Source organism: Lytechinus pictus, chromosome 4 (assembly GCF_037042905.1).
Source record: "Lytechinus pictus isolate F3 Inbred chromosome 4, Lp3.0, whole genome shotgun sequence".
In the NCBI taxonomy this organism is placed as follows: Eukaryota; Metazoa; Echinodermata; class Echinoidea; order Temnopleuroida; family Toxopneustidae; genus Lytechinus; species Lytechinus pictus.
The window spans coordinates 9,220,857-9,292,945 of record NC_087248.1 but is presented as its reverse complement, the minus strand read 5'-3'; the positions used below and the strand labels follow the sequence as shown (position 1 = coordinate 9,292,945).

At 37.1% G+C, this 72,089-nt stretch overlaps 1 protein-coding gene across 4 annotated transcripts; it reads left to right on the top strand.

The window, feature by feature from the left end:
* Positions 1 to 37,697: 37,697 nt before the first annotated feature.
* On the top strand, positions 37,698 to 67,801 carry LOC129259595 (popeye domain-containing protein 3-like). 4 transcript variants are annotated; one of them, XM_064098327.1, is made up of 6 exons: positions 37,698 to 37,842; positions 54,229 to 54,885; positions 55,278 to 55,389; positions 56,128 to 56,295; positions 63,380 to 63,545; positions 65,382 to 67,413. In XM_064098327.1, the coding sequence occupies exons 2-6, from the start codon at positions 54,347 to 54,349 to the stop codon at positions 65,384 to 65,386; spliced, it is 990 nt and encodes a 329-aa protein (XP_063954397.1). In that variant the 5' UTR covers positions 37,698 to 37,842; positions 54,229 to 54,346; the 3' UTR covers positions 65,387 to 67,413. The 4 variants fall into 4 exon arrangements, with proteins under 4 accessions (XP_063954397.1, XP_063954394.1, XP_063954396.1 ...); XM_064098324.1 differs by lacking the exon at positions 37,698 to 37,842 and adding an exon at positions 49,219 to 49,356 and having other exon boundaries at positions 65,382 to 67,801; XM_064098326.1 differs by lacking the exon at positions 37,698 to 37,842 and adding an exon at positions 49,346 to 49,706.
* The last annotated feature ends 4,288 nt before the right edge of the window (positions 67,802 to 72,089 follow it).

Below are 72,089 nucleotides of genomic sequence, written 5' to 3'. Positions count from 1 at the left end.
TTTGTTAATCCTCAACCACTTCCAGCGCAAGCATATGGTTAAGAGCAACTCGTCGATGGTGAATAGATGAAAGCATGGATAGTTCCACTGTGCCCAAATAATATGAGAAGTGAGAGGGGGTTGCAAGACGCCACATAAGTCACATCATTTTTTTTTAATTAATAAAAGGGATGTTGTTATCACTGTAACAGTTACAAGACCCAGACGTCTTTAATATATTTATTTTTATCTTTTATCTTGTCTCGCTTTCAATGGCGTTGCATTTTCCCTTCTTGGAAAGATAACGTTGCCGACATGCAACCCTTTTCGGGTGAACCATGATGACTCACTGTAAGATAATAAACTTATGATCACGATTTTCCACTTCATTCGTGATGAGAACCTTAACCATTGGTAGAGTATCGAAAATTTTGTCACGTTCATATAATTCTACTGTTTCTAAAAAGCTGAAATTAGAGTGATGAACTATGCTAAGGATTACAAAAATACTGGATTTTCGATTTAAGCGAACCGATATTAAGCTCTTTTTGATAATTAAGAGACAGCATTTGCCACACCATTAATGTACGCACTTTTTTTGGTAAAAAACATGCAATAATAATTTAATAATAATTTTTACAAGAGTAAATGCAATTTAAAAATAGTCATTTTGGCTGAATTCGAACGAACGAGAGGATACGCAGAATATGAGCATTTCTTTGGAAATAATTTCTAGACAATTGAAATGCAGGTGGCATGCGGAAAGGAATATTCATCAATACATTTTAATCGTTGGTTCGCAATTCGTATTCTTAGTTCACAATGATTGAAAACAAAATCAATAGGAGATTTTATACAATTTAAGTCCCCAGGGTTTATTTTACTCAGCTTGCAAAATGTACCCAATGTTAAAGAAAGTAATTGTAAAGACTGAAGTAAAAAAAAAAAAACACTCATCGTGATGAGGGATGGAAACAGAAAGTGATGGAACAAAAGAAAAATTAGGAATACACTGATTGGCAGTAAATATATAAATTGAAGGAAGAGAAACAGGGATAAAATACATTATATTTGGTACAAATTAAGACATAAAAGGGAGAAAGATAGAGTTGAAAATAGATATATATTTAAAAAGAGAATTGGAGAGGGGAGGTGGGAGAAGATGGAAAGGGGAAAAAGAAGGAAGGGGGAGTGTTGGAGTGGGAGAGAGAATGCAGTTGCCATGGTTTCATGCATTAACAAATCTACCGCATTACCCTCACGTGTACATCAAAAAGTGGCAAACATAATCAAGAATGTCACTTTGACCATGGTGACAAATTTATCCCGATAAATTATCACAATTAATTGTTAAATTACGTATAGTCATGACATATACCTAATACTTCATATTATTTTTTGTTCCATATGAAAGAAATGTTGAGACTCAGTCACTACTCAAGCTGCAGCTGCTGCTCTTGATTAATGACGCCATTTTCACAAATTTAAAACAATAACTGGCAAACTGGCCATAGATAAATCAAGCTTAATGAGTCCGGGCCCTTATCATTATAGGTATCGTCCACTGCTTAATAAGGTCTATTCGCCGGGATTGCTAAATCCTGCTAGGATGGAACCGCAATGTAATGCACACCAACAATTTCATACTGTCGCACAGAAAGAAGTTTGATAATGGCTCTTAACGGAGATAAGGTCCAGATATACGTGACTTTCCTTTCCATCTTACTATTAGCAGACTCCCCTTAATGATGGACCCTTGCGATAAATTGGCGACAATAGTAATATGGATGGACAGTTAAAACACAATGCCTTTCTGCCATACAGTGAGTTATAATGTAATAAATTGAAAAATCAAGAAAAAAATATTAAAACAAATTATCGTTACATAAAGTGATTACACGTTACGATAAAAGCGACGTTAGATGACAAATTTAGAGAGAAAAAATCCCGCAAATATACTCGTTAAACGAAATGGTGTCCAATGTGACATTTTAATACCATAAACCGTTTTGGATTGGTTTGACTGATTCCCCATTCTCCCTCTCTTTGAATCTCTTTTTCTCCTCCCCTCTCTCTTATCTCCCCCTCCTTTTCTCTCTCTCCATGTCTCCTTGTGTCTCTCTAACTCTCTAATTTCCATTGATCTCATCCTCCAACTTCTTAATCCTTTTCCTCTTATGATCCGGTTAAAAATCGTTTACTTTATTTTACTATTTACCACCACCTTCCCCCTATTTATCTTTCGTTCTCTCTCTCTATTTATCCACACATCTTTCTATCCATCTATCTATCTATCTTCTCTCTTACACATATCCTCTCTTTCTCTAGCTCTCCCGCTCCGTCTTCATCTCTCTTTCATCTTAACTTCATTTCTCATCCTCTTCACGTTCCATTCGTCTACTCAATTCAAATCACGGGTCTCGCCCATTATCTCATCATATTTCTGGATGAATACTCTTGCTGCATCTCACAAATAGGGTCTAAAATCAATCCAGGTCGTCAAAATATCGTCTTTGAATACCCACATGGCTTTTCCACAAGCAAACTAAATGTGATTTATTGTCTTGATGGGGAATTCATGTGCTTTATATCATCTTCCATAACCATTTCCATTTTAACTGGGATTATTATTATCATAATGATTGATCTGTATACTCCAATGAATTTCTGTATCTCTCTGCTTGGGTATACAATCAGAAGAAATACCTGTTTTGCACATCGCAGCTAAAAATCGTATTTCTCACATTTTTTTTCGTGTAGTTGGTTTCTATTTACATGTCAAAACTTTTCTTACTTAATTTTCCACAAATATATTGTAAATATCTTTTTTGCCCCCTCCGATTGATAATAATCACTATAAAAGTGGTGAAGTATAATTTAGTTAGAACGACCAACTAAAAATTATAAAAGAGTGAAAAGTATTACATCAGAACTAAAAAAAAAATATGGTTGATTCGAAAAGAGAAGTCGGCAGTAAGTGGCATGAACTAGCTCTGCAGAAAATAATTATGAAATACAAAGGCATATTTTAAAACCTCATGTCACAAGAGAAGGACCGAAATCGTATCGAAATTGAATAACAAAAGACTTGTGTGACATATTAAAACAAAATCATAAGGTGACGAAGGGAATTATGACTATGATTTTGGTTTGAACCATTCTTGAACAGAGGCTGCGGAACTGTTTTGAAAGTGGGAGGGGTGGGACCGACCATGCAAAGAGATCACAATCAGATGGTCATTTTGTACGTGGTTCTTGAATAAAAGTAGAGGGGAGCATCAGCCTGGTTAATAAAACACTTGTTTGTTCTCCCTTTCTCTCCCTCCCTCCCTGCCTACCACTGCCCCCCCCCCCCTGCGTCCGTTCGTCCCTCTTTTCTTCCCCCTCTCCCTTCCTCGCTCTAATCATGCATCACAAGCTTTGCTGTCTAGTATACCGTTTCCATGGTTTGGTTTTTCTCTCAAAATACATATTTACAGGTGGGTTTTTCTTAAAACTTTTCGTAAGTTAAGAGCGACTTTAAAAACGACTTGATACTTACTTGATACTTGATGCGACAATTCCTCTTGCAGCTCCAAAAAGCTAAACTGGAATGAACTTTGCAATATGTCGTGAAAGATTGGTGTCATAGTGAAGATCTCTATTTTACAATAAAAGGAGAGTGCGATGTGCAAGTAAAAACCTGGATACATCTTAAAGAACAAGATATCCGGTTGGAGGCTGCAAATTTCTAATAATGGGAATCGCAGCCTCTTTGAATGCTGGTAGACCTGTTTTGTATACAACTTTGCCAGGCAGGTGGTTCCATATCCGGATTGTCCTTGGGAAGAAGGAGTATTTGTAGGAATCAATTGACGATTTTGGCACAACAAGTTTCAGTGTATGGTCCTTCCTTGCAAGATATGTTGCCGTAGTGACTATAGCTGGCATTGACATGTTGACCAGTCTGTAGTGAATCTTGAAAAGAAGAGAGCATTGGTCCAGGAGTCGCCGATGATGTAGTGTGTCCCATCCGTGAGCAGACAACAGGTGTGAGGATGACGTAGACAACCTGTAGTCATGGGCAACAAACCGAGCTGCTGTTCTTTGCACTTGCTCAAGGTTTCTGATGGCAGTCAAGGTGTAGGGATTCCATGCCTCTGAGACGTATTCAAGCTGGGGTCGAACCAGAGCTGTGTAAGCTCTCGCCTTCACTTCTCTTGAGCATGGCGAAAGAGTTTGGCGGATATTAAGTCCTAAGGTCTTGCTGGCTTTTTGCCTGATATTTTGGCAATGTGTATTCCAGCGAAGATCTGGTGTAACAGTTACTCCCAGGTACTTATACTCCGAGACTCTTGGGACAATATCATCCTGGATGTGATATTGGTAGATCCTTGGACTGCGTTTCCGAGTAAAAGACATCACACCACATGTTTTAACGTTAAAGTGCATGAGCCAAGTTGATGACCAAGAAGTTAAAGTATGAAGGTCCTGTTGCAAACCATTATAGTCAGAGTCTGATGAAATTTCACGAAAGATTACACAATCATCAGCAAAGTGACGTATGGATGATGAAATGTCATCTTTAATGTCATTGATATAGAGTAGGAAGAGAGTAGGGCCGATAACTGAACCCTGCAGTACTCCCGATGAGACCTCCTTCCATGATGATTGACTCCCATCAACAACGGCTGACTGTGACCTTCCAATAAAAAAAGCACGGATCCAGTTGAGAGAATCCCCAGAGATGCCATAATATTGTAGTTTGATGGAAAGACGTTCATTCGGTACCCTGTCGAAGGCTTTCTGGAAATCCAGAAAAACAGCATCAGACTGACTACGACTTTGAAGTGTTTACGACCACTCATGGACCACCGAAGTAAGTTGTGTTACAGTTGATAACCCTTGTCGAAAACCGTGTTGTGCATCGGCAAGAATGTTATTTACTACAATGTGCTTTGAGATGTGGCTCAGAACGATGTGTTCCATGATTATACAGGAGATACAAGACAAGGAAATTGGCCTGTAGTTGGATGGGTCACTTTTGTCCCCTGACTTATGGATCGATGTTACAAAAGCTTGTCTCCATTGGGATGGAACCACACCCTTATCATAACTTTGCTGAAAGAGGAAGGCCAATGGTGGTGCAATTTCATGAGCCACAAGCTTGAGCAGTCTTGGTGGAATCTCATCAGGTCCACTTGCCTTTGAAGGGTTTAGCTTTAAGAGTTGCTTTTCAACACCAGATATATGAATATACAGCTGTCCTATGACTGAATATGGAGAGGGACCTTTCTGAGGCATTGAGTAGACATCTTCTTGGGTAAAAACGGATGTGAAGAACTCATTCAAGCTTTCAGCTTTGTCAATTGGCGTAGCACCCAACTTCGAAGCCCATCGAAGTGTGGGTATTCCAATGTTCTCTGTTCGGCAAGACTTGACATATGGCCAGAATCTTTTGGGGTTTACTGTAAGACTAGCTCCAATAAATTTGTTTACATAGTCAGAATGTGCACGGTGAACTATCTGAGCAACTTTGTTGCGGAAATGTCTATATGTTTCCCAACCAGCAGCAGTGGAGTGCCGACGAGCTTTCTTGAATAGCCGGTCTCTCTTGCGCATCTGGTGTTTGATGGTAGGTGTTATCCAAGGTAGGTGTCTTCTGCCTTTGGTCATCTTGGAAGGCACAAGTTGAGACAGACAGTTGTTGAGTACTTATCATGTTCCAATTTTCTTCAACACTTCGTTTCTCTGGACTACTGTCAAGAAAACCTTTAGAGAAGTCTTCAGCAGCCTTTTTGAGGCATTCGGGATCTGCCTTTTGAAACTGATCGACTTTCCTTGATGGTTTGACTTGAATCTTTGCACTTTTTGTGAGCTTGCAAACAAGGATGTTGTGGTCTGATATACCTGGGTGTACATGCACATCCTTAAAAAGTGCTGGATTTGTATTAATAATGAGATCAAGTATGTTGCCTGAGGCTGGCCTTATTATGTTCCTAACAGTCTGAAGCAACGAGAACTACAGGAGGATGTCCAGTAATCGCTGATGGGATGCTGCACTTGCAGGATCAGTGGTCGACTGAGATTCCCAATCAATATTTGGATGATTAAAGTCTCCAACTATTATGATATTGGGAAGCCGCCTATGATGTTTAGACATCAACTTCGACAGTGAATTATGAAGACCCGGTTACTTGGAGGACAGTAATAGCTGCACAAGAAGAGGGATGTGCTGTATTCAAGTTTAATGTTGCACCACTGTAGTTCACATTCCACATCAAAATCAGGACATGCACTAACGGTCAGTGAGCTGTCAATGGCAAGGAATACTCCGCCACCATGATAATTGTCTGGGGAAATTGAGTAAGTTGATATATCACTGTCAAGCTTAGACTCACATCCAAAGATTACATCTGGTTTGTGTTGTGCAATAGTAACCTTGGAGTCCGAATCATTTTCCTCACTTTGGGAAGAGCTCAATGGGGAAAAACTATTCGAATGTGAAAAGCCCAGTCCCTGAAGAGAAGTGATAGAGCCGAAATTTGGCAAATCTCTTTTGATACAAATCCAAGAGAAGCTTGTTGATTTATTGACAAGACATTGGTATGAGCTTGGTGAAATGCAGACACATGAAATGTGGCACCAATATCCACAAACATCACATAGTCAAGCAACATCATCAAGGACTGTGTCTTAGCAAATTGCACATGGATGATCTGGTTGCGGAGTGTTCGATGAAGGCCCATGATTGGTCTCAACCTGGCCACTAAGTAGTAGAAGAATGGCAAAATGGCTTGGAGATCTTGAGTTGAAATTTAGTAGACGTGCAGCCATACCACTTGTGGGCTGTTTTGCAAGAGATGCAATCACTATCATCTTCAAAGTACAATCATCACCAGATATAGATGTAGTAGATGTCATAGATGTAATATGTCTGACTTGAATTTCTTTGCTCAACACAAGAAGAATACATAGAGTTGCAAGGAAACAATGCAGGAAAGAATGTTGAGCACTGTTCCTCAAACCCATGATGACAATAATGATCACCCACTGTAACTTTTTAGAATAAATCAGTAACTGCTGTTAGACAGGCTGATGTAAACACACACAGTCACAAAATCACAAAGGCAAAGTCAAACTTACCAATACTGTATAGCATTAGCAATGGCAAAGCAAGTTAGACTAAGGGCCAAAGGCCCTATTATTTTGTAGTAAAATTTGCAAATAGAAAAATAAATCTATTTTCAGTCATATGTATCCAACAAATTGTCCTTCTTTCTATATCTTTCCTTCTATATCTGGACCCATCAAGGAAAATCAGAGATCTGTAGTTCAGTGAGAAGTTCAGAGTTGAATATATGGGACCATAATAATGATACATATAGTATAAAGCCAAAAATTGTTTCCAAATTTTCACCATGGAGTTGATGATGAACCCTTCTGATACGCGCTAAGCCATCGCCAATTCAATATACCATTTACCACAATGTTGATGATGAACCCTTCTTATACGCGCTAAGCCATCGCCAATTCAATATACCATTTACCACAAGAAAGGATCTCAAGTCGTTCTTAAAGTCGCTCTTAACTTACGAACAGCTTTATGAAACACCCACCAGGAATATAAGATCAGGTGGGTGTTTCATAAAGCTGTTCGTAAGTTAAGAGCGACTTTAAGAACGTCTAGTGATCCTTCCTTGTGGTAATGGTATGTTCATTGCCAATGGTTTAGCGCTTAAGAAAGGTTCACCAGTCGTTCTTAAAGTCGCTCGTAACTTACGAACAGCTTTACGAAATGGCCCCCAGAACAGTGGAGGATTGATGGTAAAGGTTTTTTTTTACCAAGCATAGTCAGCCATGTTTAAAATTACTCCACCGGCAGGCTATTGGATGGTAGAACCTTATACCCAATCACATTTGCACTACGGCGGCTGAACGGCGAGTCGAAAACAGTCGTTTTATTCATTTTAATTCAAACCACCTATATGTAGCTGGTACAAAAAAATAGATAGATAAAACGGCTGTTTTCGACTCGCCGTACGGTCGCCGTAGAGCAAATGTGACTGAGGTATAAGCGTTCATCTCACAAGAAGGCAGAACATCAAATTTCAATATTCAGCCAGATGACCAGGCAGAGGATCGAACCGCAGCTGCGCGTTAATTAGACGCGGGAGCGCCACCACTATACCAATATGCACTGTTTGCCATCATGATACTGATTATGGAATATGGTCACACATAATATTTCTAATTTCAATCACATTAAATACATTCACTCACAGGGACAAACCATGTGCTAACTGCTTAGAAGCATAATGAGGTAGTTCCTCAAAATAAAGAGAATAATGAAATTATATCGCAACATAACTGCGGTTTTTGCGGGAATCACAATACAACTCTGTCTTAGTTATCACGAAATTATGATGTCTTGAAGATGACGTCTGCGGCCGTTGAGATGAATCGTCGCCATAATTTATTTATCTCTTCCCTTTTTGTTGTTTTTTAGAGTTGAATTATTAGTAAGGTTGTCTTCCCTGCTCCGTGGTTCAGAAGAATGATTTGATTGAACGGTCCCTTTGGGACCGGACGTGTTCGTGTGGGCTAATTCTCAAATGGCTTTGTACAGGGAATAGAAAAAAGAAGAAAGGTAAAAAAAATAATAATATTAATCTCTGACGTCATGCCGATAAAATGTACCCTTCCTCATACCTCAACAATATTCATTGCAAAAAAGTTTTCACATCTATTACATTCAAAATATTTTTTTTAAATATCTATATATACCCTGTGCGGCCATCTCCCTATTCATTTTTCATAATTGCGAATGCAGTGCTTTAGTAATCTTGAAAGAAAAAGCATGTACTGATTGTTCAAATCATTATTTTGCATACGCACACACGCACACATATAAAAAAAATGTTACTCAAATGAAACATGAACCATATTAAGGGGCCGTCCAGATGATAAGGGTGCACGAGTTAAAATACACACATAACTGAGTTTTATGACACGATATTGGCCAATTGTTCACTGACACATCTGTGTATCAAACATTACGTGTGTCATGCCACACATAACTGTGTCATGTGACATAAAAACGAATCTATTTTGTTGTAACATAGTGCATTTTAATGCCTGGAACTCACGGTAATGATTCAACATAAACCTCTACCTTAAGCTAGTCTCACACTGAGCGATTCGTTGCGATCCGACTTTCAAAATAAGTGTGTTAATATTTGATATGGATATTCCAACTAATAAAATATTACGGATAAGAGTTCAGAATGAAGGTAGGACTACTGTAATCGAAATTCAGTCCAGTTAGAGCCTCCCTGAATGAATAACAAGTGGAGCGCCTCTGGCAGTCTCACCTGCATCGCGCGACTCAATGTAGCAGCAGTGCTGACTTTGAACACTACTATAAAATAATTATTAAAAAAACACAATTCATATAATGATACAATACTACGTTAATTGAGAATAAATTCGGCAACACGAAGGGAATCTCAACCTCGCACTACTTGATCGATTTACTTCAGATGATCCACAGTAACGCAGAAAAGTCGAAAATGATTACCACGATTGTTACAACTGATTTTAGCAAAGCGTTCGACAGGATTAACCACAACATAGCCATTGCCAAGTTGCTTCAAATGAACGTCCGCCCGTGCGCTATCGCGTGGATAGCGGACTTTCTTAACAACAGGCACCAGAGGGTAAAGTATCGCACATCTTTCTCTGATTGGCTAGAAGTTTATGCAGGTGCTCCACAAGGGACAAGACTTGGCCCCATTGTTTTCCTTGCAATAATCAACGATGCGTGCAACAGTCCTAATCCCCCATCCTACTGGAAGTATGTAGATGACCTCACATTGTTGGAGAGTAGAAAATCGTCCGCTCCATCTAATATCCAATCAAGTGTGACCGAGTTAGAACAATGGACTCTCAATAATAATATGAAACTGAATCCCAAGAAATGTTCAAGTATAACAGTAACGTTCATGCGTAACCCTCCTCTGCCAATCATCTTATTAATTGAGGGTCAATAAATTACTCAAACAGATTGTATAAAGTTACTAGGGGTTAATATACAGAGTGATCTTAAATGGTCTTCACATGTAAATGAAATGGTAAAGAAGGCAAACGTGAGACTGCACATGCTGCGAAATCTAATCAGGTTTCGACTGCCAATTGACGATTTGGTTAAAATCTATGTTTCTTACATTCGACCGGTGCTCGAATATTGCGCTCCCGTGTGGAGCTCGGGCTTAACTTCTACCCAAGTTTTTCAAATTGAACGTATTCAGAAGCGCGCGTGTCGCATGATTCTAGGATTTCAGTACACTTCCTACGAGAATGCTCTCCAGCGGTGCCGTTTGCCCACTCTGAGTCACCGCAGGGAATGCCTCTGTCTCAGCTTCGCGCAGAGACTCTTGGGTCCTAGCGCGAGGTTCAGACATTGGCTTCCCCATACACGCGGTGAATCACACTCTAAGAATCTCAGAAACAATAACAAATTCACCGAAGTGCAATGTAAAACTGTTAGGCATAGAAATAGTCCTTTGCCATATCTAATCCGACTATTGAATGCTCACTGTAATTAATATATTTTCAACCACATGTAGTGAATCAGCTTGCAGTGCATGCGTCTTTCTAATTCTCTCCTCTTTTTTACGTTTGCATTCCTTTAGTCTTTTTTTTTTTTTTTTTTTTTTTTTTTTTAATCCACTTAATAAGTTTCCATCTTTTCTCTTAATTCGGTCTACATTTCTGTCTGTTCTTCGTTTTTTTTCTTTCTTTTGGTTTCCCTATTTCATTCTTTTCTTTCCCTCTCTTTTTCCAGTTTTCATTAACTTAATTCTTTTAATAATTACTAATGTTTTTTTTTTTTTTTTTTTTTTTTTTTTTTTTTTCTATTGTTTTTTTTTTTCGTTTCTCTCTCTCCTCCATTTACTCATCTCTTTCTTTCTTTCTTTTTTTTTTCTTTCTTTCTATCTCTCTTTCATTCTTTCCTTCTTAAGCTCCCTTTCTTTCTTTCTTTCTTTCTTTCTTTCTTTCTTTCTTTCCTTTCTCTCTCTTCCTAGCTCCATTTCTTTCTTTACCCTTCTCTTCCATTTTATCCCTTCTACTTAGCCTTTTATCTATCTATCTATCTCTACTTTCTATGCCTCTTTTTAACTTTTTAACTTTTCTATATGACGCATTGCTAAGAATTCATATGTTAAGACTGTTTTACGTGCTTTTGTCTTGCCCTTGGTTACAGGATCCATTTCACAGGCCTCTGTAGCTGTACATTAGGTTCATTTACATGACTGGAGTTACGTTGTTTTGTAAATTCTCAAATTTTATATAGGAAGTGCAATCAATTAATAACGTATCCATCTGTTGTACACTCGCAATATCTCTTTATGACAATCTATCTTTATTACGACTATCTCAATTCACCTCGTTGCTTTTCTCCTTCCTCTCTCCCTCTTTCCCTTCATTTCTCTCTCTTGGATTTTCGCTCAATTTCCCTCCCTTTCTAATTCCTATTGTAATTCTCTCTGTCCTTTGCTTTGAGTAAACAACTTAAGATGATGAACCATATTATTTCATTATAACATTTTTAATCAGGTTATCACGGGAAAGAAAAAAACGAGTCTTGCCATTCAGATGTGAATTTTAAATTAATCTGTACGATTTTTTTTTTTTTTTTTTTTTTTTTTTTTCTTTCTTTTTATACAACATTTTACAACAAATGCATGTATTATCAGTATCAATTTATTATTTAATTTAATTTATATCGTGATATAAGTGTATTTAAGATGTAGAATTTGTGTAAATTCAGTTGTTCTTTGTTTGATATTGATTGTATTTTTTATGTAAATGATTGTAAAGGGTAATGCAATTCGGCTTTTCGGCCGCTATAGACACCCTTGTTGAATTAAACCGTTTTAAATAAAAATGAAAAAAATGGCATTGACCTTGATCATGCGACCTAAGACTTGTCAGTGATACTTGATTACCCCTATATCCACATTTTATAAACTATATTTAAAAACTTTGAAAGTTATGACAGCAATCTAATAATTACCTCCAAAATGGACAAAATTCAATGACCTTAAATGACCTTTGACTTTGGTCATGTGACCTGAGACTCGCATGAGATGTTTAGTGATACTTGATTACTCTTATGTCCAAGTTTTATGAACTAGACCAATACACTTACAGAGTTATGAGGGTAATTTAACAAATACCCGCAACATGGCCAAAGTTTATTGACCTTAAATGACTTTTGACCTTAGTCATGTGACCTGAAACTCGCACAGGATGTTCAGTGATACTTGATTACTCTTATGTCCAAGTTTCATGAATCAGATCTATAACTCTCAAAGTTATGATGGTAATTCAACAGATATCCCGTACATGGCCAAAGTTCATCGATCTTTGACCTTGGTCATGTGACCTGAAACTCGAACAGGATGTTCAGTGATACTTGATACTCTTATGGCCAATATTTATGTACTAGACCAATAAACTTTTAAAGTTATGATGGTAATTCAAGAAATACCCCCAACTTGGCCAAAGTTCGTTGACCTTAATTGACTTTTGACCTTAATTGTGTGACCTGAAACTCGCAAAGGATGTTCAATGATACTTGATTACTCTTATGTCAAGGTTTCATGAATCAGATCCATAAACTATCAAAGTTATGATGGTAATTCAACAGATACCCCCAACTTGGCCAAAGTTCATTGACCCTATTAAAATGACCTTTGACCTTGGTCATGTGACTTGAAACTCAGGCAGGATGTTGAGTAATACTTGATTAACCTTATTTCTAAGTTTCATGAACTAGTTCCATATATTTTTTTAAGTTATCATGACATTTCAAAAACTTAACCTTTGGTTAAGATTTTGTGTTGACACCGCCGCACAGTGGGCCAGGAGAGAGCAAAAGTGCGCCAAAACTGGTTTTTGGTCATGAAACAAATTTTGTTTTTTTCATGTTCTAAGCAAAGATAAGAACCTGTAGAATGCCTCCGTACAATATTTCTCCATTAAATTGAATATTAGTTGCCCATTTTTATTCAATGTTACCGGAAAATGACTCTTTACGGCTACCGCATGTGTAAATGACACGTTTTAGATATTTCACTGTTTTAACAAAACGGATTGCTTAATTTATTTCTAATTCACGGTGCTCTTTGATGAATAATTGTTTTAAGTGATCAAAGATTTTAAAGATAAAATGATAATCCCTTCAGAGGCAATTTTGGACGAAACCATTTGACAATGGGGGTGTTTTAGCATTTTTTTTTTCATGAGCATTTCTTTTACAAATTGCTGCCGATTGCAGCGCTGTAGATACCATGGCGGTCTTTGTTATAGTTCATGCTTTACACTGATATCAAATTTAGCTGCATATACGTGCATTTTCTGGAGATATAACCAATTTTCCAACCACATGTTCGCCGTATTTATCACAAAAATCGGTCCAAGTTACTGTCCCATTATGCGCGTGCATGCCGAACGTTGCGGGTGACATTAAACATCAAACTCCCCGTCGCGTTCTGGGAGAGAGAGAGAGGGGGGGGGGGTGTCTGGCTCAAGTGTGTGGCTCTTGTGACTGGTGTCTGCCTTTAAAATATTTTCGTTAAACATACGTAAAGGCAAGCTTTCATTTCCAATTCCACTAACTATACAGTGCGTCCCAGAAAAAACGAAACCGAGATTTAGCGATGATTTATCATAACTTAATCACAAATACAATAGACAAATGACCTACCATTGTAAAGCTTAGAATCTCCTCTTTCATCTGGAATTACTTAGATTATTTCTCATTCACGCATGAGTGAGCAAAAACAATTTGAAGAGGGGATACCAAAAAGTCATTTGGCGGGCTGTATCTGGGTTTAAAAAAGAAAACCACATTTCTAAAAAGTTCAATATCTGCTCTTTAATTTGATACCTCAATTACAAAAAAATGGTCAAGAAATAAGAAAGTTCTGGTTATTTGAAATAAGGCTTGAATTTCAATAATTTCATGAAATGAAGAGGTTTTACAGGCTAGCGTTCAAACTCACTCGACACTCTGTTTTGTTGACGATCAGCCATGCATTTAGTCTTTTGTTGACCATGCGATAGCTTCTCTTGGAAACCGGTGAAAACACGTTTATTTAATGAAATTATGGAAATACAAGCATTGTTTCGAGGGAACGTAACTTTTTTACTTCTTGACCATTTTTTGTGATTAAGGTATGAAATTAAAGAGCAGATATTGAACTTTTTAGGAATGTAATTTTCTTTTTGAAATTCAGATACCCCCGCCAAATGAGTTTTTGGTATCCTTTCTTCAAATTGTTTTTGCTCACTCATGCGTGAATGGGGAATAATCTAAGTAATATCAGATGAAGGAGGAGATTCTAAGCTTTACATTGGTAGGTCATTTGTCTATTGTATTTGTGATTAAGTTATGATAAATCATCGCTAAATCTCGGTTTCGTTTTTTTGTGGGACGCACTGTATAATAATACATGTAACGCAACTTCATTTTGATGCCAAACTGTTCCATCCCGTGTTCCATATCTGAAATGCTGTCATACTGAGAAGATTAATTCTTAAGGTAAGATTCCCGGGTAAGATTATATATTTGGTTTGTTGTTCATAAACCAAGTAGAGGCTACTGTATATCGCTATAACACACATGGATGTGATAGGTCTCTCGCAGTTTTCTGACAAAATATGAAAATGTGTATAGGACACAGATGGGATATACGTGGGCTCTATTACATGTATAAATTGCATTATCATTATTAGTATTTATCCCCCAAAAGGGTTTGTAACTTCACATACACGTATGAATTCGTTTATCTCTTGGCTCATTCTAAATTTGCTATAATTGTTGGTATCGATCAAGAAGGAAGTGTATATTATCATTTCAATGATTGTTTGGTTTATGATTCTCATTGACTTTATATGTATTCCACAGGCTAATGGTAACAGGTGACATTGTGATTAGTAGCAATTTTTTAAGAGTACAACAATCACAGTCTCTTCCCCCTGATGTTCAAAGTGTGCTAAAAAGATCCTCTCACCAAAGACATAATAGTTGTTGAGATAGTAGAGAGAGACTTTGTATACGCCGTTCTTGGTAGGCCTTGTACTGATTAACCTGCATAGGACCCGGCCTCTATTCACTGGAATCATTATTTTAAATATTTTACTGTCCACTTCTGGTATCAATCCATTTTAATTCGTGTTGGTGTGGTTAATCATTGTACACAGGGAATAAAAATACTCCTTTTCATTTTTTTTAACAATTTCACTTTGAATTTTATAATTCCGGATTCATGGTAGGACGCCCTCTTTAAGCGATACTCAAGTCACCAATTGAATTATTTGTACCCCGAGCACAGACTTTTCTGGTTTGGTTGCCTGTTTGTGTGTTTGCTGTTTGCTGATATGCTTAATTATTGCTGAAATTTATTTAAAACTAGTTTCTGAAAATTTGAACTTATTGTAGAATTAGAAACATGTAATTTCTGCTCAAATGTTAACAGCCAATCAGAAAGCAGTGTTTTAACGACGTCATAAATATTTGAAAATACTTTTATTGAATTCTACGGGTGAAATTACCCCTTTCTACCAAATCTAATCATACAAATGTGTGAATAATGGGTTTTGGCGCACTTTTGGTTCATTCTGGCCCACTGTGCGCCGCCGCCGTCGTCAGAAAAGTGGCGCCTATAGTCTCACTATGCTTTGCAGGCGAGACAAAAACAAATTTAATTCTAAATCGTAAAGACGTCATCATCGGCTGCGACTTGAAGCCGATTTTGATTTTACTCCGACCATAGGGTTTGCCGCAAAGTAAAAATATGATTTTAGTTTTCCTAACAGTATGCCAAACTTTAAATAAAATCATTTTACTACTTGGAATTTTCATATCTAATGCAAAATACGATTTCTTGAAAAAATCGCGTCGCACTGGATCGCATAGTGTGAGACGGCCTTGAGAATGTCGAATAATCCGTTCTTCTGATTGGTCAAAAATGGGTCATGCATTTGACCATGCCTGCAAAAACAACAAACTAAGGTGGTTACCATGTGCAACGTGCAAAGTTCACAAGGTTTCTGCCTGTTGCCCCCTGACCCGCCCCAAAACAACGAGCATAGCAAAATTTGGCTGAGATCCCCATTTGATTGCGTGCAAAATGTTGCCATCTGCGGTGATTGCGGATATCATAAATATGAGCGCGATTTAATCGATAATTTTAGGCAACTCGCGAATTTACGCGCTTAATGAATTGCGAGTGTGCGCGCAACGGAAGGGTCATATCGATGAAACAATACGGATGCTTGATTTCGGCTTGTTTAATCCCCAATATTTTATTGAGTAGGTATTCTTTGAAAATAAAGACATAAAAGAAAGGAATCGGAAGGGAATTTATTACGGACATGAGTCGTGACGGATGTCATTCAGGCCGTGCCTTTGCTGATGTTATTTGCTTGCAAACGGTGAGTCCAGTCAGGCCCCTTCCCTCACCGACCCCTGCCGGCTGGGCGAGCGGGGTGCCGCTGACTCGCTGGATACAGTCTAGCCACCCGGTAACGTAACGATTCTAGTCTAGATTCTAAATAACGTTAAGGTTTAACGTTAGGCCTGGGTCTACGTTATAAATAAAGTCAGAGACAGCGGGTCTTATGTCAAATTAGGCCCAACTTGTTATATAGATCTAGATCTATTCTGACGTTAGCTCTTCTGCTTAATCTTACTCTCAGATCTGACGTAACGTTAGAGTCTAGATCTAACGTTAGATCTAACTTTAGACTATTTTGGAGAAATTAGACTACTTTAGAAACTATTATCAATTCGGTTCATAAAATATAATAGATCTCTAGGCCTAGATCTAAACCGTACCGGTATGGTCTAGATCTATGGACTGTTTTGATTTTCGAGACCTAACCGTTAACGACTAACGTTAGGCATAACTTGTTTTTAGGGCCTAGAATAATCTAGAATTGAAACGTTAAACTCTAGATTTATATCAAGAATAGACTATAAATCTAAAGATTATTTTGGAGAAGTTAGACTTGGAGATCTAGATTATCATCAATTCGGTTCAGAAAATATCAAATTTTAACATACCTTACAGACTGCTTTGATTTTCGAGAGACGAGGCCTATATATCTAACGTTAACAATAGGCCTAGCTAGGCTAACTTGTTTAAGACCTAGAATAATCTACAAACGTAAGACTCTAGATTTAGATCTTAGGCCTAGATGTAGGACCTAGACTATTTTGGAGAAGACTTGTTATTAATTCGGTTCATAAAATATATATTGACTTTGATATTCGAAACGTGGTTGTTTCTTTCGGCTCGCGGGTACCGCACCGGCCAGACCATGCCCTCGGGCATAATCGCGTTGCGGTCCCCTTGAGCCTCTAGAAACAACCATGCCTCTCATAGTCAGAGCAGTCAATATATCTATAGCATATCATAAGCACTGTTATGAATTTAACAATTAAAAATAGATGTATGCGAATTCTTAAACAACGTAATTCTACAACTTGAAGATATCATCAACGAAAATACACTTATCAACTTACTGTTGCCTTTGGGCCAGCCTTTGGGTTAAAACCTTATTCTTAATATGAAGGGGAAAAACCGGTTCCATGAAATAGAATGAAAATACATACTAGTAGGCCTATGCTCTGATGAAGCTAGTTCTCGCTTCTTTCCTGTTCATTGATATTGACTCTATATTAAGAAGAGCCAGATGGAAAGAAGAAGTGTATCTCTATTGGGATTTTCCCGAGCGTGTAATCGAGTCGTCAGCATTTACACGCAAGGCGTATCACAAGAAGCAGATGGTGACGATACTACGTTTCTTTTCATGTATACTTTTGTCGTTCTTGAAAGGCTCGATTAAAAGACCAGATTTGATGGAATTAATGCGCAATTTCCGAATCTTTTTGCGCAATTTCCGAGTATTTTCAGGATCGTTTCATCAGCACATTCTCTTTTTTTCCTTCAAATATGCATGAAAACTGTCAATGGCAGACATTTCGTCAGAATCTGCTAAAGGGGGGGGGGCAACCCTCTTCTATGACCTTTTAAATTTTGAATTGGAAAGGGCGGGAGCGCCTCCCCCCCCCCCGGAATCACCGCATAAAAGATTGACTTCCTCAGTGTTGCCACGGAGAAAAAGTCTTATTATTTTATCACGATCCGAACATATGACCTCTGACCTCCTTGGTAAGAAGATCAAAGAACTTCAATCGTCCGTCGAAGAGCAGGAGCAATACTCACGTCGCCAGTGCCTTCGTATATACGGGCTGCCAGAGAAATTCAACGAAGACACCGACGACCTCGTTATTGCACTAGCTGGAAAGATGAACACCACGATTGGAAAGCACGACATCGATCGGAGTCATCGGATTCATCTGAGACGTGAGAGTCAACGACAAGTTTCATCATCTCAACCGATTCGCCCGAAACCGTTGATCGTCAAGTTCTCGCGCTACAATGCTTGGCGATTGATGTACGGAGCGAAATCGCGACTAAAAGGCACCAGCATTGTCATCAGAGAAGACATCACGGCGACTCGGCAGGCCTTGTTCTCTAGAGCATCCTCTCACCAGAATACGAAGTTCACATGGAGTATTGATGGCAGGATCTTTACTGTGACGAGGGATGGTCGTAAGGTCCCCGTGAGGAATGCTTCCGATATCGAACGTTTGGACTAATTTTAAACACAGGTACGCTGTATATATTACTCTGTGTATTAGCTCTCGTTTCTTTGCTCTATGCAGGGTATTGTAAATAACGATATAGATTTTAACACTGATTTTAATTGTAAATATGTTGATCATGATTTAATAAGAATCATTACGTTAATTCTCAATTAAGTTTAATTCTAAGGAAGAATTTTGATAATATTCATAACGATTTAACATTATTGAAATACCCTTTTACCATTATTGGAATCTCCGATAAATGGATGGCAGATAATGATTGTTTGTTTTCATTAGATGGTTATTATATGTATAGTTCTAATCATCAGTATGGTCGTGGCGGTGGTGTTGCATTTTTTGTTCAAGATCACCTGAACGTTTCTATTATAAATGATGCAACATTTAATATGCAGGGAGTTGAGTCATTATTCATTAGTATACATATTAAAATCAACAAAAATGTTATAATTGGAGTCATCTATCGTAACCCATCTAGTAATGTTTCTGATTTTATACAAGAACTCGATAGTATTGTGGACACAATTTGTAAACAGTCTAAATATTGTTATATTATGGGAGATCTGAACGTCAATTTACTACACTACGATACCCAGCCATCTGTTCAAGGCCTTGTTGATTCTTTTAATTCATATGGCCTATTTCCAATAATTGATAGGCCTACTCGTGTTACTAGAGATAGTGCGACAGTTATTGACAACATATTTACCAATGTTATTCATGAAAATAGTTCCTTTGGGATACTTTTGTCTGATGTCAGTGACCATTTTCCCATTTTTCATATAGCAGAATTTAACATTCCAATAAAAAGAAATATCAGTTCCACAGTTTTGCATCGTGATATAACTTTTTTGGCTTTAAGTTCTTTTTTGAATGACCTAAAAGATCATGACTGGAAAGAAGTGCTGGATTCGAATGATGTTGATATTGCATACAATACATGCCTCTGAAAGAGCGATTCCCAGTTAATATGAGAATAAAAAACCGTGGATCACACGAGTTCTTTTAATTCCATCAGGAGAAAAAATATTCTTTATAAACGATTTCATTCGAAGCCAACACTTGTGAATGAAGACATATATAAGAAATATCGTAATAAATTAAATACACTTATACGTTCTGCAAAAAGAAAATATTTTTATAACAAATTTGAAAAAATAAAAGGTAATTTGAAGAAAACATGGGCGTTCTTGAATGAAATTTTAGGATGAAACAAACCGTCTACAACCAATGGAGTTATACATCATGATGTAAAGATAGAAAATCCGTTTGATGTGGCAAATGTATTCAATGACTTTTTTGTTATCATAGGGGGAAACCTCACTCGGTCTTAACCGAATTCTAATTCAATATTTTCTGATTTCATGCCTAAAATATTTGATAAATCTTTGTTTTTCAAACCCGTTACTGAACATGAAGTTGCGAATATCATAAAGAATATTAGCCCTGGAAAGAGCCCTGGATATGATTCTTTGTCAATTGATATGATTAATCCTGCTGTGAATTTTATTACTCAACCATTGACTCACATATGTAATTTTTCTATTCAAACCGGTGTTTTTCCTGATAAAATGAAGTTAGCAAAGGTTGTGCCTGTATATAAAAAAGGAGATAAATTTGATTGTAATAATTTGTGACGTTTTCGACAATATATGCTAGATTGTTGCAAAATCATGCCAAGAACAATGCTAGATTATAACAGGGCCTAAATATCATTGATCTACATGTATGTAGATAAAATGAAAATGTAAAGACAATCCCGGATTCCTCCCAATGAACAAGATTGCAATCATGATCGATCTGGAGATAGAAATGTACTCGTTAAAAACAACTCAAATGTGATGATGCAAGAATATTACTTAGATTTTCTCTCACAAGACACTATAGACGTGACAAGACAATAATACCTTTCTGCGATATCTATCTTTTTAGGTGGCCACTGTCAGGGGCGGATCCAGCCTTCGCCAATAAGGGAGGAGGATATATTTATCCACATTTTTTACGATCAGCCGCGAGGATATTATCTCACCAAACAAATAATAAGAGCCCAAAGTCCAAACTCAGTATTGTTGATATTCCGACCTGAAATCTTGACTTTCTAAGCAATTTTTTTAACCATGATCAGGATGGGTATCTAACAATTCATTTATTTAAAAAAAATTATGCCAGCGCGTAGCGCTAACCGAAATTTTGAACATTCCGACTAGAAAACGGGACGGTTTAAGCACGTTTTTAATAAAGAACAAAGTTTGCTATTCCCAAGCTAACATTTTTGGCGGGTTTGCCTTAAAATGGGACATTGTATTCCGCTTTTGTAATATTGAAAAGGATAGTCATCTTCCAAAATAAATGATGCGTGCGCGAAACGGTTGAAAACTGGAACATTATTATCGAGTATTTAAGTAAAACAAAATAAACTGCGTATCTCATTGGAAAAATGCAACCGTGAAGCGCGAGCTGTTTTTTTTAATACCATGCTGACCCGAAAATAAACATGTTAAGCACTGTTTAACATAGAAAAACATTATGAAGAAGATATGAATTTTACTATAAAAATGATGAGAGTGCGAAGCGCGAGTTGATTTTTTTGGCGATTATAGACGATACATTTTAAGCACCTATAATAATTGGCCTATGTCTACGCTGATTGAGTCTTTGAGGCGTTCTTTTCAAGGTATCATTTACTTCTTTTGTTAGCGTTCCCTAAATTTTAACTGATTTCATGCATATTACCCTCATTTAAATTTTTGTCCTATGATCATCGTAAGATGCCCGTATGCGATATCATTGGGCGGCAGACCATCTCTTTCTGTCAATTACTTGCAATATATTTATCATGCTCAACATAACCCCACCTAATCAACAAGTTTATGGTGTATTGGAAGATGAAAATGAATATAAATTAAATTAAATTAAATGTTGTCAGTGTACTCTTTGATTTTCATTCGTATTTCTTTCATGAAACTTTATATGGGTCACAAGCAATCAAATAAATCGAATATAAGCATGTGAGTTGATATTCTTTCCACGTATAATGTTAATGAGAAAGAGCATTTTGATAAATACACGGAGTATCGACCTTGCCATTGCGTGGAGTGACTGTCTAAGCGGAGACAGTCAGTGAGATGCAGAAGCTATAGTTTCATGCGGTTATACAATTGCTCTCTGGGGGAAATTTTCACTTAAAGGATATCATAAATCATAATATGGGATGACCATCATTCCAAGATTACGATCTGAATGTATAAATCAAAACAACACAAAAACTATACTCATTTAACTAGTTTAAAGATGACCCATCCCATTAAAGGTGTTGTTTAACTTTGTGAGCAGCCAATTTAAAAAATTCTCAAACCAAGATTAAACATGTGTACAAGTGCATGTATTAGAAGTAATAAACCCTGAAAACAACCATTATTGAGAATGAAAAGCTAAAACTACAAGGCAAATCCCGATTTTGTAAATAGGCGTCTTATAGACGCCTAAATAGTACACATAAGTGTATGGGATGAAATTAAGATGGTGTTTTCGGTCACTTTATATATCAATTTTTGAAGCACTAAATAATTATTTTCGAACGCAATTTTTTCTGGGCTTCATTTTTGTAACATATCACAGACACAGGTGACAAGTGTGACCTTCTAGCTCAGATTTTTTTAAAAGTCAAACCAATGTTAACCAATCACTTTAATCTTCCCAACATGCCTTATATTATGCTCAGGCTTGATAAGGCAATTTCATCGGTCATTGTCACCGTAAACAATGTAGGGGCGATTTGTGAAGGTTTCAACTAATAGTCATTGGAGACCGAAGAATAAAAGAGGTCCTAGCAAGGAGCCTTGAAGGACTGAGGCATTAGTTGGTGACGTAGCAGATCAAAGACTAGAACCATCCTTTTGAATGCGCTTCCCATGAGGAAAGCTCTGATGAAATGTCAGATTTATTATACCTCACACTCATTTTCATGATTATTTATAAGACTTACTCAGTAATGAATGCATAAAATGTTTCCTCTCACTCGGTCTATAAACATGATGAATATATATATATGTAGCAAAAATATAAATTAATTTCAAAGCTTCTTTAAAAAAAAGAGAGTTAGTATTGTACGAATAAGCGAAATGTTTACATTACACAACCGCCATATCCGTACATGACCTTTACGAGAATTAAGATTATTTTGACTTCGGCCATATAAATATGTCGTTTTAATTATTGAATTGCTGATGTTTTTATGGCCAAAACTCGGGAAGAAAATATAACATTTACTGCGAGGCAATAAAACGAATAAGTCTTGTTTTCCAGGACAAAGGTCTATCTTGAAATAGTTGGCCACAATTTCATAAAATTAGTTTAAAATTCTAATCAATCAAAATAATGCCAAGCAATTTATATCCTAACGGCAGATTGTACAATATGGCATGGAATGAGAATAAATGAATTATTACGGTATATTTTGATTCAACGAGAGAAGTGAATTCTATTGACCTTCGCTCACAAACACTCGAGAGTCAAGTGGCGGGACGCTCACCCGCGGAAAATTTCCTTTTCTTTGTCTGAAAATGCAGATAAAACAAAGCAAAGTGGAATGATGGCGAGGGATTCAAGGAAAAAAGTAGTTGCATAAATCATGGATGAGATGTTCACACGAAGAATGCACAACAAACTTCCTTTGATAGCTGCCTGACAAAAATTTCATCTACATGCACTTTTCGAAAACAAATCTTGATGATTTCCATGAAGACCAGACCGTTTACTTCATATATCATTCCAGACTACCCACCTCTGCACTCTAAAAAATCGAATGTTAAATCAACATTTGAAAGGTTGGAGTGACAGCCTTTTCCAAATGTTACATCCAACCTTGTATAAAGCTGAATCCAACATTTTAACTGTTGGGTAGAACCATTTAAAGTGGTAAATGCAACATTTAGAAAATGTTGTCACTCCTCCAACCTCTCAAATGTTTAGTTAACATTTCTTTTATAGAGTGTACGCCTTACAACTTCAACTCTTTTTCACAAGCCGAGGAAATTAATTCCTCGCAGTAAGATTACATTTTCTTCGAAGTTCACACACTTAAAGGCTTAACATGGACGTCTCACAGGTTTGTTTTTTCTTATGCACAATTGCCGAAAGTGCCGACCTGTCAAAATACTCCTCGGTTAGGTCTTTCACTATTTGTAAAGGATTAGTTCATCTAGAATGGGACAGACTGCAGTTTTCACGACAGAGAATTTTAATTTCCGATCTTCTTAAAATGCATGGCCACATGTTTGTATTTCTGTTGGCAAAGTCCGGTGTATACGGCTATTTGAATTTGGATCAAACATCCGGGACATCTAGGAGATGAGAGGCACAAAAACGCATCCTCCTCACGTTTCTTTCCATCTCCCCCTCTCTCTTTCTCTCTCTCTCTCTCTCTTTCCACTCTTTCTATCCCATATTGCTATGAAAATCTCTAGTATCCATATTTTCGCCAAAATACCTATAAAGGCAAACTCCTATAACAATAGGAATTGATTTTGAAAAAATACTCAAAACATGAAATTTCATGTGAACAAAATAAAACCCATGTTGCTTTGTACCAATGGCGAACAGAACGGGGACTTGGCCGGTCATGGACCCCCACCCATCTATATAGAAATAATAGATTCTTGTATCAAAAATAACAAAATTTGGGTAGAACTCTTCTCTAGCTCGTAGCTTTTTCGACTTTTTGTCCCTTATACGCCATGTCTCGCCCTTAAAACACTTGGCTCATTATGCTTCTGATTTTGTACGGGAATATCAAACATGTAAAAAATATCAAATACTAAAGGTATAGAAATTATGTTCCTTATACATACCAGAGGCGCGGGGGGGGGGGTAAAAGAGAAAAAAAACGAAATTCATAGTGGTTAAGGATCTCATGCAGACCTTAAGTTATATTTTCTAAAACAACTTGTAAAATGTTGTCGGACGTACCCTTAAATAACTTCCCCTTTAATCCGTAATGGTCTTCGGTCGCTTATGCAAGCAATATAGCCTCGACAGAACATTGATCGATCTAGCTCAATCAAACACGGTGTCTCTATTCTTTGCCTTGTCTTGACCTGATCCAGTAAAATACATATCCCACTCAAAAGACCTACATATATCATATTTAGCCAACCTTTTTCCTTTTATCATTGACATTGATTGCAATATCTCACCATCCTTGCTCGTCATCAATTTCATCCTATATTCACTTTTCGTCAAGTGGATATTTGGTCCCCTTTTCTATGAAATGGAATATTGGCCCAAGGGAGTTGGTCGAGCGGATATGAAAAACGAGAGGAAGATCGAGCGAGTGTCTTCCGGCGAGACTGCTTGGCGAAATGAGAGGTCGAAAAGGATGGGCGCGAATAGGATATAGCAGCAATACTTGATGACGTTCATAGATTTTGTCTTTAATCACTTATGGAAAATTAAAGTACCGGTAATATGAATTGGTGAATTAAAAAAAAAAATGTTTTCGGATACCATTGGCCATCAAAGTATTGTGTTCTAGTCTCTAGATCGTGACTGACAATTTCCTAAACGACATTCTTGCGCATTCTCCATGTTATCATCGATCACTGCGCTTCTTGCACTCCTTGCGCAGCGAAGGAGGCTTGTGGAGAGGCGATGTGTCTCTTTACAGCTTTTCTTCGAGAAGACAGTTCACCAAAATTGCCTTGAAAAAAAAAAAAGATTTTCCCAACCGTAACATTCATTAACAGTAATCATTTTCATACATGCCTATTACATTATAACTGCAAAATGATGGATCGGTCATAGCTCCATGCTAGGAGGGTAACATGTTTCAGCCAATGGCTACACACATAAATATTTCTAACGGCGATCAAGTGAGGCCAAGGGAAATTAAGGATCGGTAAATAGGATGGAGGCAAATGAGTGGATGGAGAACAAAAGTTAAAAATGAGAATTTGACATGGTCAGGTGGTTATGTAGCGTGTGACCGTAGAATGAACATTTTAGGGATGGGCGTTGATTGTGGGTATATGTGCGTTTATGTGTGTGTCCGCTCTGTGGTTGGGAGCATAGACAAATATACTGGGAGACATAAAAACATTATGAACGCAATGACACACCCCGACCCAACCCACTCCACTCTCTCACACACGCACCCGCACCCACCATCCCACACACATCCACATAAGTACTACTTAAAAGAAGGTATGTGTGCGTGGGTGTGGGTAAGCGTGTACCGAACTCAAAAGATGTCTCCGCAGAGAAATTTTGCATAATTATGAAGGTAGGGAATTTGAGAAAGGGTGCGTGGGTGTGTGTCTCATCTTATAAAATACGCAGGAGTGTATTGGTTAGTGGACAAGAAGAACAAAAAGAGAGGGGTGAATATATAGAAAGAGGGAATTGAGAAGACGGAAGATATTTGGTGCATAACTTCAGGAAATAAAAAGAGAAAAAAGATGACAGCTCGAAGGATGCTATACTTCCATCTCTGGAGTGTGAAAAGAACGGAAGTGATCTCGAATGGTAAGAGACTTGACTTGTTTGATGCCTGGAGATACTTGCTTGGAGTCTCACTAGAGAATAGTCATCTGGTCATAAAATGACCCCTTTTCCCCATCAACGTAGGAATGCAGCGACTCGGGAGTTTAATACAGAAGGAATAATGAATATTATACAAATAATTTCAGGATGCTTCTGCATGCTGAATCACTACATATTTCTACATACTTGGGAACTGATCTATCACATTGTAGGAAAGGACCGATCTACATGTAATAATATATTGGTATTTTTTTTGTCTCACTTCATCAGAGAAAAATTATGAAGCTAATATTTTCAGTTTGTTTGTCCCTGATCAAAACTAATTTTGTGGTATTCTGATAATCAAACATTGGTTTAACCCAAGTCTTAACTACTTTAAACAAAAACATGCACTTCAATGAAATGCTATAGCATCATCATATTTTGTCCATGTTCGTGGCAGTTATAATGTACAAATTCAATTGATCAAAATTCATCAGATTTTTGTATTTTCTTATTTTTCCCTTTCACAACTCAATTAATTTTTATAACGTTTTGCAGCAGGATAACTAAGATTTTCAATTGATGTATAACTTGACAACTGGCACCCCATAAAAGTGTGGTCTTAGTTAACCCAGGTTTAACTAAACCATGGCTATCAGAATACCATTCAATAAGGTTTGTCGTAAAATGCCTAATTTCTTGGAAGTTTTTACGGTGTTTTTAACAATAGATATTGTACTTTCCGTAGAAATTAGACAGTAATTGTCACAGTTTTCCGGTAAATTACCGATAAATTATTTTGCAGTATTTGCTATATGGTACTTATGTACAGAAGCGATAGTGAAACATAGCAATAAAATATCATCAAATCAATTTTTTACTAGAGCGTTGTGGCCGTGTGGATTAGTCTCCGGACTTTGAAACAGAGGATCGTGGGTTCAAATCCCAGCCATGGCGTAATTTCCTTCAGCAAGGAATTCATCCACTGTGTGCTGCACTCGACCCAGGTGATGTAAATGGGTACCGGCAGCAAGTAATTCCTCAAAAAGCTGTGTGTACCTTAATCGGCTGCCTAGCTTAGCCGGGGTAATAATAATAGCAGGACCTTTTTAAAGCGCCATGAGCACCGAAGAGTGGATCTGTGCGCTCTATAAGTAGCCACCATTATTATTATAATTATTATTACTTTTATTATTATTATTATCATTATTATCATCATTATTATTATAATTATTATTATTATTATTATCATTATTATCAAAAAGTTTTTTACGATTACTCCGTCAAGAAATTCCAGTTTAATAGGCTGTCCTCTCCAGAGATGGATTTTGAAAAGAATGGCAGGGAAATATGCCAAATAAATTTTGGGATTTCCCCCTCACTTCACTCTAAAAAACGAAGAGCAAATTTAGCTTTTAAAGAGCGTGTATAGTGACTGCACTTCTGTGTGCTGATATGTCTAGTTCAAATTCGAACTAGAAAAATCAGCACTCCGAAATGCAGTCACTATACACGCTCTTTAAAAGCTAAGCTAGTTCTTCGTCTTTTACAGTGTTGGAAGCAGATAATGAAGATAAATACGACTCCAGGCAGGCATTACACACCCTTTACTTGTTTCCAAATCTCTGTCGGCGTCGCATTTGACACTGTGCCATTTAATGCTAAGAACAGGAAGACTTTTCATAATCCCTTATTATATAATGACAAGCACATTACCTATAATACAAATTGCAATGAAGAAAAGAGAGCGTTACACAAGGTTAGGAGAGAAAAATGGAAAACAATAAAACATTATTTTTAATGTTCTTCCTGCAACATTCTAGGGGGAAATCTTTATTTTATTAAAAATTGGTGAAGTGTAAACGGAATGAAAGATATTCATAAACTGACACATAGTTACAATGAAAATTTGCTTTACTCCTTTTTCTCCTTCAAGTTTTGCAATCCCAGTGGTCCAAATAAAAGCCACACTGTTTCCCACGAACACACGGTTCAGATGGCAATTATGGTCACATGTTTTTTTCATAAGCCCAAAATGGCACTTTAATTAGTAAATTATTCACCACTATTTTAGATGTATTGGCAACTGTACAAATTAATGAAAGGTTGCGAGGCCTTAATCTAACTGCATTTTATGCCCATCAGTATGATTATTAATTCGAAAATATATTTGGATCCGGTGATGTTCCAGGCTTAAATTCTTTCTTACAAAATATATTCATGCATTTAATGTTCAAAGCAAAACAACAGTTCACAAGAAAACTAATGTTAGCGTGTGTTTCTTGGTAATAGCTCTTAGGATTATACCATTTTTATATGTATTGGAGAAATCCACACCAAACAATGATGCATTTTAATAGAGGCCCAATACAAGTGATAGTCATCTTGTATAGTTTCAAAAAAGGGAGTGCGCAAGACGAGTGTTTACAACTTCTGGTGAAAATGCCCAGGGGCCCGTTGCAGAAAGAGTTGCGTTTAAACGCAAGCCAAAAAATCAATCGCAAGTCCCAAATGCGCGCGGTTGAAAATCAAGTTGCGCATGATTTTTAGAGTTACGATTGATTGTAACTCTTTCTGCAACGGGCCCCAGAAGGTGTATCATAAGATCGATTGTGGGGTTGCTTGATATGAATTAAAGGGGGAGTGAACTGTGTGTGGTCTCTCATTGACTGTGTGTTATAAATACATAGTCTTAAAATATACGTTTTCAAATATCTACTAATACTTCAGAGAATTGACGTATAATTGTATTTGTATAGAGAAACTTAAATGATATGAGAGGGAAAATAAATTGTTTTGCTACTTGGTAACATAATTATTGCGGTAGAAATGTATTTAGCAGTTAATTAGCATGTTATCATTCAAGTGGGTCTATATTACTAGACTACACTAACATTATGGGTCAGGAAACTGGCCAGGTATGAGTAGTTGAGGATTCGAGATGACGCTTCGTATCTGCTTTAATAGTACTTGAAATTGAAAGGGGTATGACCATTGGACCCTCGGTGTCCGCAGACATCGAAAATCAATCAATGATAATAATGTTATTGGCATGAAACAAAATCATAACAACAGCAAAGTTTTTTATGATGCTGATGATACGAATACCAACAACAACAAGGATGTCAAGAAAGAAATAGGGGAAAAAAGGAGAGGGAGAAGAAAAAGAAAAATAAATAAGTAGGAGGAGAAAAAGATTAAGAAGAAGGAGGACGAGAAGAAGGAGGAGGAGGGGAGGAGGAAGAAGGGGAAGGAGAAGAATAAGATGAAGAAGAAGGAATAGAGATGGGGGAGGAGGAGAAGGAGCAGAAGAAGAAGAAGAGGAAGATGAAGGAAGAGGAGGAGGAGGAGAAGAAGAAGAAGAAGAAGAGAAAGAAGAGGAAGATAATTATAGAAAAAGGAAGAATATGTATTTCGTAGGTATGTGCATACCGACTCTGCTCAAGCGGCTTATAATCATTTCATGGGAACTATAACATCTTTATGGGAATATTTTTCATTTCATTTTAAATTAAGATACATAAAGATATTCATATAAATAACACATCAATGATACGCAAGCAATCAGATACAAATGTCAATCTTCTAAGGAGGCCTTCAATAATCAAGGAGATAGAGTGATATCTCCTTGCAATGATGGAGCAACGTGCCAAAATACATAAAGGAACTAACATCTTATAAAGTAAATTTAGTAGACATTTGAAGTATTCAGTATTAAATTTTGATGTTTTCAAGGAGGCTATTCCACGATGTTGGGCATGCATGAGCAAAGGATCATTCCCACAAATTTCAAACTTTTGGAACCACAAGGGAACCAGATGTTAAAGAGCGCAGAGACCTAATTGGTGTGTAATGATTGGTGAAAATGAGACTGCACCGGGGTCCTGACCCATGTATGCAATGAAAAGCGAGCAACAAAATCTTACTTGTCCAATCCTTGATATGGAGACAGTGCAACGAATCAAATACAAATACGAGCAACTATTTCTGAAAGAATTACAATGTATTAAGGGCGAAAGTTCGGAGAGATGGAGACTTCCAAAAAATTATCGACTACTCTCTCCATTCTCTTGTTAAATCTCTATTCCAGGTTTGTGTCATAACGATTTTTAGGCCTATTGGTGGCATCGTTCTAGTCATTTCTCCCTGAAATACAATGTCCATCGAAATTCATACAAGAAGAAAATAAATTATACTACAGCATACTAAAATGAAAAAAAAAATCGAAATTTCTTACTATGAGAAGTGATGTTTCCTTGACTATATCAGATAATACCAACTGATCTTCGATTTGCACTCCTTGGGGTCTTGATCTCTGGCCAACTGCTGTGAAGCTCCCGTGGGATCGCCCACTGCAATCGCAGTCCGTGGGTTTACGCACAAATCAAACTTCTTCGCTCCTCTTTTTCCGAACGCAAAAGGAAATCAAATCGATGAATCTACGTCAAAATCACCGAGGCACTTCTCTTACGGTTGACCTATGGAGAGAAAATAAAATGACAAGTCGAATGAAAAGGGATTCCGATGGTGATAGGAGAAAATAAAATCGGAAATCGCAGACAATCAGCTGAATAAAAAACAACAACAACAGGTATCGTCTAGCCAGAATTTCGAGACGTGACGCAGGATTTCTTTTTACGCGGTAGGTGTCACGGTCGAAGCTTGAGCCTAATCAATTTAGGAAATAAAACCCTATACCCTACCCTCTTCTAATCTGCAAAAAAAAACCGCACGTAAAGCAGGTAGACTTATCTCCTCTCACCCTCTTTTTTTCCTTCCCTAAGCGAGCAACAGAGTGGTGGAGCTAAAATTGAATACCGTCTATTAAAAAACGTGAGGGCGACTGGGAAACGCGCGCGCAATCCGCGTTCCAGTCGGTTTAACACGTACACGCGAGCGTTTAATCTTACCCTGATGTGGACATATCGCTTCCCCAAGGTATCGGTGCCTGTGTGCAACTGTACACGTCCCGTATGCCTCGCGGGGGGTAATACAGGGGAAAGTGAATACTGAAGTACAACATGATGGGCGAGTCTAGATCTTATTCCTACATATCTTTTCTTTTTTTTTTACTTTTTCGTTCTCAGCCTTAATCCTCAACCTTTATTTCTACCCCCAAATTTGGATTTAGAAATGCTGCAAAATGGCAAGAACATACATAAATGTATGTTTTACTTTGCTACGTGGCGTACGTGAATGAAATGAATTGTTGCTTTGGATAGAATGATTTGAAAATGTTGATCACAGTTGAGTTCTTATGTTTGACTCAAAGTTTCCAGATTCACCATGTTCTCAAAGTCAGAAGACTAATCCACTGGGCCACAACGCTCCACTTTGTCACTAATATTTCCATCAAGGCATTTCCTAAACCATAATATTGTTAAAAGTTGATACTGGGAATTATTAAATGGCAACACATCATAAACTGATAAGAGCCATAACACTCGAAAAAAAATAGAATTGGGGAATATCAAAATTACGAGACTTTTTCAACATTGTTCTATAAATATTCCGAACATAGTGGCAGCGCAAAGTTGAATTGTGGTGAGAATAAAGATGAGGCAGAAGGGGGAATAAAATGAGAAGAGAGAAGGGAAGGGAGACATGAAAAAGGGGAATTCCAGAGTGGAGAAAAAGAATGGGAAGTTAAGAGTAAAGGAGGAAGGAAGAGGTGTGAGAGATGTTGGAGAGAAAGGAAGAAACGGTGAGGGGGAAGGGTGGATTTTAGTGAGGGCAGGCACATAAATAGAATAGCCAAGGATTACGTCAATCAAATATTAATATGATAACCCCCAAATCCCTCTGGACATGAATTAAACATACCATTGGCAATCTGATAATATTCGTACATTAATCAACAAGAGCTAAGTTAGTGATATCCATGACATATGAGAAACGAGTCCTATTCCAGCTCACGCTGTGATATAATCCATTTACTGAATATTATCTCCTGAAGGCGAGAAGCAATATGATATTTAAGCCATTTTAACGAAATTCTTGTATTGCATACATGACTATTTATAGAAATATATATGAAAACGCGTGTGTGCATCAATATTCAGCAAGGTCATGTAGATATAGCCGGGTGTCTCAAACTCCAGACTTTAATGAACAAAAACAAAGAGAAAAAGACCATTCAAAATACATATTCTAAATTCATCCCTCTGTGATCAGGAATATAATTTTTATGAATCGTTTCCCTTATCAATAACAGGGTTTGGCTTTTAATCCTTTTTTTTAAAAATGATTTTCACCAAAGTCAGAAAAGCTCGGTCTGTATAAACATGTATATTAGTTATTCGTATCATATTTTGCAAATAAACCAAATATTTATTAAAGGGATGCTCTTGGCTGAAGATATTTATATCTAAACAAATAGAGTAAAATTCACAAAGCAAAATGCTGAAAATTTGATCAAAGTCGGATACAAATGAACTTGTTGAATTTTGAAGATTTGCATTATTCCGGTGAAAAAGTTCTAGGCATGTCTTCATGAATATTCATTACGTGGGCTGATGATGTCACATCCCCATTTTCTTTTTTCTTCTTTAATATTACATGAAATCATAATTATTTAATGTTTTCATAAATGTGTAAATGATGTGTGTCACCATTATGATGACATAATTTGCAGCAAGAAATAACTAATGCACTTAATCAGTTGTCAATCCAATCGTTTTAGTTTTTGGTATAATTTTTTTTAAATAACTAGTAAGACATGCCTAGAACTTCTTCACCCGAATAATACACCTCTTCTGTTCTTCTTTCTTTGTATGACTGTGTCACATTTTAGAGAACCTTCTTCTTTTAATGTAAGGAGATTCTGAAAAAAATGTTGGGCTATATAAATTATGTACGGGTTAAAGTTACATGTTTAATGGTTTATGCGTTGCATATGTTTTTAATGTTTCATCGATGCCAAATAAAGATTGAATTTAATAGAAATGGACCTGGAACATTCTGAAATCACATTTAGATGACCCTTGACCCAACCCTGGATCATTTTTTATGCAAAAGACTTAGTAATATATCAAAGCAAAATTTGAAACAAATTAAATATTTTGGTCTCATGTTTGTTGATGCTTAGTGTATTATGTTTTGATTAATATTATTTCCCAATTATCCGTTTTTCAGTGTTCGTGTTTTTTATATTTTATTTGTATAAATCGGTCTATGCTGCAAATCGATCTGGAAATAGAATATGATTATCATATATTGATCCTGAATTAGTTCAATGGACTATACTAGTTAAGTATTAACCATGGTAGCAGAGTATCGATATGCATTCGATAGCAACGATTACCCTCGATACACGAAATACTATCAAAAAACAAACAAGCAGACAAACATAACACACAAGCGATGTGCTTAAAGACGGTTCACTTACCTACTTAAATCGTACAGTAATTGACGGAATCTAACCAATATCGAGGTGGATAAAATCATCTTTTATCCCACATCAGAAAGGTCATGTCCAAACATCTGCGCAACTGCTTTGGACTCATATCAATAGAGACATCAAATCATTCTCTTCTTTTGTTTCTATCGTTTGACTTCATCTTCAATTTGACCGTTTTCGATCCTACTTAATTTGCTTGATTTCCAATCACAAAGGTTACATGACTGTATTTTCTCTTTGCAAATGTGCTATTTGTGCCATAGACTCATAATCGTATATGTATGATGTATCAGTAGCAATAATGGAATTTCGTCCTCATATTATAACTTAATGGCGCGTAAACTGAAATGCGGGCTTCATGTTAGGGCGATAACTTACTGTGGGCCGCTGGACGATTTTTAAGGAGGTGGGGGGGGGGGCTGAACTTTTTTTGGCTAAATTTCAAACTTTTATGTTTTTGTACATGTTTCCTGGGTAGGGGGTGCAGCTAAAGCTCCCAGCCACCCGGTTCCGCGGCCCTTGCTAACCATTTCCACTCACTCTCATTTACTGCACCCTTCGTGCCCAAATGACATGACGTCACAACTTCGGCAGTCAACAATATCATGATCGTCAGTGACGTATTTGAAGATGAGACTGATCATCATTATTAAACAAAAGATGAATCTGACCGAGGTAAAAAAGCAATATATTCTTCTTATTATTATTATTACTTGCTTCCTACTTTCTTTCTTCATACCTCGTGTCTCTCTCTTTAGATTTTAAAATTCTGACGTTGATTCATCTCCACTCGAAATATGTATGTTCAATAAATTGCTTCATTCTTCATTATCTCCACTAAATGAGATGATTGCAGGTCTTAATGTCAGTCATTGCAAAGTTTTATCAGTACTGTATTATCTGTGCAAATGGCCACCCATTTGCCATACTTACAGATATTCCAAGAGACAATGATAAAATTATACGGTCCCTGGCCCCTCGCTCGACTTCTAAATCCATATAAGTGGGGTGCCCCATCCACCGCCCCCGCGCAGTGCCCCCTCTGTATGTTGATGTCCAAAGGGTATAAGGACAATGTACCCTAGGCAAGTTCGTCATCGGATGTTTTGCTGAATGTCCTCGCCGAAAACTTTCACTGACTCTTACTCGATTTCCAACGATACACATCAATTGATTATCTGCTCAAAAAAAGGCCTCAAGTCAGCAACCTCTCAATTCTCCCCATCTCCTTCTCTCTTTTGCCCCTTTTCCTTTTCGCTGTCTATTTTTATCCTCCCCCCTCTCTCTCTCTTCACTGTCTCTATTTTTTTCCTTCACTGCTTGCCGATCCAACATCTACCTTTTGCTATTTTTTCTTTCTTCCCCGCGCAACGCACCTGTCATGCCTACCATATCCAAAGGGTATGAAGGACCTTTTTCTAGTTTTTTCCCATCTTCCTCTTTGCTCTCATTACTCTCCGTCATTTGTCTCGTTTTATCTTTCTTCAAGATCCGATTCATGTCTTTGAGAAGATACCACAAAACGTTATATGACAAAACATGACATAGCCACAACATTACAGAACATAACATAATTTTGAAAAAAATTAAAATGAATTATAAACATATCATAATATATATTGTATAACGTGAAATAAGATGATTTAATGAACATCAAAATATTACAAATCATTACACAACATAACAATGCCTAACGTAACATAACATGACATAACATGGCGTAACAAAAAATATCACAAACTTCCACATACATATATCAACGCAGCACGGAAGTTGCTTGTAACGTTTTGTATGTCACAGTGCATTGCAGACGGAACCACACTATGGAAAAAATTACCTTTCAGCGGGGCTCCAGTGAAAGAGTTGATAGCTATAAATCGATATGTCAGACATCCCTATCCTTTCAGTAGAGTTGATCATATTTTGGTTTAAAAGGAGATCGAATCGATCTACTGTCTTCTTAACCCCCTTTTCCCCCCACGTGTATAGTTATCAGAATTGCAAAAAAAAATGTTTTCCCCAGGCATGGGTACTAAATAAAACTGAAGTCAATCTGTCATTCGAATTCCACGATGGAAAAACCCAAACACACTAAAGTTTCAGTTTTAGAAATAGCAATGATAATTATGACAGGTTTAATACGGATTACAGATTATCATTTTTATTCCCTGCCTTAGACATACTCAAAATCTGGATAATATACATACATGTGAATGTTTGACACCGATGCATTAGAGGCATGAATTGTGTTAATAAAATAATTTGATATGAATTGTGGAGTCATTTTCAAAGTGGTTATTATAGGCGGTAAGATATTTCCTATATAAACGTATATAAATTGCTATTGATATTGATATTGATATCTTAAAACAATGTAAATATGCTCCTGATTTCTTCTAACACAACAACTCAATCATTCACGATTCGCGTGCCCAAATCATAAATGCCTTACCCCCTTCCCCTCCCTTTTCTATTTTCGCTGTCATATCAAAATTTTGCTACCCTTTCTTCCTTCCTTCCTTCCTTCCATACTTCTTTCCTTCCTTCCTTCCTTCCTTCCTTCCTTCCTTCCTTCCTTCCTTCCTTCCTTCCTTCCTTCCTTCCTTCCTTCCTTCCTTCCTTCCTTCCTTCCTTCCTTCCTTCCTTCCTTCCTCCCTCCCTCCCTCCCTCCCTCCCTCCCTCCCTCCCTCCCTCCCTCCCTCCCTCCCTCCCTCCTTTCTTTCTTTCTTTATTTCTTTCTTTCACTCAACTTCACTCTGTAACTCTTTCCAACACTCCCTCCCCCTCTGTACATTTTCTCAATCTCACCCTCATCTCCCCTTCCCCTCACTCTCCATAGTTCATTCTCTTCTATCTTGTCCCCTTCCTTCTGTATCACTAGTTACGTCTCAGTCTGCCCCTTCGCTCAATCATGCCCAAATCCTGGTGTGACCCCCCCCCCCCCCACCTCTCCTCATCATATTTTTTTCTAACATGGCATTTTTTTCTTCCTGCATGCATCATGTGCATCTCCATTTGCCAAAATCAATACCCAATCCCGATATTACGATACTTTACTTCCTCCACGGGCAAATATTTTCCCCAAGGCCAAGTTCATTTTTCAATGTCAATATTAAGTAGTCTCCAATGATTTTCTGTTCCACATCCCTTTACCATTGCTATCAAAACATAATCCAAGACATTCTTGTTCATGCCGAAGCTTATACTTGTATTGGTATAGTAATTCTAATAAATCTTATTGCACTTTCAGTAAAAGGATGGAATCGCTCAATAATCAATATAAATATCAAGCCCGAAGTCTAAAAGCTTTTTAATCAGGCGTGCATTTATGGAGAAGTATTACTTGGAAAGATATTTTTCGCTTACGCACAGTAAAGTCTTGAACATGACTTTTTCTCAAACATTTCCCTTTTAGTTTGGAATTAGAAAGTTTTCATTCATTTGTTTTAAATTTATTCGTGATTAACAAGGTTTGTTTTCTTAAAAAAAGATTGTAGCTATTTTTTTCGTTTGATGTTGTTATTCAGCAATCAGTTATGATATATTCAATCAATAAGGATCAAAAGTCCAATATTTTACCTTTGTAACTGATCGATTAAAATCAAGTTTCCTAAAATGAACAAAAAAACATTTTTTTAGGAAACTTGTTACCACTAAGTTTATTTTGCGCGCAGAAGCGGCACATGCTGAGTCGAAACGGTTCCCGCTACGTTCTGACTACATCCAGTAAATTGCGCGAATTGTTGAATCGTCGTCTATTTGGACCGGACCTTGCGGCAACTGAGTGTGCGCAGTGGCCCCGTAGTGGTCATGTAGTGGCAGTACAGGAGATATGGACAGACTTGTTGCCACATTCTTTCCGTGTCCGCTCCGTATATGCTACGTCGATGGATTTTTTGGTAAGCCCTTACTGCGTCATTACTGCGTACTGTTCAGACGGCGCTCACGCTACGTGGACTTTGGAATTGTTCAAAGTCCACTTAGCGGGAATGGGTCTCCGGAGTTCATACAAATTATGACACGCCAAACAGATCTCGCTACGCTCCAAGTAGCTGTAGCAGTTCCACTGCGCCATTGCCATTTTCTTTGAAGCAGCGAGAACTGCATGAACGTAGCGTTGGTGTATTGCGGGTGTGAACATTTCGACTGTATATCAAAGAATTCACCAACACACCCCCACGGCTATCGATCCTAGTTATTTGCCTAAATTTCAAATATAGTAAGTAAAATGCAGTTTCCGTAAATTTGATGGTGCAATAACCCGTTGCCTTGTCTTAGTTCAAAAAAAGTAATCACTGATTTCGATTATGGCAGACCAGAATGCTTTACCTTACTTTAGTTCATCATTTTGTTTCAAAAGAAAATGTATCGTATTCTGTCGTTGATTTGAAATCCTGCATCCTCCACTGGATTCGGGCCCTACCTTTCCTCAGGCAAGTGATCTAATATAAGCCGCCCGCGTGATCCTGATTTGCGGGAAAGGGGTCGAATTTAGGGGCTCAGTTCTCGAGGAAAATCTCATTCAATAAATCAAATAGGTGAAAGTTTTATAGAATTCTTTCCAGACTTTTTTTAATTTGCAGAAGTTTAGAAATATTCCCCTAGGAATTCTGAAATTCAGGAAGTAATTTTGTTACCCTTCTTTCTGAAAGCCTTGGAAAGAGGGTAATCTCGATGTCATCCCTTCCAAAAGGGGGTCAAAATCTTCACCCATTCCTATCATTTAAGGGAGATATCTCTATACAAAAAAAATCTGGAAGAAGCATGTCTATGGATGACCGCTTGTCATGAGGTGGGAGGTGGGGGTGGTTCGGCGGTATTCTGTATGGTACTTGGTAAGACTGCATCTTTTTTTTATGCAAGGCATGTGTGAATTGGGCCCTGTCTTACAAAGAATTAAGATTGATCCGATAAAACTCAACTCTATGGAAATCCATCAGTGTTATAATTTTGTTTCTCCAGGAAATTTTCATAATGTCCTTTGGAAACAAAAAGAAGCAAGCTGAATTTTCAAGAAAATAATGATTGTATGAAAATACATCATATCTAGAAAATATTTTGAACATATGTTTATTTTAGATGCTGACGTTGCTGGCTTTGTGATTGATCGGACCAACCGTAACTCCTTGTAATACAGGGCCCTAAAGATGAGTAGAGATAAATGTATACTGAGGGCGCTCTTTTTCAATCTCTTTCAGCTGCATACATTCAGAGAGTCTGACCATTATTGAAGGTCGTATATTTTTCTATCTTAGCAGGGACAAAATGAAATAAATGAAACATCGCACACTTTGTAGAAAGAGTTACAATCAAAGTTATCTCCAAAAATCAGACGGGGGTCAGTGGAGGCCACCCTATTATTTTTCAATCAGTGAATTACAAAAAAAAAGAGAAGAAAAAGAAGAAGAAGAAAAAAGGGAGAAAAGACGGGAGAGCATAAAGATCTAGTGAAATGCCGAATATGGCACAATCATTTTTTATTTTAAAAAATGCAAAAGAGCATAACAGACCACCTGTACATAATAATTTGTTGTTGTTGTTGAATTCAGGTGTGCAGTGAAACGTAATGAAGTCTAGCAACTCAACGTGTTCTTTGTTGGCATATTTTGTGCGCCATCTTGCGGTGTAAACGAAGTATATTTTAATACAAAATATCGAAGATGACATTTTGAACAATATAGCATGAATAGACAATGTTACTCATCTGTTTTTTTGTAATCTCTCAATTAATAAATAAACATACTCACTCATTTTCCAATGATAACGTGGTAAGCCTGACTTTTTGACATTTCAAAACATCTTTTTTTTTCTCATATTCATTTTTCATTCATTTTAGATGTCTTCTTTCACCGCTCATTCTTTTCAACTAAGTTGAAATTTTTGTTTATCAAACGGTTCAAACATGGCATTCAAAATCTTTTACTATCATAAGATTTCCAAGCAGGGTACCTATATATATTAATCGAATGACAAACTTCAATCCTGGAATTAACACTATATCCTATCCTAAGACCAACATTAAACCATATTGCAACCCTGGAGCCCGGAGCAAATAACCAGGACCCGAAAGAGAATGCACCATTGTTTGAAGTCCAATGCAATATTAGCCCCCCATCACTCTTTGTCAGAAGAACAGAACGTCCCGGTTTTACATTTAAATCCTTTTTGTCAGCGTTTATGAATCTTTAAGATTTGTATTTCATACTTGAATGTTTTTGTTTTATTCTACTCATTGCCTTCGACGAGGGGCTCTGTTTTTAGGGAAATTTATTATCATTTTTTTACTATGGCTAGGCTATAATGGCTACACTAAAACTTGTATTCATTGACGCCGATAACACGTTCTCTACATTGACCCTTGGTTTATTTCTGGTTAAAATGGTCAAGAAAATAGGCTTGATTTGCATGGATGAGTGACGGCTGTCTTACTTCGGTTTTCTCTTAAGGGTTGTGGTGACTGTGTATGAAGATGAAGTTCCCAGCTTACGACATTGGTTTGGGACAAATCTCATTAGACAAGCGGGCATGTTGGATCGACTTGTGTTTGCCATGTCAGTTGTGTAATGGAAAGCTTGTCTATCCCCCGACTTTAATCAGGCTTTAATTTAAGAAGGGAAATCACAGATGTATCCGAAAAATATTCGAGGTGTCAGCCCATCCCCCCCCCAAAAAAAAAAAAAAAAAAAAAAAATCAAGATTAATAAAAAGGGCTCTGGCTTGAACTGTATATACAATGTAGTCGCTTTCAAAATGATCTGATGAGAGATATGAGAGCTATCATTGAAACAGATATAAAAGGGAATGGTGTTTCTTGATATTTGGAGCTCTTTCAGGGAAGAACAAAAAGCAGTTACTTCGCGGCCCAATGTCTGACCACGGACCTAATGGTCTGACAGTTGTTTTCTCTTATGCGTCTAAACTGAAATCGTGTTTTATGAAGTAAATGACAATTAAAGGAGCGTACCAGCATGTTAAGCTTTTTACTTATTCTTTTACCTTGGTCGAAGGGATTAATGTGTTCCTAAATCTTCTTTACCTCTTCGGTTTGGCCATCCTTGGTTGATTGACCCCATTAGGAACGGAAGCCATGAGATGATAATCTTCCCGTTACCAAAATGGTGGCGTATGGGTATTTGATGAAGATTGATTCTCAGTTTAAACGTAAAGGAATATATCGAAGTCTGTCATTCCAATCTAGGACTGGACTCATGGGTATTTTCATTCATGTTTGAAAGAGTGGGCTGGTGTTACGGTCACACTGGTCAAACCCACTCCAAAACGATCGATGACATGTTATTAGAAATAACGTAATAGGTGTGCTCGTGAAGGAGTTGGTTTCGGTGACGTGAAAATGGTATTTGACTTTTGACTTTTTGCATTACTGTACTCTACCCATGCCCATAATGCATACACCAAGCACGTACTATATCAACATCATAATTCGCTTAAATTCAATAATTTCATCATCACAAGTAAAAATGAACTTTAGTTAGGTGGATTGCATCTAAGATGTCATATGAAAAAAAAAAATCATTTTTTAAAATAGTTTTTATCGATAGAAATCAAGAAAATACGAATAATCGCAAATAATCATATTCACGATTGGGAAAATAAAAAATATATTTATATGTATGTGTACATCTAGTGTTTAAGGCAGTACATCTATGATGACAAACATCGCCAGGGGAGGCAAACCTTTCTGAAAAAGCAACAGAAGGTGGTCATCACATTTTTCTTAATGTTTCCAATACAATATTCAAATTTCATCAGGGCACTTGACCCCCCCCCCCATTCCACTCAGGTACGATAATGATGGTCATCATAACTTTTGTGATCATTTGGGTTATATATGATATGTAAAATCCTACTCATATCTTTAAACTTGATCGGAATAGTTTAAACAGATCGGATCACGTCTATAGAGTTGCATCCAACTCACTGGAATCCAACCACAGCACAAATCCATTACAACTCTCATCGCTTGATGACAGACTGACAAAAGGTCAAAGGTCAGATACCAAATCAAGGCATGTCTATAGCATGGTAGATTACACAGCTGTCTAGGGCTGCCTGGCTCGGCGGGTAATTAGGCCTCACGGTTAACATTTGCGAAACTCGTTTGACATTACATTTTGTTTGTCTGTAAGTCTGACGTTCGGACTGCAGTTGGACACAGGGGTGCTTTAATTCACACATCCAATTTCATTCTTTTTAATACTTTTAAAACTCTTGCCTCCACTTGCCTTATCCCTGGGTTGGCTTCTTAAAACAGACAATATGAAATTGGTAGTTCATCGATGTGTGTTGCTATATCAGTCTGCTTGTGGAAAGCCAAGTGCGTTGGTATAGGCCTACTCTAAAAACCGAACCGATACACTCGACTAACCCAAGATGAAAAGTGGCTAAAAAGGGTTTGGAAGGGGATCCATAAATCTTTTGTTTTAATGTTGACCTAGATACCCTGTAATCCGCCCCTCCCCAAGATAATCCAATCTAAAGTATTACACAAAAAAACCGCACGAAATCTTGGGTAGATATGAATGTACTCTTTAAGGACGACCTAACCCCCTTCCCTATATCATGTGTAGAGATTTTTCGCACAACATCGTACGGAGGATCCAAGAAAGAGAAAATGTATTGTCAAATGCCATTCGAGACAAAGAACAACCAAGTAGGCTTTGTCGAAAATTGTTGATATCAAACCAGCAGTTTGGTCCCAGACTCTGGACAAACGACATGAGCGCAATAATTTGTCAGCTCCGAAACTTCGAACGAAACTGGTGTTCGGGCCACCAATCTTCGTCAAAAGCCTTCCGGTTGTTCTTTGTCATTTTGACGGGCATTTTGGATACATTTACAGTATTCTCGGATCATCCGTACGTTGCGGAGCGAAAACTATTATAATTATGAACCCATTCACAAAACTTACAGCACAACTGAGCATCTACTTTTGGCATAATGAGAAGATTTAATAAATCCACGCCCCCTTTTCACTCTTTTGAGTTCTCGCTAGATTTTCTTGTTTGCATATACACTACTCAAAAAAAGTTAAGGACCACTTTTTAAAACGTACATAAAGATTTTATACAAGGTGTTTTATTTCTGGAAATACCTCAGTACAACTGTCCTAAATGTCCTTAAACACGCTGTAATCAATTTCACGCATGGGTGGTTTCAGTTGTTGCACAATGTCTCTCGCATCACTGCACATCCTGAAAAGTGGGCCCCGAGGGGTATCAGCTACCGACATGAAGTGGTAAAAACGAATGTCTGAGTGTCTTTCAGGCAGTTCAGTAACGAGTGTGACCACCTCCTGCAGCAATAACGGCTTCACAGCGCTGTCTCATGGAGCTGATGAGGCGATTGATGTCTCTGACGTCCAGTGCATCCCATGCAGCCTCCAGAGCCACACCCAGCTGCTGCAGTCCAAGTGGATGGGCTTCGAGCTGGTCGAGACTCCTCCCCATCATGTCCCAGACGTGCTCTATCGGGTTTAAGTCCGGGGACCTCGCTGGCCACTCCATACGCTCAATCCCCTGGCCCTCAAGGAACTCGGTCACCACCCTAGCTCGGTGGGCACGGGCATTGTCATCCATGAAAATGATGTTTTGTCCCACATTTTCTGCAAATGGCACCACTATAGGTTCAAGGACCTCATCCCTGTACCTCACTCCTGTCATTGCTCCCCCTGGGACCACGTAGAGACGAGTACGGTTGGCGTAGGTGATGCCTCCCCACACCATGACGCTGCCTCCCCCATAACGGTCATGTTCTGCAATACAGGGGTCTGCAAATCTCTCTCCTGGTCGCCTCCAGACTCTCGAACGTCCATCATTGTGGTCAAGGGAAAATCTGCTCTCATCTGTGAACAGAACTCTACGCCATTGCTGTCTGGTCCATCTGACATGCTCCCGGGCCCAGTTGAGACGAATTCTTCTGTGAGCAGGGGTGAGTGGGACACACTGAGCTGGCCGTCTGGCATGCATATTGGCTCTGTGAAGTCGGTTACGGATTGTTTGAGTGGAAACAATCACTCCAGTTGCTGCAGCGAAGTCATTGTTGAGGCGGCGTGCACTGTGAAAGCGGTTGCGGAGGCTGAGATTCGTCAAGTAGCGATCATCTCTAGGGGTTGTCGAAACTGGTCGGCCACTGCGGGGTCTCTCGGAGTATAGCCCTGTCTCTCGGTGTCTTTGATTTGCTCTGCTAATGACACTGTGTGACACGCCCATCATTCTGGCTACTCTTCGCTGACTGAGGCCAGCTTCCAGCATCCCTAGGGCTCTGGCTACATCTGTTTCACTTAGGTGGTGTCTTGGCATTGCTGTTGTAGGCAAGTTGTTGATTGTACAGACTAAATACGGAAAATGCTTTGGAAGACACTTGTCTTATGGCCCACTGCAATGATGCCAGAGACATCATGAAAGAACTGCATGTGTGAAATTGATGTCATTGTGTTTGATGGCATTCTGGACAGCTGTATCTTGGCATTGCTATTGTCAGCAAGTTGTTGATTGTAGAGACTAAAGACAGAAAATGCTTTGGAAGCCACTTTTGTACGGGCACATTACAATGATGCAAGAGACATGAAAGAACTGCATGTGTGAAATTGATTTCATTGTGTTTGATGGCATCCTGGACAGCTGTATCTTGGCATTGCTGTTGTCAGCAATTTGTTGATTGTAGAGAGTCTGGAGGCGACCAGGAGAGAGATTTGCAGACCCCTGTATTGCAGAACATGACCGTTATGGGGGAGACAGCGTCATGGTGTGGGGAGGCATCACCTACGCCAACCGTACTCGTCTCTACGTGGTCCCAGGGGGAGCAATGACAGGAGTGAGGTACAGGGATGAGGTCCTTGAACCTATAGTGGTGCCATTTGCAGAAAATGTGGGACAAAACATCATTTTCATGGATGACAATGCCCGTGCCCACCGAGCTAGGGTGGTGACCGAGTTCCTTGAGGGCCAGGGGATTGAGCGTATGGAGTGGCCAGCGAGGTCCCCGGACTTAAACCCGATAGAGCACGTCTGGGACATGATGGGGAGGAGTCTCGACCAGCTCGAAGCCCATCCACTTGGACTGCAGCAGCTGGGTGTGGCTCTGGAGGCTGCATGGGATGCACTGGACGTCAGAGACATCAATCGCCTCATCAGCTCCATGAGACAGCGCTGTGAAGCCGTTATTGCTGCAGGAGGTGGTCACACTCGTTACTGAACTGCCTGAAAGACACTCAGACATTCGTTTTTACCACTTCATGTCGGTAGCTGATACCCCTCGGGGCCCACTTTTCAGGATGTGCAGTGATGCGAGAGACATTGTGCAACAACTGAAACCACCCATGCGTGAAATTGATTACAGCGTGTTTAAGGACATTTAGGACAGTTGTACTGAGGTATTTCCAGAAATAAAACACCTTGTATAAAATCTTTATGTACGTTTTAAAAAGTGGTCCTTAACTTTTTTTGAGTAGTGTAATACCGTGTCCACGCATTAAGTGTTTCTCACGTTGCTTTCCGTTATTTCATGAAATGTAACGTGAGAATGATTTATATTGCACACTTTGCAGATGAAATAAATATAAAAAAATGCACGAAAAGATTGATATAATTATGAACTGATTTCAAATGACTCAAATAATAAATAAAGTTGAACTAAAAATTAAAGCAAAGGAGTGAATTCATGTACAGTCGTAAAGGGTAGAGACATGATGATTCGAATAAACACCTTTGGACCTATATGTAAGAATAAAGACAGAAACAATCGAAAAGCCAAGAAATAAAATATAAGAGACTATATTATAAATGATAAACATAAATAACTTGATAAATGCATATACAATATGATGATAAAATTCAATAGACAAAACTAAATCATGAGCAGAGTATCCATTTAAATTCCACCTCACTAATTACGATGGACACTGTGGCCCGTATTCTGAAGTCGGGTTTAACTTAAACTCAGGTTTAAAGTTGTGGTTTAAGTATGGGAAGCCAAAAGTATCAATTTTTTTAGTAAGTTGTATGTTTCTTATGTTTACTGTGCTCTTTCCTAATTCATCGATGGTGAAGACAATCATCTATTTATACTTCCTACACAATTATGAATGATTTGAGAGCCGAATGAGCTGAAGTATTATATCTCTATTGTTAGTGATTATGTAACAATTGGCTGTCCATACTTAAACCACAACTTTAAACCTGAGTTTAAGTTAAACCCGATTTCAGAATACGGGCCTGTGAAATCATTCATGGAAGATAATTGCTGAAACAGGCATCACAAAGGACTCCCTTTTTATAGCAGATCTATTCCAAGAATATCTCTTGAAGTCCCGTTATGTGTAATACAGGGGCGGATCCAGCTTTTTATAAAGGGGGGGGGGGGTTGGGGTGGTATGCGAAGGAGCGTAGCGACCGAGTCCAAGCGAGCGGAGCGAGCGAGGGGGGAGGGTGTGGGAGGGGGGTGTCCCCCCTCCGACAGTAGGGAAAATTTTTGAAAAATAAATACATAGAAATAGAATAAAATAAAATTACAAGTTTAAAAAAAAAGATAAGATTTAAAAAAATGGTCCCCGGATTTTTTTTTTTTTTGGGGGGGTTGCAACCCCCCCCCCCACCCCCCCTCTAGATCCACTTCTGTAATATTCTCGGATAAATTCTCAAAGGAATTCCAGTATATAGGTATAGAGCTTAACTCGGGAATGGTGCTCTCATTATAAATTTCAGCAGTGGTATATCTATCATATTTCCCCATTCATACACGGAGCAAACAAGAGTGAATGAATGAAATATAAAAGTGAATGTGAAATATAAACAACTGGAGAAAAATGCGTATTATTTAGAAATGAATAATAAAAAAATAGTACAAAAGAATGATACAAGAATAATACAAAAAGTATACAAGAATAATACAAAAAAGTATTGATATGAATGAAGGTATATTATTTTTGAGAAATAAAATTGAAAAAAGCAGTGGAAAAGAAAAAAAAGGACAAATAAATTGAATGCAACTAGAGAAAAACGGAACAAATATGACACCCAAAAAAGATTAATAGTTGGTTTAAAAGGAATATTGAAAAATGTATTTTTAGATATGAATGAGGGCTCCCTTGAATGCTATAACGTGCAAAACCGGTCATGGCAGAAAATTATTTCAACAGGCACTAGCAAGCACTTATTCTGGTTAAGCGAGATTATATATTATCATATCATTCCTTTTTACAATTTCTTCACCAATGGGACCCAAGTAAAGCTCACAATTAAACGTTGCAAATATTCATTATTTGTCGTAGGATTTGTTGTACGATTATAATATTCATCCTCTAGATTAAGAAATGGATTAATGAATCAATACATGGGTAGATTAATGATTTAATATGATAAAAGGAGATGGATGGATGAGGTAATATTACCTTGCAAATAAAATGCCTTGAGGATTTTGATTAATACCTAATATACTGTTTATATATATATATTTCAATTTCAATTTCAATTTCAATTCATTTTATTTCATTTCCAACAGAACAAAGTAATGTGGTCAAAATAGGAATATTTAAAAGGAATATTGAAAAATGTATTTTTAGATATGAATAAGGGCTCCCTTGAATGCTATAACGTGCAAAACCGGTCATGGCAGAACATTATTTCAACAGTCACTAGCAAGCACTCATTCTGGTTAAGCGAGATTATATATTTCCATATCATTCCTTTTTACAATTTCTTCACCAGTATAGCACACATTAGTCCCCTATCATAAAACAAATCGTTAAATCAATATATGATTATCATCTTCTAACTAAGGTAAAATATTGTAAACATGAAATAATGCATTATAAACTAAATTAGTCAACCGATGGAATTAATGAATAAAATGTATAAATGATAAATAAATAAACGTAGATGTAAAAACAAATATGAAAATGCAAAGAGAAACGAATGACTTTGTGTTTATTTTGCCCATAATTTGAAGAAACTCCTTTGTAGTTCCCCATTGTCTGTCATCAATAATCATTATGTGTGGGTCTCTGTCAGTCTAGCATCTCGTACTAATCAGTTATAATTAGCAAATTGGCAACGCACCCACTCATCATGTGACACAAACTCCTACATGATATTTAGAGGAGGAAAACTTGACACCCCTATCAAAACGTGCTGAAGGCGATGCAGACTGTATTGCATGAATTCACAGTGGGGTCGTGAACTTATATAAGTACACGATATTTCCACCATGATGGTCAGATTTACTGTATAAGCGACACCTTAAATTCACCTATGGGCAAAGCATCTAACTACACCCAAAGCAAAAGACGACTATAATCGTTTCCATAGCAACCGGTTTCTTTTACGAATCATGCCCCAAGCAAAGATCGTGTTAGTCCATCTTATGTGACCACTATAATGTAATAAAAAGTGTTTTAGCTTCGTCGAGTACTCGTTTTGCAACTACTTTATTTTTTGTTATATAACACTAAATCTAATTTGTGAAAGATATTGTCTAAATATTTTGTAAGATCTTTCGTAAGTTATTGTTCGTACTACATAATTGTTGTTATGAAACGCATGAGCGAAGGAATCGAACCTTCCATTTCCTTTTTGTTTTCTTAAATGACATTAAAATGTGTAATAATTCATAAATTGTGTATGATCATGATTTTAACATTTGAATTATTTTCCTTTTTTTATATATATGTATTTTACATCATTTCGTAATTTGCTTTATTTTACAAAGTTTAACAGCATGATGCTCTATCTTAAGCTATTGTGCGTTATTCTAGGGACGGTTGCACTTTTAATGTGTTTTGTTTTAATTTTTAGGGTGGGGAGGGGGCTTACTAGTTGGTCATTCAAGATACTTTATATTAATGAAACTCTCTGAATTTTATTATTTGATTTCGTTAACTGGTGAATAAAACAAGGACACCAACAACAACAACAACAAAAGTAAATTATATTAAATATGCAGTTGCTTTTTGTAATTGAAAGAAAAATAACACGCAATCATTGTTTAGGACAATACATGACATGAGGTATTAGTCGAATTTGTCATTGTGCATTTCAAAATCAATGAGATATTTTCCTGTCTTTCCAAAGAGCATAAAAGTTTGTCACCCGTACTTAAAAATGGTCATTAAAATCGTTGTAATTATTCAATTTTATACGAATAATTCATCCCTTAAATTACTGCGTAACGTATGCTTTACTAGCAAAAGTTCTTGAGAGGAAGTTAATGTTTTCTGTATGTATTAGTATCCTTCCCTGCGATGTCCTCCAATAATTTTCTTCTCATCACGACCTTTATATCTTGTTTCTTCAAACGATGGGAAGTGTGGACGATCACATTGAAATAGTTAAATCGGATACCGAATTCTATTTAAAAAAATGAAATGCCAGATGTTTGGAGAATGAATTCTTAAACCATTTAAACTATATAAATAAGTTTTTAAGATCATTGCAAATTATTCATTTCACTAATAAATATAATTGTAATGGAATATTTTATTAAAAAGCATATCTAATGAGATGAATTAAAGGTTTCTGTATGATATTCAGAAGGCTCTCGCTCTACATGGATTGTATCCGATATAAACTCAATCTGTTTCGCAAAGAGTTTATATGACGTTCTTCGCATTCCTACCGTTCCGCAGCCGAACGTTATACAGCTCGTATCGTCACATAATGAATACCAATCTAAAGCATCTATAGAACACCCATAGAAGTCACACGGGAAAGCTAACAAGGTAAAGACACTCATGATGACCTAATTATTTTATTGGTAGTCCTGTGTTTTAATGTTTTTAATAGATCATTTCGGGATAAAAAATGCATCCTTTTATTTTGCGAGAAAAACTTGACCACAAATCCGTAAGTCATACGATATCGCCATTGTAGCTTTGCAAATAAGCGCCGAGGTCGTCTGCTGTTTGTGTGTGTTTTCTTTTTAAATGCTTCATTTGTGAATCGTTAAGGAAGAGAGAAACGTGTGTTTCTTAAAGCTTGCTGATGATATGTATGGATCTTTGATGTACACCTTCTTGCATTTCTCTGAGTACGTATTAGGGAACTACACACGGTTGGAATTAAAAGCCATGTAAGTATCAAAGCGATTGTTGCTATGAATAGCTGGGCAGAGAGCACGTGTTGTATCAGGCGATGTGATATATTACCATCGATACGAGTATGTGCACTAGTCGATGTATGGCCACGTAACGATGATTTTGTGAGTATGATTATCATTGGTGGTTTAGTTAGATCTACCTTCAATTTTACTGAAATAATTGGTGTTTCAATGATATTACCCAAGTTGTTTCTAACTTATTAAAACATAAAAACATACCCGGTTATACCTTGCAGATAATGCACAGAGAAGAGATTATGAATGCAAAACCGAAGTGTCACAGTGTAGTGCTAACGATGTCACCAGACAACAATACACTAGACCAATATATGAAAGTAGACGCAGTTTTTAAGCTTTTGTGTTTTTATCAATATTTTTGGGGTCGTGCTTTATGTAGCAATACATTCATATGTAGCTGAAGTACTATGAGTTTAAGTAGGGTTTGAGATGCGTGGGGTGACTGTGTGGGTGTGTGCGTGTGTGGGTGGGTTGAGGGTCTGCTGTGGTACTGTTTTGTTTTGTTTTCTCTCTTTTTTCAAGGGAAATATTTTGTTTTACTCGATTTTCATGTGATGTTTTTGTCTTGAATAATGAGTGAGGATTTGTACGCGTGTGTGTGAGGTTGCGCGTGCGAGTGTGGACGTGTGGGTGTGTGTGTGAGCAAGCCGCTATGACTTAAGTTCGTGGATTCATTTTGCTTATCTTTAATCTGGAAAGTTCAGTCTTTTTTGCGTTAGAGAAGGGTTATTTTCATTTTATTGCAAGAAAATATTTTGTATTTATTTTGCATTTACATTCTTACTCAATTACTATATTCTCGAGATTTTATGTTAGTATGATAACATGAAAGAGGTTTTATCTTTCCCTTGCGTTGAAATATCAACAAATTAATAAAAGTGTTAAACGCAGGCTTTGAAAGAAATCCAAATGTCTTGCTCATTGAAATTTGAAACCAGAATTATTACGGTACGTCGGAAAACGATATAGGCCCATAGGTCTCATGCCATAATTATGAAACCCTTTAAAATTGTCTCAGCTTAGTTAAGATATAAGTAATCACAAAAGAATATGGTCGAAGAAGAATATTAAACAGTTAAAGAAAGATGAAATCGAGTCGTTTGACCCATGTTTATCATGCTCATCGTCAGTCTACCCTGGTAAATAGCAGCGTGGGCGTATATTTGGTATTAAATAGGTGCTTTGTAAGGCACAATAGACCTGCATGAACTGGACAATGGGTGATTTCAAATCATGTGTTGGCCTTGGTGCTGGTGTTGAAATTTAGATTGCTTCCCTCAGCTTCAAAACTTATTCTGAGTTTGTAAAACTGATCCAGATCACATTATTGACATCTCAACAACTAGTGAGTGACTTTTCGGGACCATCTTCATTTTATGTTTGGTGTTTATAATCAATTGACCCAACACCAACACCAAAAGGTCAGCACTGAACTTGAAATCACCCATTGGTAACTATAATCTTCCAAAAGCTATATATCTTATTAATGAACTATTTTCATGTTTGTCTAGTCTATTGAGAAGTGAGATATTAAAGAGAGACGTCATAATAGTGAAAGAGAGAAAGTAGGAGAGAAAGAGAGGAGGGTTGGAAGATACAAATTAAACAAATCTATGAGCTATTGACAGGTAAAAGAAGATAAAAACTGATGGCCCTCCTTCCCTCGCCATGAAATTGAAGAGGGAGAGAATGAGAGGGAAATTTAGGGTGTGTGTGAGAGAGAGAGAAAGAGAGAGGGATGGAGATAAATAAGACGAGGGAAAAATTGAGGGTGTCTGGGAAAGAGGAAAAGAGGGAAGGAAAGAAAGAAAATTAAATAAACGAAGACAGAAAAAAAAAGAAATAAGAAAGAGAGAGAGAGAGATAGATGGGGGAAAGGTAAAGATGGTTGGGGGGGGGGGGGTAGAGAGAATGGAAATGGTCAAGAGGATTTTCTACTGAGGTGCAATTCTAAGAATGGTATCTTCCAAGGATATCCCCGCTTGCTCCAGCGTGATAGAGAATAAAGTAGGCGCAGGCAATAACCTTATCAAACTAACACTAACAAATATACCTTGGCAGATGCTTTCGATGATAGATAAAGAAACCTTCTCAAATTCAACACTGGAGAGGCTCTTTAGTAGGCTATTCAGTTCTTCTATTCGTATAGATATGGATGTATATATATATATAGCCAATTTTCTGCATGTTTTATCGCAATAAGACAATATTACAGAACTAAGATTTAGGCTCTTTTCTATCTAGGGCCAGTCATGATTCCATTCAGGTATCTAAGTTAGATATAAACTTCCTGTATTGATATATATTTAAGTGAATAAATGTTTTATGGGATTAATAAAAAGAAACAAGACATTGGAAAAATGATGCAATCAAATAACTTATAAGGGTAGGCTAGCTCAGGTGTAGATGTATGACTGCACAAAGGAAACAAGCTCTCTTAACCCCCCCCCCCCCCCCGTGTGCCTCGCACTTTCTGAGACTTAAAAGTGAAAACCATTTATTGTCAAATTTCTTGACAATTATAACGGAACCTATTTTATAGCTACTACAAACCCTTTTATTTGATTGTCAGATTGTTTTATAAGCAATGTTGTTTCCTTTTGAAGTGAGGGGGGGGGGATGGGACTTAAATAACTTCCCTGATTCTGGCGATAGCTCTGTAGGTACATTTTAATAGTGGGGTGAAATTTGGCTGCTCCTGTGAAATAACATCGTTTACGCTATCATGGCTGTGACATTAGAATGGCAATCGGCAGCTGCAAAAATCTTTTGCTTGTAACCTCTCACGTGGGTTGTTTCATCACGTCTTATCTGGTTTGTCATAATTTGTTGCATGAGAGACATCAAAGGCGATAACTAACTTATCATTTGGGGAGGTGGATGTGAGATGAAACATTTTGTTTATCGAACCGTTTGACATTGTGATGTATGGTGGGAGTAACTGCGTGAAAAATCCAATCGAAATGATTTGTGTAAACATGGTGAAGAACGGCAGTACATCATAATTTATTTAGCATGTTTAGTGCACCGCAGTGTCATTTAAGTTCTTCATTGTAACAAAGCATATTTTATACCAAAAAAATCCTTAGCCACAATTCAGTGGATTGGATATTTTTTAAATTGCTTGAATCAGTTTTCATGAGCATTTACTTTCTTCGACGTCACATTTCGAAGGGAATGTGTGAATCTACTATAGTGTGCTGAAATATTCATTTAGGTGTTTATTTCTTTGTAGCACAGTTATATTGTTCATTTTTTAATGATTAGAAAACAAAACAAAACTACCATCCATCTTCAATCAACAATCTAGCAGTCACAACGGTGAAACCGCCTCCACAGCTACCAAAACTATTACACGTTATTCTCAATGATATATCATTGGTCGGTATGGAGTTGGTTTCACTGATATGACTGTGACATTAGTTAGGAACTAGTCCTACCACAGAAATGTATTTTTTTTTTTCAATATAGATCATGACGAATACCTTTAAATTGCAGAATATCAAACGTCTTGCCGGGGTAATATTAGCAAGTTTACAACAGGAACGGATTCTATAGAAAGCAAATCTATTGAAAATGCCCGTCAAATCTCAATGGACAGCTTCGAGGTCTTTGTCGAAAAGTAGTGAACCCAGATCATCCAAAGATTCGGAGCTGAATAAAAATTACAAATATGCCGTTTGTCCAGAGTCACAGACGACGCTGTTGTTTTGCTTCACCGATTTTTGACAGATACTGCTTTGCCATGAAGGGCTTTTGACAATAGATTATATACCTTCCAGAAAGCGTCAGCGAAACAACCGTAATTACTATGTACTTCCCAACCATTTCAAGCATTTTTTTTCGTGTGCATCCTTCAGTGCACACGATCATGATGATAATAACAAAATAATCAGAAATTAATCCGGTAAGCTGAAGGATATACCCTTGAATGTCAAGCTTACTTGGATTCATTCCTCTTTGTAAAAATGCCTTCCTGTACAGGAAGATTAGGATCGCAACTTTGATTAATAACAAAGACAAGGAATTAGAGCAAGATCGAATTCCTTAAGATTCATAATTAGTGTCTTGGAAGCCATAAGTTGTTTTCTGATCGAAAGCCTTCGTATTGTTTTTTTTTTCTTTTATAAAGGTATACAAGAATATAATCAAGCACGATACAATAACTGATAAGGAAAACATGTTTGAGTCCAATTGTTCAACATATGCATGTAGCTAAGGTGTAAATATCCAATCAAGATAGCCAAATTCAGACTTCTATCAATTTGTTCAATCATGTTAAAAATAATTTTATCAATTAAATTGATTAAAATCAGTGCTTCATATAGTTTGATTAAATCTTGATTAAGTACAAATAGGATGGATACTTAACGCCGAGAGGAGGTCCTGTGTCTATCAGCATACCTTCATATTCTAACCTTCTAATTAATCAATTTATTTATTTTGCATTTATATTTCTTTTTGTCTATCAATACAGCTTGGATAGGGCACTGGATCAATTATGAAAGAATCATCTTAAGTGAGCCAGATGCCATCTCAAGTATTCCCTCCAGCCTCTTCAGTAGTTCCAGCTAACTAAATTATCGACGCACAAAATGGCGTCCCTGACTTTAACGCCGTCGGAAAATCCGTTTTTAGTCACAACCCCGCCTACGAACGTCGAACCGACGTCGCTTCCGCCACCATCGAGCTCGTTCTCGTGCCCACCATGGGAGACGGCACAGAGCATCGTTTTCCAACTGGCGTCAGTCGTTCTCCTTATCGCTTTCGCCGCACCTTCTACGAACGGCACAGCGAAGTTGGTGACGCACACTCTGTTTGTAGTGGGTTTCGTCATCATGGCCGCGTGGGCGTGGCATTACATCTGCGCGCATGACATTTTTGGCTGGTGCCTTGTTTTCGCTGCTCTCAATCTATGTCACACGATCTATCTCTCCTGGACTATGCGACCGGTGAACCTCACCCCGGAGCAGCGAGAACTCTACAACAAAGTGTTCAAATCCTTTAAAGTGCCAAGACATGTCTTCAAGAAACTATGCTATTATGGAAAAATCACCTCACTTAAAATTGGAGAACATTATTCAGAAGAGGGCAAATCGCAGTGCGTTCGCCTGTCAATGCTTTTAATGGGAAAGTGAGTTGATTTATCTTCATCTCTTCAATGTAAACCCTTATGCAATAGATATGAAACAAATGTTTTGGTCCCTTATCACACTTATGGGACAATTTGCATACATTACTTTAAGAATTGTGTTATATCGAAGTAACAGTATGTAGAGAAAGTATTACAATACATGAACATTGAATCATATAAGACACATATTTCTGTAATAGGGACTACTTAGTTCTGTTGGATTTCGCCTATATAACAAAATAAAACCGTGATGTGAAAACAAGCGCTACATGTATATGGTCTATCCATTTAAAGTTTTGAAATCATTTCTACATTATTTTGTTCCATCTTTCTTTCCCAATGTCACTTCTCCATTAATTTTGTGTGACAAATCACTGTTTTGTCATGCGCAGAGTAAAGGTCTTCTGTGAAGGGGAGTTCTTACATCATATTGTAGAAAGACAGTTCTTAGATTCACCCGAGTGGGACTCCAGTGAGAAGAGTGAAAAAGCAGAACTTTTTCAGGTAAGTGACCGCCCCCCAAAAAAATCGTGCTATTGATCATCAAGATTATAGAGAAATAAACCAATAATACAATAATCTGCGTCAAATGAATTTATTACCACAATTAATGAATTAAATAGACCAATTCATTGGTGGCAAGACAAATAATGGATTGAAGAAACAATGAGAGATTTAATACTCTCGTTTAATGTGACTGATGGATGTAGTTGTTCACATTTCCCTTATGATGTAAAGAATTCATACTTTGTACACTCCCCTTATGTCATAGCTACCCATGACACTGTATCATATAAAATTTATGCATTGAGTCTTTTTGTACACGATCTAGATGTCGTTGGAATTTCTTGAAAGATCCAAAGACCTTCCTTCAATTTCATTTTTCTACATCACTCAATTTCCTTTTCATTAATCTATTCTTACCGCCCACTTTACTCATATTTATTCAATCACTAGCTTCTCTACTGTTAAATCTATGAATATAATTTGTATAAAACGCATTGTAACGTTTGAGTGTGTGATATAACAGGCTCTTTCATTTGGAAATCACTTATCAAGCTATATGCATAATAAATCTGCTGTGTGAAATTAATCGAATTATATTTCTTGCTAATTTTACATTGTAATTGGGTAAAATTTTACCTTGTCATACTTCTTTTATATTTCACTTTTAATCAAAATCAGTTTGTTGTTGGGTGGACTCAACCTTTCATTCTATACCTCCATCCATCACACCTTTAGGTGACCCTGACGGCTTCCACCTACTGCCGATACATAACCTGGCACCGTGATCAACTACACGACTTCCTCGAGAACGAACCCTACCTGAAGCAGGTCTTCACTAACCTCATCGGAAGCGACATCAGCAAGAAGCTCTTTATGTTGACTGAGCGAAACCTCAACCAAAAGGTGAGCACGAGTTCTGGGGCCTCGTTTGAAAGAGTTTCATCTGAACGCATTTAAAAACAAAATCAAGGGCAACCCCCCAAAACCGCGCCTGTGACTGGTTGAATATCGATTTTCATTCGGTAATATTGGAGTTGCGTTTGATTGTATCTCTTTCTGCCATTAGGCCCTGATTATTTTATATCAGAAAGGAGCATTTCATGTACAATCTCAACCAAAAGTTGAGACAGGCTCTACCCGCTATGGGTCCTGTTGTCGTAAAGAGTTTTGTTGAACGCACGCGTTAAAACCAAACGCCGACATCGACAATATAGGCGCCTTTGATTGTCAATAAAACTTATTTTCATGATGACAGAGTGTAACCTCATCGAAATAGTGACTAAAAGTCTACTACATCATGTACATGTAGAATCTACTTGTGGCTGAAAGTGATGCGTTTCTGCTTATTTGAACTCATCAAAACACAAGTCCCGAATACTCAATTTTGGTTGGTTGAATAGCTGGTTGCGTTTGATGGCAATTCTTTATGCTCTGGGCCCCTAAAAATTCAAAGGCAAAGTTTTGTGCCTGGAGCATGTACTTGTATGTGACAAATTGCAAATCATCTTTCAACTTTGTAAATAAGGTCTTTGTATGTCTTAAGTTGGCAGTCAATCGCAGTTGACTAATAATTTGCTACTCTAATATCAGATGTAGCGATATATATACTCTTGTCTTTCTTTATATTTTTTTCAAGGTTGTGTAATTCGTATGGTGTAATAACGCATAACGGTCTTAGATTTATAACAAACAAAAAACCCCAAAAACACTTATGTTGAGCGAAACCTTTTGTTGGAAATATTCGTACGAACTCCTAAGGTTATCTTGTGACTCTTTCAGACACACAAATTGTGTGTTAATCTACGAAGGGGCACTCAAATCTATGATAACAGTTAGTGCAAATAAAAAAAAGGTCCTATGACAAGCATAAATAGTTTCTTACTTGATAATGAGACAATGGGGGGCTCTTCCTGCTTATTCATTTGATGAGCACGAAGGGTTAGCTAGCCAGAAAATCAACGCCATCACGTGAATCCGCAGATCAGGGGCCCGTATAACACAAAGCTTAGCAATGATCGTAGAACATTTTTCTATGATTGATTGCATTGACTACGATGTACAATCAATCGTGTAAATCAAGCGTACGATTAATCGCTAACCTTTGTGTTACGGAACCCAGGATGTACTCCTATCAATGACCATGGATGCGCTGGTTAATTAAGAAGAAAGCAATACACCTGTGTTAATATATACATTACAACACAAGCATAAACCTAGCAATAAAGTAATGAACAAGGAACCTGTGCAAAATTTGAGTTTTCAATTATCTTCCACCTTCTTGTATTGTGTTCAAGGTAGGCGAGGTCTGGGGTAAATGCTAAAATTGTTATTACAAAAATATTTTTTATTACTTAAGGCAGTAAACAATCATAATTTGCCAACGAATTTATTTACGCATTTAGCTGATTTTTTTGGGGATAAATTATAATTGTTTATTGAGTTATGTAAAAGGAAATATGCAAGTGTTAATCATGTGGTTATTATTATCAATGACATTCGCTGTGCGTTGAATATTCACATCACCGCACGTGGTGATGCACTGACTTTCGCTTGCTCGTTAGCGATCGAGTAGATAATTATAATCTATTTGCAATATTGCTTGGTGAGTCTTAGTTTCCATGGCAACTTCCAATGACTCCGAGGTTTCAATCCACAAGATTGTAGTCTTGGAAGTGGTTATTTTGGATAGGACGCTTTGTAAGTTACCGACAATCAACTTGGTCATTATAAGACAGAGTCATAACAGAAAGGAAAAATCATTATACGTGTTTAGCCAATAGCAAAAAGTGATTTTAGGCTCTCAATCCACATTTTAAAAACAAATCAGGAAACAAGACCCGCTGTTTGATTGGGTTAGTTTCCGTTTCAAAACATTAAATAGTAAGGCTGACTGGAGAGGAATATTTTAATGGGGTGGGGGAAATTCGGTTCTTTTGATGTTTTGAGAATAAAATGATCTGGGGGGCAGTGATATCTTTTCGATTTTTGCTTGGTAATACCGAAAATAATAATAATAATAATAGATATGGTCTATAATGCGCCAGAAAAGAGTTTTAGGAACGATGAACATGATGAAGAAAGAAGAGAGAGAAAAAAAATCAAAAGATTTTTCATTCAAGAAGGAATGACGTTTTTGAGAAAATATATTTTATACTAACAGGACTGATGATTTTGTATTACGTACACAGTGATGAAGTAAATAAGGAGCAAAAATGATTAAGAAAAGGAAGAATTCATTGGATAGTACAAAATACCCCGAAAATATATACATTTTTGTTTCTATTCAAAGCTTAACAATAATACTTCATTAATAGTTATTAAAGTCCATTTCTTTATTTTGTTGATTATTATATAAAATTATGTTGACGTTGGCAGTCCGTTTATTTCTTCCCTGTGGGTTTTTAAAAGATAAGGAATTAAATTAACCTTAAAATTCAAACAAAATATGAGCGATAAATCGGTTGTTCAAGGTAATTGAGCTATAGTTTCGTAATCTAGTAATTTGGATATGAACAGATGAAAGTACACGTTGAATGGTAACCGTTTCGTAATCATTACCAGTTCCTCGGAAACGACGAAATCTGTCATCTGTTTGCATCTTTATTCAATCTGTAATACTACATAATTCAAGTAATGCACAGTATTTTTCAATGGGTTTAAAACTTGGTATCAACACCCCTCCCAACTGATTTCGTATTCTGACTTGTGTTTAAGTGCCCCTTTCACATCAATTGCTGATTATCAATGATATCGTACCACAATCAATCCGGTGAAACCAACTCCAGACCGATCAAAGCTATTTCGTTATTACCAATGACATACCATCGATCGGTTTGGAGTCGGTTTAGTTGGTGTGACTGTAACAGGACATGTCGATAATCATGGGGGCATTTCATGAAACATACAGCCAATGCTTTTCACTGACTACTGTTATAATGTATACTCTTAAAATGCTTGGCAACATAGTACTGTCCACACAACAATTGATTAAAACTTTATCCAATTATGGGAAGTTTTAAACCAATAATGTGTGCTTTGGGTGAAGACTACACAGTATTGGTTAAAAACTACCCATCAGAGTTGGATAATCTTTTTTAATTTAAATGTTATGTGGACACTATGTTGCCCAGCATTTCAATAGTGTGCTGAAATGCGAGCATCATTCCGATTGGCTCAGAGCAAGATGCTTCGTGAAACGCTCCCCTGGCATAATAGGAAGCAATAATCGTTAAGTTAGTAAGAGCTGGTAATAACAGTTGGTAGGTCATAACATGATGGGGATGAGGTGGACGCCAAGACGGTAAATGAATCCTATTACCTTCTTGAATGACCTCGGTTTAATCTAATGAATTAAGCGTGTTCATTAAATGATATTGAGTGTATAATAAACCCCTTCTGTCTTCAATCAATCGGGATGTTCCCTTGATATGACAGTTAAATGTCAGCGAAAGAAAATGACTTATACGTGTCACTGTGCCAGTAAGCAAGTTGTAATTATTATTATTATCAATACTAGTATTACTATTGTTAACATTATTGCAATGTGCTATCTATAATCATGATAAAGATAATTTGCGATTTTTCGTTGTATTTCACTTGTGATTTGACAATGGTTGATTAAGAATTGCAAACAAACAGTCGTAAAGAACAGTTTCGGAAGTCTTAATCGTATAAACTTAATTACTATGTAGTCAAGATCTATGTGTTGCATGTAAAGAAAATGGCATGCGGTGAAGATTTTTTCATAAAGCTGTTCCTAAAGTAACAATATGAAGTGTTACGTTTGGGTCGAATGCTGCAATTATTGAGTATAAAGTCCGAACTCCAATCTACGTTTCAAATTGTTAAAATGTTGGGTTTCTATTTCCATTAGCAGTGTTAAGTGGGTACTTGAAAACAGGCGCCATAATTGTAATTATAAATTCAAAGATTTCTACATTTTGAAGTGGTATTATACATGATCATTTAGTTCAAATAATCTTTAATAGGCGCTGGAAATGCATTAATACGGAGAGTGTTTTCCTCGACTCTTCTTGATGATTTCACTAAAATGTGTTTGTTCGATTCGGCAACATGATTTTATTGGGAATATAGTGCTGATATTATTTGGATAGATTTCAAAGGGATCGTTTCTCTTTGTGAGCAGCTGATTTAAAGAAAATTATCAAACTAAGATGAAATAAATAAATAATTTGATGACAATATCATTACCAGATATGATGGAATAATTAGTTTACTATATACATGAATCAATGTATATTTGGTTAATGAATAACTTTAAGAAAATAAATTGATAAAAGTGCTTTACATTATATTAATTAATAATCGAACGAAAATGAGAATGAAGTAAATTAGATCTTGAAATATTTATACTGAAAAGTACCTTGTACTTTTTCATTCCAAACTTCGTCACTTTCATGGCTTAAAGAAACGATTTTCATTTCATTTTTGTTAATAAACATAGATACGCCTAATGGCTTCAATGTTTTTAAACGCAATTTATATCTCATAAGTATAGCAGATTTGTATAACAGAGCGTAAGTTTACGAACGAAATAAAGTTTTGTGTTAATAATTTGGGTCATTCTCCAAACAACTGAAATACAATTTGAACCATCAAAATCAAATAAAAAACGGGGGATACTTTCAATGAGATAAGTGGCTGTCTATCACCCCCATATCTAACTCAATGAATAATCACCCAGCATTAGAGTAGCAATTATCATCATACCCTCCTACCGTTCTTATCTACGCAAACAAACTGATGTTCTAAGCCTCATTGTCTATATACGGGCATCATCATGTCTGTAAATGTCGCGCTACCCTGAGAGAGACCCGCCAGTGTGGTTCATGGGGGGCTTCTGGTGAAGGGGAAGGGGGAGTATCTCAATGCAATGTACAGCGGGCGGACGCTGTAAATGCGCAGGGAAAATTTCAGCGCTACCCCTTTTCGACAGAGGCTACATGCACAATATCCATGTAGCGGCGTATTTATGGGGGTGGGCAAGGGGGAAGGCGCCCCGAGGCGCCAGGGGCTAAAAGGGAAAAGGGAGAGATGGGTTGAAAAAAATATGTAAATAAGAAAGGAAAAATGAAGAGGAGGGGGAAAGGTGCAAATAAAATAATTTTAGTTTGCATAAACAAATTCATTCACAGAATACTATGATAGGTTCATAGTCAATAATTTTTCTATGAATTATGTTTTATGTTTACGGTTGTAATTATAAATGATTATGTGGACCTACTTTAGTAGCACGCGATTACTTTTTTTTACAGATTTATTATTGGTTTTTAATCCATTTCCGCCTATTTTACAGGTAAAGTGTCATACTTTTGTGCATATGTATTTAATTTCGTGATATGATTTGAGGTTTTATGACAAAAATCTTAACAATTGAAACATGACATTCATAATACAAAGTCTCAGCAAGATACACTTGCTTGGAATCTAAGCAATGAATATAAAATTCTGTTGAATTGATTACACTGTAATGTACCTAACGTACACTCACAGCAAGCTCATACATCTTTAGCCCACATTATTCATATGGGCCTACAACTTTAAGATGTTTTGTCACATAACAGTAACTTTGTCATAATATTGCGCTCGTGAGCGTCTTCAGTAGCTCATTATTAAGGGGATTTTCTCCTCGAAGAAATTGCCACTAAGTAAGTCCTTGTATATTTATTGTTTAGTTAGTAATTCATCTTGTTGGGAAATAAAGTATATACTTTCCAGAAAGCATAATCCCATCTTCAATCACATTCTTGTTGACATATTGGATAATTGGATGATTTACAGGGATACAGAGAATAGAAATAAGGTAGAGTAAAATATGTTTGGTTCCAAAAGAGATCTGATGCATACAGAAGTTGCGCTAGCCGGTATTTTGATGAGAGGGTGGGGGCATACGACCTATTTTTGTTCAATTCAAATACACATTTAAAGTATATATACTCTTCTTTTTCATGTTTTCTTAGTTCTTTTCTACTCCTCTTTCCTCCCCTGGTTTTCCCCTTTCTCCTATCGCCCCCTTTCACTACTTGAACAATTACGTGGGGGGGGGGGGGGGGAGGTTCCTCACCACCCCCCCCTCCCGTAGCACTGCCCGGATGTATATGATAATTAATGAAGAAAAAAAACATTCCTTGCGGCCCATTTAGGTTTTTTTTTCTCGATCATATATCGCGCTGGAAAGAACGCAGTGTAATCTATTTATTTATTTTTATTTATTTATTGGTGTATTCATATTCCACAAATCATCAAAGTACACTTCGTAATAAATCATTTTTACAATGAAAAGATGCATCAACTGCATAACACATGCAGGACTGAAACGTACCAATGAAATGAAAAAAAGTGGAGGGGCCTACTAAAAAAGCAAAGCTTGTAAAATGTAGACCCCCTATCAAAATTTTATACAAGGGTAATATGATATAAGTAGAGTAAAAATAATCAGAAAAAATTATATAAATTTATATAGATATAAACACTGCAACACAAATGTATATACACTATATACAAAATTAAATATTGACTTTAAAATAATCAACACCGTGGAAAAGCATAAAGTTCACAAAATATTTGATTAAATCAATAAGAATTCAGAAGAAATTTGTTGATGAGTAATTTAAATCGATTCAGATTAGCTGCCTCTTTTATTACTCTGTCCAGAGAATTCCAGAGTTTTGGTCCTGTGAAAAATACAGTTTTGCTAGAAAATACTGTTCTACATTTAGGTAAGTGATAGTCATTTGACTGTCTCGTATTATATGAATAAAAAGTATTGTTTCTCATAAATTTCTTTTGTAGGACATTAGGTACACTATTTCTATCTAGCTGATACATACATTGGAATAGTTGTAAGCGGTACAGGTCACTGACTTCAAGGATACGTTTCTGACGAAACGTATCCTTAAAGTGGACCGGTCACGCTAGTGGTCTAAATTCGGTTGGTTTGGGTAATTTTATTTTCGTTTCTTTTCAGGGAGGGCGTGCAGATATAAGGCTGCCCAGTGCAGGCAGACGTCCGGCCAATAACTACGACATGTCGGGCCACCTAGCTGCGGGCACACGTGGGGCCTGTGGTACTGGGATCCCGGTGATCCACAGGACCAGTGCTGGAGATGACCGCCCCAGTGGTCGATCGGGAAGTAAGTCTGAGTCAGAAAAGATTGCAATAAATTGCAAAATTTATCGAACAATGATTGGTTAGTAGCAATGACGAACAAATGGAGGGCTTGGGAACGCTGGCTCCTCCTCCCCTCCCCCACCCCCTTCCCCCATTTGTCACGACCAAGTCTGTTAAAGGAATTGGCCAAGTGGTGTTAGACCAATCAGATATTAGACCAAATGGAAATTAGACGGATAGACGGAATGGTAAATACGCAAAATAACAATTAGACCAATAAACTGGTTGTATATAGACGAAATGGAATTAGACCATGTTAAAGATGAGGCTATAAAACGGCCATTAGTCAAATAGAGTTTAGACCAACTGGCAATTTACCTTAAGGGAGAACAGCAGCAGAGCCCTTGGAAAATTCGGTTTTTATCCACTTGGTCTAACAACAGTTGGACGAATTCTCCGTTTGTCTAATAACTTATGGGCTTAACCCATTTGGTCTGCTATTGGTCTAATTTGCAATTGGTCTAATAAATACGTGGTCTTATTCTCATTTGGTTCTCTACATGACCTATTTTGTTTGTTTGTTTGTTAAGTGTTAAGTGAAATGGGGCGACAATTTGTGGTGTCCTGTCCTCCACCATATCCACAAATTGTCGCCTAAATGAGGCGACAATTTGTGCAGGATGTTAGCAACAGGGGACTTCACGATCGAAGACGGGGTTCGTCGGACAGCAAAGCAATCGTGGAAACCAAAGTAAGGTCTGCATAATGACATGGAAACCAGAAAGATGGAATGCAATCGCGACCTGGCGTGCCTAGGAGCTCTGGTCAAAGCACATTGACGTCTACCACATGACCACTCGCAAAGCTCCAATTATTGTACAAACATCGTATTGACGTAGAAGTAGAAGGAAAAAAATAGCATGAAATATGTTCTATCATGATTACTAAATCCCCTAACTTGTTGCCATATGCGGTAAAACGATCTGTCCAGTATCCCAAATAGACGTAGGTTTGGGGAAGTGTACTGACAATGCTGATGTGTTTCACTCTACATGTAGGCCTGGTCGAAATATCTTGCTGACTCCAACAGCGTTATCAAAGCTGCATCAATTTCAAGATCTTTATCCAAGTCAGATTTAAACGGAGCTTGCTGATGCAGATTGAAGAGCTTAAATCCGTCTGAAAAAACAAGGAACAAAATTGCCGCATCAGTCGATAAATGTACCATTGCTTTCCCACAAGAACATATCTGTTCATCCTCGTATTATATACACCGTTCTGCCATTATATCCGGATGTAGAGCTATGTACTTGACCACAATCTTTAGTGCCAACCGCACTCAAAGACTCAAAGAATCAATTTTCATGATTATGATCAGCAAAGTTGAAAATAAAGTCTGGCATCCCACCAAGTAACTCTTCCTAATAAATCGACCCGGGATTTGCTGATATGTACGTCGCTATGGAAAAAAAGATTGGCCGTCGCTGCTTGAATGTTTGTCGGTTATGTTTTTGGTTTATGATGTATAAAGTTTCTGGTGGTTTTGTTACATTATGGTTCGTTTTGCACATATTTGAAACTTTATGTGATGATTTTGATTATGATGGTGATGATGATGATGACAATGATATAATGATGATGAAGATGATAATCATGACGATGATGATGATGGTGATGAGATGATGATGATTGTGTTCACGGTTCATTGTTTCTAGGAATTATTGTGATAGTTCTGACATTGGTTTTATAAAGAACTGATGTTACTGTGGTATCACTTGAAATCAACTTAAGCCGATATTAGATTACTTTAAACTCAATAACCCAATATCATATTTTGGCATTATCATTATTTTCGCAGTATAACAATGATGACGTCTTCATCAACTTCAAACTTGGTGCTTTTGACTATCGAGAGTGATATAGATTCGATGCTGGACATCAGTCACATGCATGGGAGCCTGCTGGACACCCGGAAGAATTCTTCAACATGTGTCATCCAGTGCCAGGACTTTTAAAGAGGTTATGACTTTACATTGACCAGGAGGAAAATGAAACATCGACTGTTCTGAAGTAGGATGTTCGTCGAAGTGTCAACATTAGAGAGTTTTCACTCACACGACGGATTTGGGAACATAGAAAATGTGTTGACAAGTGCACTTCATGACAATGAGGTCTTTGTCGAAAGTTGGTGAATCCAAACAGCAGTTTCGTCCTGGACACTGGACAAACGACATATTTGCAATTTCGTCAGCTCCGAAACGTAGGACGATCTGCTGCTCCGGTTCACCAATTCTTGACAAAAAGCCTTTCATTGTGATTTGACTTGCATTTTCAACACTTATACCGTGTTCATGAATCGTTCTGCAAGGCGGTGCGAAAACTCGCTATTATATTAAGACGACCCACGATGCAACAGAAGAAAGAAAATACATTGGAAATATACCTGGGCAATGGTATAATCAATATGATCAAGGAGGCGTGACTTATTTCATGTATTGTGAATATGACAAATGTTTTGGCCGAACTCTTCAGCCATGACATCGAAATCTTGAAGGATCTCATTTTCCCACAATTTCACATGTACCTCTGAACTTGATTGGTCATCGCCAAAAAGCAAATGGTCACCAACATTTGTGTTACGGAGCCCAGGTAAAAAGAAAATAAAAAGAACGAATTCCCAGTATTTAAGGATCAGAAATGTACCATCCTTTTCCTTGGCTGCATTTAGCAAGTTACAAACCTTCGAATCTGATTCCCCGATTCCTGGGAAAAGTTCTCGGATACCGAATAAAAGATCCGTTCTTTTGCTCTTTAATTTTATACAGTGTCCTTAGCAAGAATTACCCTTTTTTCCTGGGCTGTACTTCTGTAGAATAGATGTGAATGCACACCTTGCTCACTAACAATGTAGTTGTCAATGTAGGCCTTCAGCCCGAATCGTTAACATTTGTAATGAATTCGGCTTTGTAATTATCTTTTCATTCTTTCTCAAAATAAGGTGATGTTTTTAAGATTCTTTGAGTAATAATTGTACGACACCCATCCAATATCTGGCCATGCAATCCATTAACAGATAGTTATTAACACATTATTTTCAGTTATCATTTTGAGGTGAATGTGTGTTGTGATACATATGGTAAAGCACAATCGTAATGAAATACAAATGATTTTAGTAGTCAGAAGAGTGGAGTTGCTTTATTAGTAATGCATGTACACACACAAAAGAAAATCCATGGTCATTCGTTATTAATGTTCACATTCCACAATTTTCTGTAGATACGTGGAAAACGAGCATAATAAATCATAAAATGTTATATTGTGGTGATTAAGTTCATTCCATTCAGATCCAGCTTCTTACGGATCAAAAATACACATGGCATGTAAGAATTAATTTCCACGTGAAATTACTCATAACATAATGATGTATTTTTAAACACCAACTAAAATTTTATTTTGTTGTATAAATTTTCTCATAAGCATCGTCAGCCTTGCCGATAGAGTAGGCAGGTGCACAAGAGTAATTATTTTATATCTCCTATAACGTAACATATTTGATGAATGATGACAAAGGTGAGATTTAAAGGTATACCCATGTTATCCATTAATTGGATTGCTGAAATTGACTGTAGTAACAATACTTACCAGTTTCCAAATTTCTTTACATTTACATAAACGGTAACATATATAAATGAAAACATCTTTAGAGTTTCAAAGGCCGTGGAAGTGGGGGCTGGTGGAGAGTTGGGTGCATTATTTTGTTCGTACATGTGAAGAAAAAAACCCGTCAAAATTGCCCACTTTTATTAACGGTCCTCCCTCACTAATATCCCGCGGAATTTTTTGAGCCACAATGGTAGATAAGAGGGGAGGGGCAACCGACCATAATGATGAAAAAAAAGGATATAAAAGGGGATGATAAAAATCGAGAGGAAAATTTAAAGAATGGGAAAAGAGATGACTTGTTAGTTTAAGTTTCACTTACCCATATCTTTCATTTTTATATCAAACTCATATTTCGGATTTCTACTCTTGATCAGAATTCTCGGAAACCGCCCCTGATACGCCCCTTCTTCGTATAAATAGATACATATTGTCAGGGTCACATTCACGTCACAGTCGGATGCAGTGTTCGTCTCGACAGCGACAGGTGCTAGCATTTCCGAAAAACCTAATTATAGAAAGAAATATGTTTTGATTATTGAATGTCAATTCATTCAATGTGAAAATGCTAACAGCGTATGAATGTGAAGTAACAATGATATCAAATGTGTACGTGTTATCAGTGGGGTACTGCTTCAATCATTTGAGAGTGGAGAACCCGCCAACCGGATTGGGTTTGCATTGAGAAATACTGTAAGCATATCAGATATCTTTCCTGTAAATGACAATTGTTATAGTCATGATACTAGCAGTTAAAGTGTATGAGAGTTATCAGTTAAATGCATCTAGATCATTAACATTTCGTAGTAAAGCCTGTTCACTAAGCACAATGCACTTGTTATTTCATCGCTAGAAGTAAATAATGGAATGTAGCTTGAGCAACATCACAAATACTGCGCATTTCAGAGTACGTGACTAACTTAGCTGTAAAGCCAGTAAAAAAAAGCTTTCCCATGTTTAAACTAAACGTTAGGCGGAGGTCCTAACGTACATCTTGTGACGTCATATCTTTTAGCGCGAGAACCATTCTGTTGCATGCCTAGACATTTCGAATGATGTCATCACTACGACCGCCCTCATCATAATTTTTTTATTCACTGATTGTACTCAAAGAACATTTCAAAGAATTTTCAGTCACCGAAAAAATATATTTGCTAGAATCAAAGTTTTTTTTTCAGCAATAACGATTGCGTGCCTTATAGGAGGTGCGCCATATAACACATCCAGCTTAACCCTTTGATTTTATGATTTCGGCAACAGAATTCATATATAGCACAATAAATTACAGGCAACCCGTAACTTTTTTATATGATTTTATTCTGACGCTTTGATAGAAGGAGTGTAAAAATTGCTTAAGGCTAGTAATCTACGTATCTTAGGTTATTTTAAACAATGGAAGAAATCAATGTTGATTTGAAAATTATCTGTAAAAAGGAACGTCTTAAACTTTAAAATATTGCCATCATTTCTTAATTCCCCTTAAGATATTCGATGACGATCAGAAAGCCTGCAGGAGTAACCACAAAGCTGTCAAATGAAGCGACAAATGATCGCCTTCACGTTTTGGTCGTGTCAGGCGGCTAGCGGTAAATATGGGATTAAGGGAAATGTGATCGCCGCTGCGACGGGCAAGTCAGTGGCTGCATACGATCTGTGCAAAGGCTATTTCACATTTGAAAACTAAAATCAGCAACAATGCCACAGGCACATCGACTAAAGGACCCCAGACCGATCAAAATTTATAATGTTAATTCGAATGACATGCCATCGATCAGTTTGAAGTCGATTTTGTTGATGTGACTAACAGTGACTGCAGCACATTTTGCGCAGGTTATTTTGCGCAGGACCTTTACGAATAAATGGAATATATATTCAAAGTGTCAACATGACTGTGTCAGAAGTGTTCTCTGAATTTTATGAACAAGTAAAAGGATCTAAATTATACAGAAAGATACATAATTGTATCAGGCAGTTACGCGTTTGTGGTTCATTAGCATATGGTTGACGTCGTTTGCCAAACCCTTTTTTTATTGCACAGTTTGTTAGTCATGAAAAATTACGAAAAGCGTTATGAAAAATTAATTAATGCATGTAACTGTAATTACACTCTTAACCCAATGTGGTTCATTAATAATTATGTCCAACATTAATTTATCGAGTCTTGTCTACAGTCGGATGTGTAAGATTTTTTTTTTACCGTGAAGGTTTGTCTCGTGAAAATTATCATTTTCTTTATCGAATGATCGTCACTTTTATTGCTTTTGTTTTACCATTATCACGCACTTGCACTGTAGATGATATAAGAGCCTGATTGGTGTTTGAGTTATTTGATTATTTAACATCCACTTGACAATGTTTTTATTTAGATAGATCGGCGTATGATTGTTTCAATGTGAAGAGGGTACGCTGTGAAGCATACTAAAATTCCACCGTATTTGCGAGAATTTGCACGTCCAGTAAATATACACAAGATCGAGTACCACCGCGTTGGTAGGTGCACCTTCGTCTTATTAACTGGAATGACCTATCTTATATTAGCACTGACTTTGAATTTTTTTTTCTATATATGCGGTAAATTCACTTCCATATTTTTCGACACGTCCGTTGAGGCGAAACAGTAATTTCTACTATTCATATTAATTTCATTTTTTTTTGTCAGACTTTGTTATGGTTTCAATGCTTATGCTAATGATGAAAGTGATATAGACGATTGGTGATTATGTGATTGTGATTTATAATCATTGCAGTGTATATTTTTATTCATTCTTTAAAAAAGTTGAGTATATAGGTCTATTCCGCTGGAGAAAGTTTTTGGGGGTCTCCGGGTTCGGTTTTTTTTTCTGCGGATCAGATTTCGCTACAAAGTCACATGGATTTTGAATAGCTCCAGAAAATTAGTGATTAAGTAATCACTGGCCAGTCAAACTCTGGATCCAATATAAAACCTTATGATTGATTCCTAAATCTCGAATAACTTTTGGATGGTAAATGACCATATACGGTTTGGATTTGATTTAAATTCATGAAATCTAGTTTGAATGAGCATTGCTGTTTTGTAATCTCTCAATATTTTCATATTTCATTTGAACTTGTCTGCAAATAATTCAATTTTTTAAACATTTTCTGTTTACAATTTTTAAAGATGAAACGAAACAGATTAGTTGTTCTTTTTGTATTTTTATGTAGCGTATTATTTAGCGACCATCAATCCCATCAGTTTAACCCCTCTATCAGAGCTTGTAAATGGATATCTAAAATGTATGTCTTACCAGACACCACGATCTCATCAACTTAGTTTAGTAATATACCTACCGGATTTCACATCACTGCTGGCAAGACTGATCTGTCATGAACTACTAGACTTGGAATTTTCGTGAACTCTCTCCTCCATCAAAATACGTCCCTTGTATCTGCCCAAAAATTAAAAACAATCACAAAATAAATTAATTAGCTCCACGTTTCCACACAAAATGCCGTTATGCGATGCGCAAGTGCAGCATACAGAGCGCTTCTCAGAACATGATGATGGTCTCCATGGTCCCCACTTACGATTTTTTTTTCTACGCGAGGGTCTTATTTTTTAAGGCTTTTTTTTACAGGATAAGAAATAATTGTCCTGTTTGTCTGACTTTACAGCAGCCTCAAGTAAAACATCCCTATGGGTTTTATCTTAGATTTAGTCTAGCTATCATTAAAACATATCGTAAATTTTTGTTAAACAAAAATTATAGTTGTAGATGTTGATTTTAATGGGTAGTTGGTAAGGTAAATGAGAAGGTTACCAGAGTAGTCGTAGTAACCACTAAAAGTAAATTTAGGCCTACAGGCTTTGCTTTGCACAATACTGTCATTGCGAAGTATTTGTAGACCATTATACATATATAGAGAGTGTATGTGCTCCTATGGTATACAATGTGTTAAAGTAGTGTCCACATGTTATACCCTATGCGTAATGGGTATATGCAAAGTGCGGCGTGTATAAACTTATACTGACATTTTCTTATGGATAAGTGTATACGCCAGACAAAATGGATACAAACATACTGTGTATATAATAGTGTTTTCAGTCTGAGTGTGTATTGTGTCAAAGAATGGATGTGGCACATTTCCACATAGGGAATTTTTGGTCCGCGATGAACGTAGTATTCATGAACAGAAAAAAATGTATTGTCAAATGCCCTTTATGCTAAAGACAATCAAGAAGTCTTTGTCGAAAATTGGTGAATCATAACTGAAAACTGAAGATTCTTCCTTTTTCAACGACATATTTGCAGTTTTCCGTCAGCTCCGAAATTAAGGACGAAAGAGCTCTACTGCTTCACCAATTTTCGACAAAGACCTCCCAGCTGTCTTTTTGTTATTTGACGGACATTTCCAATATATTTACTGTGTTCTTGTAAGTCGCGTATCGAAAACTCTGTCGTGTCAAACCATGGACGCACCATGATCACATTGAAATATTTTCTTCAATTCTACATAGCAAGGTTAATTTGTATGTGTATTTCTTTGTATTTTATGGTGTTGCGCAGATCCTGTAGTTGTTGTTTTTTATAACTTTTTGAGGATGTTGGTCATTTTGAACGCATCCACACAAGTCATGACAAACGGGTTAGAAAATGGTGTTACGGATTTTCACAGAAAATACACATTTCTTATATCTCTTTCGTTTTTTTTTTTATCTTCCTAGACTATATTTCCGAATAATCCAGCTGGCACAATAAATTTACCCCCACTCCTCATCGAATGCACGTCTATGGAATGGGTTATTGTTTTTTTCTTTTATCTGAATGATTATAAATTATTATGATTAGCTTGTGTATAATCATTATCAAAATGAATAAACATTTTCGCAATGACGTGTATTTCTAGCACTATGTAGCATAGATTAATTTATTCATATTATTCC

What these genes read in the sequence shown, in the direction of transcription:
- LOC129259595 (XM_064098324.1), top strand. Translation starts at nt 54,347, where the DNA reads ATGGCGTCCCTGACTTTAACGCCGTCGGAAAATCCGTTTTTAGTCACA. An exon ending in TCAATGCTTTTAATGGGAAA is followed by an intron (nt 54,886 to 55,277) that starts GTGAGTTGATTT and finishes TGTCATGCGCAG; the next exon opens with AGTAAAGGTCTTCTGTGAAG. An exon ending in AAAAAGCAGAACTTTTTCAG is followed by an intron (nt 55,390 to 56,127) that starts GTAAGTGACCGC and finishes TCACACCTTTAG; the next exon opens with GTGACCCTGACGGCTTCCAC.